At 38.5% G+C, this 72,089-nt stretch overlaps 3 protein-coding genes across 4 annotated transcripts; 2 read left to right on the top strand and 1 right to left on the bottom strand.

The window, feature by feature from the left end:
- The first annotated feature begins 25,123 nt into the window (after positions 1 to 25,123).
- LOC119789915 (protein shisa-like-2A) lies at positions 25,124 to 30,271 on the top strand. 2 transcript variants are annotated; one of them, XM_038295108.1, is made up of 3 exons: positions 25,124 to 25,478; positions 25,899 to 26,045; positions 29,070 to 30,271. In XM_038295108.1, exons 1-3 carry the CDS (start codon positions 25,297 to 25,299, stop codon positions 29,167 to 29,169), a joined length of 429 nt encoding a protein of 142 aa, XP_038151036.1. In that variant the 5' UTR covers positions 25,124 to 25,296; the 3' UTR covers positions 29,170 to 30,271. The 2 variants fall into 2 exon arrangements, with proteins under 2 accessions (XP_038151036.1, XP_038151035.1); XM_038295107.1 differs by having other exon boundaries at positions 25,129 to 25,478; positions 25,899 to 26,035; positions 29,070 to 30,269.
- A 27,808-nt stretch (positions 30,272 to 58,079) lies between these two features.
- Positions 58,080 to 63,546, top strand: LOC119789914 (leucine-rich repeat-containing protein 19-like). The gene is made up of 3 exons (XM_038295106.1): positions 58,080 to 58,236; positions 62,946 to 63,017; positions 63,129 to 63,546. The coding sequence occupies exons 1-3, from the start codon at positions 58,086 to 58,088 to the stop codon at positions 63,512 to 63,514; spliced, it is 609 nt and encodes a 202-aa protein (XP_038151034.1). The 5' UTR covers positions 58,080 to 58,085; the 3' UTR covers positions 63,515 to 63,546.
- Positions 63,547 to 65,790: 2,244 nt separating this feature from the next.
- Positions 65,791 to 67,238, bottom strand: LOC119789932 (transmembrane protein 125-like). Its single transcript, XM_038295135.1, has 2 exons — positions 66,697 to 67,238; positions 65,791 to 66,618 (listed from the first exon to the last, which is right to left on the bottom strand). The coding sequence occupies exon 2, from the start codon at positions 66,595 to 66,597 to the stop codon at positions 65,893 to 65,895; it is 705 nt and encodes a 234-aa protein (XP_038151063.1). The 5' UTR covers positions 66,598 to 66,618; positions 66,697 to 67,238; the 3' UTR covers positions 65,791 to 65,892.
- Positions 67,239 to 72,089: the final 4,851 nt, after the last annotated feature.

Here is a 72,089-nt window from a genome sequence, read left to right as displayed (position 1 = left end):
GTCTGGGCCAAACTGTCGGAAAACCGTAAATGCCACACAAATGAGGGTTACATTTCCTGAATCCTGACAAAAATCCCTACGTTTTGATGTAAAATTTATCTAGATAGAGTAAAATATGAGCGAGTGAGTTGAAGCTGTTCGGCATGAGTGAAATGTTTGAAAACGCTAGAGTGGCACACTCTAGCAGCTGAACATTCCGTCCATAGACTTCCATTATAAATTTGAAAATCTGTAAAAATTGTTTAAAAGTTTGAAGCTTCACTGAAGCAAAACTGTAAAAGTTAGCTGAAAGCCGAGTTAAACAGTAATAGCAGAAAGATACGGAAGCATTTTAAAAGTTGAATGGTGTGTCTAGCTGAAAGTATGCTGAAGTAGTTAAAGGGCAAAGTAGCTGAAGATTTAGTGGAATTTTTGAAGTTTTACATGCATTTCAATGGGGCCAAAAATCGCAGAAAAAGCTGAATATCGCAAAAACTACGAACAATATCTTTACCAAAAGTCATAGCATAACTCTCCTGAACAAGCTGAACGTTTTGATACCAAATTTGTTTAAATCAGCTGAAAACTGTTGAACTAGTTAAACGAAGAAAAACCTACGGAATAATAATAAATATAAACAGAAAAACAATAAGTGGGAATGCATTCCCACTTGACTATTCCATTATATCTCTGACTGTATGTTTGGACTTGCAGCTATTTAGCTTTATCCTTCCTTACCAACTGGTTTCAAGTGTTGCTGCTTGGTTTAAGAAAAAAAGGCATATCCCAAGGCATAAAGGCACCACCACCATTTACCAATGAGATAATATGATTTACATTTAAAATAAGAAAAACAACCCAATTATTCTTCTAATTTTACTACTTTTAATGGATCCACAATTATTTGTAACAATGGACTTTGAGAAACATTTATTTTTTATGTAAATATAATACAGTAAAATACTGTATGCTTAGTTTTAATATAATTTCTTTTTTAGAAGGACAGAGATCTTATTTAATTAGGCATTCATTACACAAGGCAAAATAAAAAAAATATTAGATTAGTGTACAAAAGAAGGATGCAAACAAAAGGACCATTAAGTATAAGTGGATTATTAACAAAAAGTAAATAAAGAGAAAAAGAGGCAAAAAAGAAGGCTAGGGTAAGTCTTAGCCTTCAATTAAAGAGAGGAGTTGTAGGGCTTTTATGTTTTACATTATTCTAAGGGCCTTAAAGCCTTGAAGATAAATTCCATTCAGGGTTTTGAGGTGAATTAGAAGCTATTGGAAACTTAAGGTATTATGTGTGCCAGTCTATTAATTCTTTGTTGTTGGAACAGGTGAAATGTGGATTTTCTAACTTGAGTTGTGGGATATAAGATATTATGCAGTGTATGTCTGATGACCTTATTACATAGTTTTGAATTCTTTGATAAACATTCTCCAATCACGAATTGTGATAAACAGGGAACAATGACTGAATAAGCTATTGCATTTGCAACCAAACACAACATAGCTGTACAAATATCATTAAAAAGTACTTTAAAAATGTTAATATTAATTTGAATTTGTGTTTGGAGCAGAAAGATAAACATTGTCCAAAGTTGTTAACTAGATGCAGTATTGACCAAATGTCTTTATATATATATATATATATATATTAGGGATGGAACGGTTTATGAAAACCATCCGAACCGTTCGGTTCGACTGTCTCGGTGCGATTTGCGCGATTTGCGTTCGGTTCATGCACTGCTCCTTTTTTTCATAGGCAAAGCGTTTACACTCCAGAGCAGAAGGTGGCGGTACTGCGACCAAAGCCAACCACCAGTAGTAAACAAGAAGAAGAGGCGAAGCAGCGTAGCCGGGTGTAGCTGAAAAAAATCAGTTGTTATGGAGAATTGTGTGGGTATGGCGAGTGGGAAAGAACAGGAGTTGGAAGACGTGCCAGCAGCACTTTATAGGTCTGCTGTATGGAATCACTTTGCATTTAGCGTGACCTACGATCACGGCGGAAAGAAAGTTGTGGATAAAAGTGCAACAGTGTGCAAGCATTGTGCTACATGTTTTGTTTATGCTAACAGCAACACGACCAACATGTCATGCTAACCACGAAATCCCACATACTCCGTCAGCGCTCCGCTGCGCTCCAGACCGCCTGTACAAAGCTAAGCCTACAGCCTCGGCTGTGGCTCCCGTCCGCAGCAAAACATCCGGAAATGAACCAGGGTTTCCGGGGATCATTAAAAATAATTACAATTCATTAATTTTAGGAGATTTTTTTCATTAATATCATTCATTTTTATGGGATTTCAGTGTAACAATCAACATATACCGAACCGAACCGAAAACCGTGACCACGAAACCGTGAACCGAACCGAACCGTGGATTTTGTGAACCGTTCCACCCCTAATATATATATATATATATATATACATATATATATATATATATATATATATATATATATATATATATATATTTTTTTTTTTTTTTTCCATAATTTTAGATCAGCTGTCGCTGTGCAGTTTTCCTCCACAGAAAGTACGGGAGCAAAATCTTTATACACGGATCCCACAAGGCTGCCCTTCCCCCTGTCTTGGGGGAGTTGCATGTCTCATTCAAGGTATCGATCTCTTTGATATATTGCCATGTCTACAATGTATGCCTCCAATTGCCTCAACTGAAATAAATAATTGTAAACAAACAATAATAATAAAAAAACATCCAGATGTTTTGCCAAAATCTTCTAAGATTATTTCATTAGTGCAAACTTTAGAATTTGAAGAAAATCCTGAAACAATGTTTTTCTATATAACAAAAATGGAAAAAAATATGTTTCATCCTCACTGACCTGAAAGAGGGAAAGCTTGGTTTATTCTCACAGTGGTGGCCTAGTGGTTAGTGCATTGCGTCAGCCCACTGCTCCCCACAGGGATGGGTCAAATGCTGAGTGAATTTCTCCTGTAATAAAGTTAAAATGATTAGTGTTAGCATGTTTTTACAGTGCCATGTTTACATTTGGGATTTTGTTATTTACCTAAACATACCCCTATTGTGTTATACCTTCACTTCCTTTGTGCACAGTATATGATGGCAATAAATTATCTAAAGTTAAGGATAAAAAGAGGTACAGAAAAGACACACATAATTAAACCATGTAGCTCTTACTTATGTTTTTTGGTAGCTTTTAAAGGTTTTAAACCTTAGCTCTATTGGTTGTTTTAATTGTGCAGCCATAGTTTTATAATCCTCATCCTCCTGCAAAGCAAATAACAACATTGCTTTGAAGGTCAGATCATTCCTGATGGTTTGCATCAATTCTATTTTACCTGGAAACTGGTTCAATCTGAACCCAACAGTCTATTAATTACCGGAGATGAAATATCTCATCCAGGGAAGCTTTTAGTCTGAACTTCATGACATCAAATGGGTTCAACTAAAAGAAATAAATAAATAAACTGATGTCAGCGAGTCCATCTTTAGTCCCTGACTCTTCCTCCATTTAAAGAAAAAATAAAGAAATTATTTTTTCTTAAGCTATGTTCAAGATTAGATCTAATCTGTTTTCTATAAAATCCTCTATTATAAAAGAAAAGGTTTAGTTTTCATAAATTATTTAATTTAAATTGCATTTACTAATAACAAAAACAAGCACTTTTAAAAACTAAGCTGTGCGAGGAACTTATGAATACTCTATATTCCAATTTCTTTGTTTTGTCTTGCGAAACTACATGCAGTCTCTTATATGCAAAGTACTGTATAATTGTGGAGCCAACAAACAAGAGATTTTTTTATTTTTATTTTTATTAAAATGTGAACCACATGCTGTGCATTTGTATGCAGTGTCTGTTGAGCTGGGTGTACACAGCAAGGCAAACATACTTTAGAAAGGCTTGGAGTTCATAATAAAACTGGCCTCAGCAAACTTCTCTCCAAGACGTAATCAAAACAACTATAGCCAGCCAGAAATTTAAATTGCAGATGACAAGACAGATGAGGTGGTGGCTGTAATAGATATTCTTCTATACATCTTTCGGTTCCACTCTAGCATTAGATGGAAGATATTCAGTTTAAGATACAACAAATTTATCTCACAATAAACTATTAAACGAATGATACACGGATTGTATCCTTGAATGTGTTTATTTAATGCTAAGGTTAATAAGAATATTCCTTTTTTTATATATGGTAGCTTGCAGGTGAGTTTTGCAATGATTTTTAGTGTTGGCTTATTTCTAAACTGTTATGATTATCTTGCCAGAAAACACTATAATATTTGGGCTGGATTGCATAAGTTGAACTCATACATTTGAATATATATGTGACTTCATTCCAATTAGAAAATATTTTACACAGAATTGTGAGTTTTTTGGATTTAACTTAGACTAAATTTCTTTATTTGATAAATTAGAGCAATTTTAAGATCAGTCAGTTCTTTTTTTTTTTATCAGAAACCTGGATCTGTCATGAACCATGAACAGAAGGACCCAGTATTCAAGGAGAGACAGTCAGTAGGAAAGTTCATAACGTTTATTTAGTGAAAAACTAAACTCAAAGTGGAGCTGCTAGGATGTGAGGCACGCGGCAACTGCAGGCCGCCCAATCTCAGACACTCTGTAGTGGGAGAAACACAGGTAAGTGACCACGATCATCTGACAGAAGATTATCTGAGTTGGTCACTTACCTGATTTAACAGTCCAGACCAAGAATGTCCCAAAGTGCTGCAGTCCCAGAGGTCAAGCTGGAAGCTGATCCTGCTCAGGGATCCAGAACAGACAGGAACAGACTGAACAGGCAGGATCCAGATCAGGCAGGAACAGAACAGGTGGCAGGATCCAGACTTCCAGGCATCCACAGGCTCCCAGGAGGGTTCAAAGTCTGACTGGGTCCGAAAGCGTGACCAGGTGGTCACGCACAGGAGCAGACAGGATCAGGTGCAGACGGGCAGGCTCAGTGGCAGAGGGTAGCCGGGACAGGACGTGGAACCAGAACTTGATGCAGGACCTTTAAACTGGTCTCCCTGAAGCCAGGCTTACTGGATAAAAACTGAACCTCCCCACATATAGAGCCAAAAACCCAGAGGACTCAGCGGGGGAGGAACAGTGGACGATCAGGAGACGAGACAGACCCAAAAACCCTCTTTCCTCTGGCCCCAGGATCCAGGACATGAACCATGAAATAAAAATAACAGACAGGCTAACAGAAAGACAAATAATGATCTGGCACTGAATGCTCAGGCTGAACTGAATATAACCAGGAGGAAACAGGTGAGAGGAATAAATTATAATTGAGGCAGGGAGGGAAAACGACAGGTGAAAGGAATGATTAATTAAGGGAGAGCAAACAGGCCAGATCATGACAGGATCTGCAACGACTTTGACTTTGGATTTCCCCCAGACATATACTTCTACTTGGCATCAACTGGTACTTGCTTAGCCTACTCAGCTCATCGCTTGGAACTCTGGGGGTGGCTTCCACCACAAGCTGGAGTCAAACCTCCCGTATGGATTCAACTTGATCCTCCGGGCTCAGACTGAACTCAGAACCAGGTTAGTGACTTATGCTCATAGCCGTGGCCCATTTGAGTTTTAAAAGTCACTAAAATGAGTTTCTATTTCTACAGAGGATTCAGTTTTCCCTTCCCCTGCTGTTGAGCACAAGTACTGATTTTAATAAAGCTCTTGATTTATATATCTCTGTGCTGTCTTCTTAATTTCTGCGTCCAACATTCTGAGTGCCTGACAGTGACTCTAATCTTTTTGCTTTTGAATGAAGTCAAAACATAAATTATTATCTTTGGACCAGTATTAGAAAAAAAACCCACAAAGAACTAATCAGTCCGTCGCTTCATTTGGATGGGATTGACTTGGTCTCAGGTAATATACAAAAAAGCTGGAAATATCCTGTCCTGGGGTGATGCTGAGAAACTAGTCCATGCATTTGTTACTTCAAGGCTGTAGTATTGTAATTCTTTACTATCAGGAAGTGCACAATTTGTAGTTAAAAGTCTTTAGCTGATCCAAAATGCTGCAGCCAGAGTTCTTCTGAAAATTGAAAAAAGAGATAATATCTCTCCTATCCTAGCTTCTCTTCATTGGCTTCCTGTTAAATCCAGAATATAATTCAAAATCATTCTTACATATAAAGCCCTAGAGTAAATAACAAAGCTCCATCTTATATCAGAGATATGATTGTAAGTTATGTTCCTAACGGGGCACTTCGCCCTCAATTTGCAGGTTTACTGCTGGTTCCCACCATATATACAATTCTAAAAGAAGAATATTAGGGAAATCTTTTAGTTATCAGACTCCTCTCCTGTAGAACAACTACTGTATGAGCTCTATTCCATCCCTTTCAGATTGAAAACTGGCTTATAGCTCATTTGCTTCACTGCTTTACTATGGAGCTAGTTTAGCGCTACCTTTTCTAACATTAAAATAATCACAGATCAGTGCTTCTATGTTCCTTTTGTGTGTCTCATTCTGTCTCCTTGAACCCATGTCAGCCTCTGCAGAATGCCTCTCACACCAAGTCTGGTTCCACTGGAGGTTACTTTCTTCTAAAAGGGAATTTTTTCCCATTGACTGTTATTGCATGTATGCTTGTTGTGAGGGATTGTTGTAGAATCAATGACAAAATCAAAGCCAATATCTATGTCGTCACAGGCTCATCCAGGGGGAGCAGATCCTGTAGAGTCAAACACTCGATGCAGTCTGCTAGTTTACCACATATAGAACAATCTGACTGTATGATCTGTTTGAATTGTCTCATTGTAGGGCCTTAAGATGACCTGTATTGTCAACTGGCACCATGTAAATAAACTGAAATTAATCTTTGTCTCCAGTCCCCAGTTCCATCCTGGGCCTCCATCCACTGCTTTCTAATTTTCAGACTTCTGGGGAAAACCCAATCTGTAAATATCTACAATTTCTATTTTTCCTTCTTGTCTTCTTGGTATTTTTTAATTGTATTTGAGTTCTTAGATATTTATTGTTTGCCCTCTCCTTTTCCTTAGCTCCCCTTCTTGCCTCTGTTCACACCTGCTCCCAATCTGCTAATTAGCCTGGTCTTTGTTTCTCTCTCATTTATTCTCCTTATGCTCAGTCACTCTTTGCTGGTTTGTTGTTATTTCTTTAACCCCTTGTGGTGAGTGTTCCTGGTCTTCAGTATTTTTTGGATTTTTGTGGTTTTATGTTTTTGGATTTTTGCTTCTTTTACCGTTTTTGTTATTAAACCTTCAAGAAACCACTTCAGCTTTTGTGTCTGCATTTGGGTCCTCCTTCAAACATCCACCGCCATTGTGACAGTACTACCCTTCCTCCTTGATCTTTGCAATATCTACAAACATACCTACCTGGATTCTTCTCCAAAATGTACCTTCCTATTGGTGTTATTTAAAAAATTCTCAGTTGTCCCTTGTTGCCTGCACAGAGTGGCAACATAACAAACCAATTATGGAACAGATTTTGTTCAATTAACATTTAGCATTGCACTTTAAAAGATGTTTATACCTGATGTTTCCTGATAGAGGCGGTATCATCACTGAGTGTCTGAGCTGCTGGATGGACCAGATGTTGAAGTCAGTTGTATATCTTTCATAATTGGTTTGTGTAGGTTAGGTATTACAAGCTGTTTTTGTCGTCCTAAGTATGCCCAAGAAAAATCTTTTTTCCTTACCCCCAAGCATATAGACTAATAATAAGCCACGGATTGGAAAAAAAAACAAATTATGCAACAGTTAATGGTGATCTGTGGTTCAAATAGGAGACAATTCTCCCACCCTACAAACCATATGCCATCAGTGTCTCAGTGCGCACAAGCTTTTCATTCTCCTTGTTCTCTGCTGATTAGAGCTCTTCTGAAGTCTGCTTGGCAAAAATGCAATTTGTTTTTTTAGGGCAGACTGTTATGCAGCTCCTCGTCTTTTTTTTTTTTTCTTTATCACAGCTGCCTGGTGTCTCTTATGGAGCAGAGACCAGCAGAGCTATGATTTCATTCAGACTTTTTAACATACTCACAGGAAGTAGAGTTTTTGAAAAGGAGGATCTGATTAAAATATAAATTCAGTATATACAAAGGTAAACCAAAGCTTTTAAATGTATTTATTTTTCATACGAAAGCTGTATTTCAGAGATGGATGATAGATTTGACCCTGTACGGTTTTCTATTGTGTTATTTCGCTCCCTTGGGGTAAAATATACCCTATTTCTTGTTGAAAATTATTCAGGATTTTAACTGAACATAGAGCTCAAATTATTTGTATGAGCTGCTTGGTTTTCAGTAATCTGTTTACTGCAGAAATCCATCCACTTTAAAGCCTCCAATTAATAAAGGTACTTTCTGCAAATTTGGTACATGCTTGATATAAAGTCGGCCTTCTATGGTTGCATTAGTTGAAATGTTTTCATCTTTTAATAAGGATGGAAGAAATTTATACAGAAATAGTGATCAAAATGTCATATTAATAACAATAATAGGCACTGATGACTGGAATATTGGTTCACTTCTTCCACCTGCCTTACTTCACCCAGTTTTCATTCTCACTCATCACATTCACCTGTTCCAGTTCATATTTAAACTGCTTGCTTCCAGCCAGCAGTGCCAGATTATTTCAGCTTGGTTCTCTGGCGTACTCTGTGTGTTTCTGATTACCTGATCCTGACTATTTCCTGCCCCTGGACCTCTTTTCTTCTGTTCTGATCTGTTTTGCCTGACCTGTGTTGTGTGAAAAAAAAAATTCAACTGTTTAGTCCAGTTAAATAAAGGAGATCGATGGATTTACTGTACTCAGTCGGCACTTTATTTACTTTGCAAAGTAAATGAGAACAAGACATTTACATTCACAGCATGATGGTCTGCCAAGTTCTAACCTAGACAAAGTTGTTCCCTTACTTTTAAGGCAGAGTCAAAACAATAACAGACACTTTGGTTAAACAGTTACCCTGAGGAAGTGTGTGGTTTTGTTATGGGAAAAAGGTATTTCTTGTCTATAACCATCTTCCACTCAGACATGTTGTGGCCTTGCAAGTGAGACAAACTAGCTGAGAAAAAAACATTTTTAGAGAGTACATAGCATACATCAATATACTGAGAAGGAAAGAACAAAAATAAAAATTTCCGACAATTTTCCGACAATCTACGGACTCCAATTGGATTCTGCAGTCTGTCGGAGGCTGTGGAGAAATAACTGGCTATATTCTCCTTCTTCCTCTGGGCTCAGACTGTAGATTTGACCAATCAATTGCTGCCTCTCTGTGGCACTGTATGCAGTCACCTACAATTTTGGAGAGGTGCACCAGAGTGTCTGCGGAGGGGGCGGGGGCACATTTGCGTTCGCTGCGACATTCACGCAGATGATCTGGTTTCTGAGTATAAACCAGCCTTTCGTTTATTATCTTTGAGTAACTCCACTCAGAGTTGAGCACATGTGTTACAAGTATGAAAAGCCATTATCAGTGAAGCACCAATTCAATGAATCATCATGAATCAACAGGCAACAGAGCGTGCCTATTTCAACCCACTGGAACTACAGATTTTAATGCGCAATAAAAAAAAGAATTTAGAATGTGCTTAAAAATATGGAGCATCAGCGCTACAGCTGCAACAGAAAGGGAGATGGGGTAGGAAAAGATTGTTGCTCAAGTTAATGTATAAGTTAATATGCACACCACTATGGGAGCCTGTTTTTACATTTATTAAGAGTACTCTCCTCTCCTCCCTTTCTGTTCAAAATTAAACTCCTTGACTGGACTGTAATAATATATTGTCTAATATATATTTAAATTTTTGCAGGATAAACTGAATTTTAGAAAATAAAGGAACAAAATTGTACTAATGAGAGTTAAGATTTATATATCTGGAAACGTTTACACATTTTAAGTGGCTGTTTTGCCATTTATCAGCTTGACTGAATATGTATTTATAATATCTGAAATATCTTTCTTCCTTATAAAAATAATAGAAATGATGACCATTAATAGTAGAAATATGGAGATTTGAAATTAATTTCTAGACATCCTGAATTTTTTTTATGATGGAAAGGTCATTTTTACAGGGAATTTCGTTTTTTCAGTTATTATAAATAAATTGCCATAGTCTGGTGTAATCACGGTAGCATTATGGTGGAGAACTAGTGTGCTGCTTGAATAGCAGTGGATCAATGTTTTATATTTTGAAGAAATCATCTGGCAGCTGGCGAAGATGAAGTATAAAAAAGTTGTTCAAACAGGTAGGACCTGTGCCTCATCTCATGGGGTTCTTCCTTAGTTTGATAATATCTTACATCAAACAGTAAATAACTGGCTTTATGACTGTGCAACAGATTTTTATAATAATGTTATTGCATATCAATGTTCTCTAGTTGATATCATGTTCAGTTAAAAATGTATTAAAGAAGTTTGTGTAATGTTGCTAATATGAGGATGGATGCGGTCGTAGATGTATGTGATAGACTGTGAGGTGAAACAGTATCGCTCATAAAGAGAACTTTCTTAACTCAAAAGCTGTGTGGTCTGATGTCCCTTTCCTTATTACCGTAATATTTATTTCTCTGTGAATTAATGCTGCTCATTCTTTATTCGGATTCTCATCAAAAGGAAAAGCTATGTTTGTGTTTTTAACACTTAATGCGTCTAATTGACCTAGTGAGCTATTTCCTTCTTATTGTTTGAAAAAAAACTACAACATTAACTCTCCAGAATAAATCGGGAAATAAAACAACATGGAGGAAGATGGAGACAAAGGATACTCAGAGGTTAATGAACAAAACATGCTCCCCAATGGTGTAACTATCGGTAAGCAGTGACTGCAGTTGCTTAGGGGCCACGACCCCTTAGGTGCCCCGTCATTGACACCTGGTTGGCCCCATTCGCAATTGTGGACTAGGACATCTCTTTGCAGATGTAATGGTGCAAAAAAATCCTCTTAAACCCACCTGATACTAAGTTAATTGACAGGACCTGATTTATACCCCAACACATGGCAGATTTCAACATGATGGTGAGCTGTTTAAACATGACACCAATAGCAAAGCAGACAGTGGTACTTTTAATTACTATGTTAATAACTGTGTATAGTTCATTAGAAGAAATGTACACTCATATAAAATGTTTCAAATCGCAATAATGATCTTAGAAGAACAATGTATTTAAGTATTTTATTTTTTACAATACGACTTGGAATTATTGGTAACCCAGAGCGTAGATTAAAACCATAACCGTTATGTACCATGTGTTAGCGACGATGGATACCAAAAAGAGGTAATTAAGCGGATTCCAGAAAAAAAAGCAAAGAAGAGCTGCTGGAAGAACGGAAAATAATTCCCCAAAAAACACATTCTTTGAAAGAACCGAAGAAGGAATGGTGGACATTGCTGCTACAGTGAATAAAGATTGCGACCAGGAGATGAATGGAGAGAGCGTAGGTGAGGACGGGGGCTTTGAAACTCCAAGTAGCCCAATGAGGCAATTTTTACAGCAGATTATACTAAAGTGTATCCATGTCTAGTGTAGGTGAAGAATAATGAAATGCTGACGTGTGTATGTATGGGGCTCATGGGTTTGGTTGTCTATGGCAACAGAAGCGGCAGGGATGTGTGTGTGTGTTTGGGGGGACCCAGAATTTACTCGAAACGAAGTCATTTAGAATGTTTTTAGAGCATAAACAGTAGTGTATAGGATTTCCTGAAAGCGCGCACATGCGCGATCACGACGCTACGGAAGCCGGCAGACCAAACCAGCGCATTCAGCTCGGCAAAGAACTCATGCTCTTCCTCAACACTGAAGTCCTCAGACATTTTTCTTTCGTTGTTTCTTTCTTTGCACAGGTAAACGGCACATTTCTTCTTCTACGCTTGCATTATTGGAAGAGCAGACGCTGAATGCGCACTTTCATCTGGTTTGGTCTGCCGGCTTCCGTAGCGTCGTGATCGCGCAGGTCCGCGCTTTCAGGAAATCCTATACACTACTGTTTATGCTCTAAAAACATTCTAAATGACTTTGTTTCGAGTAAATTCTGGATGCTACCCACACTGCATGAAAAGTGAGATTTTCGTCCCCGTAAACCCCCGTAAACTCCCGCAGATCTGCCTGCTTTTCGTCAGTTTCCGACAATTTGCAACCCGTGCTTGTCCGCGTTTGTCGTGCCACAAATTGTCGGAAACGGACCATGACGTATGTGGAGAGCGATCAGCTGTACTAATGGCCCTAATTAGCATATGAATGCAGCAAACCCGCGCGGCTGGCCAGGTCTGGCTTGAATAATCTTCTCAGTATTGGCTGAAACCACTATTCTCAAACAAGTGAAATCGCTCGTGATTGGCAGCAAAACCACACGTGGCCACGCCAGGCTTTAATTTTCTTACTGAGTATTGGACGGAACCACTTCTTTTTAAACAAGTAAAGTCGCTCGTGATTGGTTGGCATATATATATATTTACATATAAATTTACATATATATATATATTTATTCATATATATATATATATATATATATATATATATATATATATATATATATATATATATATATATATATATATATATATTCATTCATATATTTATTCATTCATGTGGTGTGTGTTTATGTTATCCTACACTACTACACAATTATCATGCTACCATCAAGGACATGAATGAATTTATACAGGAAATGAACATTTGCCAGGAAGCTGTTTATGCAAAGAAAGAGCTTTATTGAAACACACACACACAACTATATACAACGCGTATCCAAACACATGCGTTTCTAAAAATTAAAAGTCCGTGAACGGTCCGTTTGCTCGGGGTTGGAGGTAACTGGCAGCATTCCCTCCGAGGCAGGTCCGATGTGCAGACGCCTACTGTGCGTGGCCCTGTACTTCGGCATCGCTTCTAACCGGGACTGCAGATTAACACAGAGTTCAGTGAGATCCGGCCCACGAAATGGCGGCGACCGTACAATCCATCCAGAGACACCGCCGACGAAGCCATCTTCATCGTCGGACATGAGGTCCACGGTGGCGGACTTCCAGAGTTCCACTTCCTCATCTGCTAGCACACTCTGCCTCGCTTTCAGCAGCTGAAAAAAAAAAAAACAATGAATCAGCGCACTGCATATGGACACAACACATCTATCAATGCACCTGAAAAATAGTCACCAAATAAAGTCTTACCCTCTTTCTTCTGGCCCGACTCCGAGCAGATTGCCTGGCAGCCTCCGCACGCAGCGTGTTGGCTAGCTGCGTGTATCTGAAGCTCCTGCGTACCGTCTCATAATATGTCTTACAGGCAGCTGGAAAACAATTAAATGAGAGTGGTATGAATAAAAAATCAAACGCAAGTCACAGTAACAAGGAAGGAGAAAACATTAAAACAAGTCACTTACACACAATGTCGTCTTTATCAACATCGTGCAAATCTGGACTTGCCGAGATGGCTCCGAGCAAATAGGAGGTCACCGCCTCATTGTGAGGCGAGAGTAGTCTGTGAAAAAAAAAAAAAGTAAAGCTATGGTCGGTATTTATCCGTATCCATGTCCTTTTACCGCAGAATGAAAGCATATTCTTTAAATCTTACCCCTGCTCCGGTTCATAGCGCCTGCAATTAGTCTCCGAGTTGTGAAGACGGCGTACTGCTTCCTGTGAATCACAAAAAATACACTTTAATAAAGCTTTAGGCTAGGCTGCTTTTAGCTTACCTAGCTAGGCTAGGTTGTCTTTAGCTTGCCTAGCTAAGCTAGGCTGCTTTTAGCATAGCTACCAGTAATCGAACATATTTACCGCTAGCGTGGCGTTGTGCACCCGTCTTCTCTTCCTCGAGTTCGTATATCCCGCAAAGTTGCTCGACTGCAGAGCCGCCATCTTGTCCTCTATGGACTGCATCCTGGAGTGCATCGAATTCTCCAGCTGAGTGAGCCGCTCATTCATGTCGGCAGTATGCTGGGTAAGCTGACGAGACAGTCCGCTGATAGCAATCAGCAGTTCCTTCTCGTCAGTCTGCGGGCTGGCCGAAAGTTGTGGACTAAGAGCAGTTGGAGGCGAGTTGAACGCGAGACGTCGTGCAGCCATTGTTCACGTAACAACAAAATACAAACACGGTAACTGGAGATGAAGTTCTTCTGAGTATAGTAACACAAACATGATACCGGAGGTGGAAAACGGTTTTATCTCGGGACACTGCACCCTGTCGGCACAGAGTGGTTACTGCAACATTTAGCGTGCAACAGAAATAATCCCATACAAATTAAAAGCACAAGAAGGTTCTATTTTGGAGGGCAGTTTGCAATTGTTATGTACAAATACCATATTTCCCCGTCCATTTTCAGTTTAAAAGGTATATTTTGTCTTGCTAAACTATAAATACTCCTAATTTTCACGGCAAATCCAAAAACTTCAATGTATGTTATTCATACTTTATGAGTTTAAATAACATAAATGAGAAGATAGTAAAATAAACCGTACATGCTTTCTGACCATTTTTTACACAAAAAATGCAATATATATGTATTCCGCTTCCTCAACACTACAATTGTGTTTGCTGCAGTTAGAGCTACAAGTCTTTGAAGGTATGCTTATAATTTTTCTGCATATAGAGATTTGAAACTTTTTGTTGTCTGCATAATATATTAAGTTCTACAGGTTTGGATAGGTAGCAAAAGCACTTTACCTTGGACTTTTACCAGACAATTTCAAAATATTAAGATTGAAGGTGGCGGTAATGCACCTATAAATTGTTTGCCAAATGGTAATGGTGATTTTCTAAGTTTGGAGGATTTTAACAGGAAGTTTAGAAACGATTGTTCACTAAGAATTTATAAGAAAGTTTTACGTAGTATCCCTGATGTCCTCATTCATTCTATTAAAAACAGTTTACCTAATTCCTTTATTCTTAGACTCCATAAGATTGAATTTGAGCAGGTGGACATTAGAGATAATAAATGCAACAACAAGTTTTTGAATCAATATTCTATAAATAATATGTACCCAGGAAGAACAAAAAGCACAGCTCTCTTACAAAATTTTAAGAAATCTATGATAGTCAAAATTAGGACAAATTATTTGAAATTCCCAATTCCTCCTAAATATAAAGAATTACAATTTAAAATAATAAATAACATATATCCTTCAAATGAGTTTTTAAGAGAGAGATTTAAGTTTAATGTTGAGAATTGTGGCTTTTGTACAACTCAATTGGAAACAACTAAACATCTTTTTTTATGAATGTAAAGAAATATTAAACTTATGGGATCAACTTCGAACCTTTCTGTCTTCTAAAACAATAAATTTAGATTTTATTTCCTGGCAAAACATTCAATTCGGTTTATCCATTAAAGAAAAAAAATTTGGAATTTTTTAATCAATATTCTAATAATTGTAACAAAGTATTATATCCATAAATGTCGCTATGCAAAATGCTCCCTCTCAACCTCTGCTCTCAAAAATGAACTTTCCCTTTTCAAAAGATGTCTGAGAAAGATGCAGAATTTAAATGCAATTAAATTGTTTGAGTTAATTGAAGAATTTCTGTTGGTAGTCCCCACTGATTAATTTACTTTAACTACTATTATTATTTTATTTTTCTTTATTTATTTTATTTTATACTTTGTTCCAGCCTGTGCATTTAATTGTATTTTTCAAAAGCAGGAGTTGTGATATTTCTTCTTCTATTGAAATATTTGTTATTGACTTGTTATTTGAGATTGTTATTGTTTTCTTATATATTCAATAAAAAAAAAAAGTGGAAATCTAAAAAAAAAAAAATTGTTTGCCAACCGCCATTACAGCCAACTGATTCTGATTAAAACTAATTTTTGAAATAAATTATTTTGTGTATTTTTTTTACATAACATTTGCATACACAGTAATCTAGCGTACTTTAATTAAATAAATCAATTCAAGCTAAAATGTAAGAGTCTATAATTAGGCTATACTGAGCCTGATCTATTTCTACCATCTATTTGGGGGATATTTATTGCCACACTTTGGGCCACTTAATACCAAGCATGCTGACCTATGTCCTTATGACCACAGTGTACCAATCTTCTGATGGCTACTTCCAGCAGGATAATGCGCCATGTTATAAAGTGAATCATCTCAGAATCATTTCTTGAAACTTTTCCACTTAAGTAATTGTGAATTGAGCATATTGACAGACAACATTTTATTTTTTATCTTAAATGCAAATTTAAAAAAAAAATAATTACTGCTCTAAATGTATTGCTCTGTCAGCTAAAGATCTGTTTTGGTCTCTATACTTTAATTAAATAAATCAATTCAATCTAAAATGTAAGAGGCTATACTGAGCCTGATCTCTTTGTATCAGAGATTTTCTTACCTTTTAGAAAGATGTCACTTGGGGTAAAACCCCCCCCTGCAACCCTGATTTGCATTTGTATAGCTCACAGCATGTTCATTTACATGTTAAAGCCTCCCCTAGAATTCCATGGGGGGGAGGCATGGGGGGAACACTGCCTAAGAAATTCTACGTCAATTTCTGACAATTTACGGGAGTTTTCGGCGAAGCCTGCAAATTGCCGTAAACTGCCGCTAACCTGAAGTTCCACGACAATCTACAGTGCCGTATATTGACGAAAATCCCACTTTTCATGCAGTGCCACTCAGGACACTTGGAATACATTGGACGACCAGTATGGAGGAATATTGACACGTTTTTTGTGGACTTTTATGGACCTTTCTGTCTCGGGCACCATAGACCTCCATTATTTGAATGTCAGCAGACAGCAAGAAGCCTCCCAGATCTCCAGATGCATTTGAGAAATCAAAAAAGTACTCCAGGGTGTTGTTCAGCATGGGGGTGAGTAGAAAATGAAGGCTAATCATGTTTTGGGTGTACTATTCCTTTAAGGCACTTCCATCCAGTCATCAGAGCCAGATTATTCTTGTTGTCTCTAGCCATTGGTAAGAGGGTTTTTAGAGTTCCTTGGTGTTTCTGATTACCTGATCCTGACCTTTTCTGCCTCTCAACCACTGAGCCTGCATGTTCTTGTCTGAACGGTTTGCCTGAACTGTCTTTGGACTCCTGGACCTCTGAGCCCTCCTGTTCTGATCTGTTTGCTGGATCTTGCTTCGGACCCCTGCTTGTTCTGCAGGTAGGGTGGCCATTTTCACAACACCAAAAAGGAGGACACTTTTCAAAAAACAGCAAAACTTGGATAAAAACATAATATCAAACCTATAACATAGTAGGGCACCGTTGTACTCACCAAAGATGTGAAGATCTAGTTCTTATATTTGTGTCCTTTCCTGGCTGCTTCCAATAGTTTCTTATTCGAGAGAAAAATCCTGAACATGTCTGTGAACTCCAGTGTAAAGTTGACACAAATTTGTAGCTCTGCCTTGACACTTTCCACATCGAGACGATTTCTCTCATTTCTCCATGCTGAGGACATCATTGAAAAGACGTGCTCTGTATGTGCATTGCTGCATGGAATGGAGAAGATGTAGGCACTGACTTTTCTTAGGTTTACCAGTGGAACATCAGCTTTGGCAAATAGTTTCAGATATCGCTCCTCACTGTGGCAACCTTCCACTTCTGGGGAGCTGAGAATACCTTCCACCATGCCATATTCCTCATACAGTCCATCCATATTGATGTTTTTCAGTTTGCATGCCTGGACTGCATCACTGTACTCTTCATAGGACACAGCAGTTGTAAGGCTGGATTTTGTCATTTTGCTGTGAAAGCTGGTCTCAGAGAAGTCATACCTCTCACTCAAATATTTCAGTGCTCTTTCATAGAACTGGCTAAAATCGGCTTCACATTTTGTTGTCAAATAAGGTATTAGTTGTTTAAGTCTGGTGTTTACAGCAAAGCCAAAAAAATGGTCCTTCAGCCTCCTCTCAAGTTTCGCTTTAAGTTCAGTCATCACTTTAAAGACTGAGGTTATGCTGAATGATTTGGCCTCTAGTGCTTCAATACAGTCTGAGAACACCTTAAGAATGTGACTGAGGAAAAGGAAGTACATCTCAGAAACTTCAGTGCTGTCCTCTGCAAAGCACCTCCACAAAATCCTAGGACATTCTTCTTCACCCAGGCTCTGAAAGTAGCTGTTCAGAGGTTTCCAACACTTTAGCATTCGGTCGATGGCCGGCAGCAGAGACAGCCACCATGTGATGACGTGCCGCAGCAGGTTGCACTCATCCATTTCCACAAACTCACAAAACTCTTTCAGTTGCGCTGTTCTACTGGCTGAGATACTAAAATAGCTGTATACTTTTAAAACAACATTTTCAATGTCTAGATCCAAGTTGCCAGCTGCATATCTTGTTGTGTTGTGCAAAATATGTGCTAAACAGTTGGCGGCAAGCACGTCACTTTGAGCTGCTTTCAGCTTTTGATAAAAACTGTTGTGTTTTCCAAAGTTCACACTTGCATTGTCTGCTGTATATGCTGACATTTTTTCCAAATCCAGACCAGATCCCTGGAGTTTTGGAGCTATAACAAAATTATCTGATTTGTTATAGCTTCCGATGTCTCATTACTGTCACTGTAGAAATCTAGCAAAGCATGCTGCACGCCATCCTTAAAGTGGAAATATCTCAATAGGATGGGGAAACACTTGATCGTACCTTTGTTTGATGCATCAGTCGCCAGTGAATAACGCAGATCATTTTCTTTTATGTAGTCCAAATGCGCCTGGATGGAGTAAGGCGCCAGAACATTTACACACAAAGCTTTAGCTTTCGTTTTTCCACAGGTTACCCCTTTGGTTATTAATGAGTCGTGGTAGATTTCTCTGTCAACTTTTACTGCACAGTCTACACTCCGGTATGATTGGTGATGCTTGACGGCGTGATACACTTTGCAAAGTTCCGCAGCCGATATTTTGTCATCCTGCGGAGATGTGGCTTCGTGGAAAAAGGAAAAAAGTGAAGAGGTTCCCGCACTTCGATTGTTGCTCCTGTGCTTGTCTGTGCTAGCATGTCGATCGATGGCCCCTTTGCCTTTACTGCTCACATCCACATCACATCGACACAGCGTACAATATGCATGAGAATCATCCTTCCTGCTTTTGGATATAAATCCATAGTCTTTGGTCCATTCAGGATTAAATGTTGTCTTCCGTTTAGGCATTTTTGCGGTCTGCAGGTGCGCTCGGTTCTGGCGGACTACCAGCTGCTGAGCTGACGTCAGCACGTCCACATCGCTGATTTATTTAACAATTTCATCCAATTATCTGCCACAACCTCGCGATCCCATGAGGGATATGCATGTCAGAAAACGGATGGATTGATGGAAGCTGCCACAGTGGATTATGATGGAATTATTTTTTTTATTTAAGTGTATAGAATTTTTAGAATTTGCTCCTAAATATGTATACCTTTTACAAATGGGCTCAAATTGAGACGGACGAGAGCATTAAATTAGAGTTCCTCATTCCTGTATAAAACCTGTGAACGCTTAATTTAATCTGACATATTAAAAAAATCCCCATCATCATCCAGCAGATGTTCAGTTTCTGCCCAAATATTTTCTTTCTGTTGTGGATTTTTGTAACAGGGATAACTAGGATCATACATAGTTTGTATGAACTCTGTTTATTCTCTGCTTCCAAACTCATCATCTCTTCATCCATTCCTGCAATAAGAATTTTCTTTTAAAGTTGTGATCTAGAATCTCACAACTTCTTCCTGGTCTGTTGAAGCACCAATAGTCTGCATCAACTTATTTAATTAATTGCTCTTAGTTTTTGGGAATATATACGAACTATGCTCTAATTTCTAGTTACCGATCTGTTTTTACTATAATTTAATTTGACAAACCGGGTCTTTTCTACATTCTTTTTTCTGTTTGGTGTGATTGCAATAGCAGGTCTTGATCTGGACGGACCGGAGGGGAGCAAAAAATAGCTCAGCTCCGTATTTTGACGGTGAAGGACGGAGAAGACGTACGTGGGCGGTGACGAGCGGAGGATGTGGAACAGCTCTCATTGATTTACATGACAGACAAGTACTCTGCACGACGTACGTGAGCGGGGCGGAGCGCTGACGGAGTATGTGGAATCTGGGGGTAAAGGAGGACAAATACACGTCCGGCTGGGTGCAGCGCCGGACGCCGGACAGTGCAATGAAAATCCGGACTGTCCGCCCTAAAGCCGGACATCTGGCCACCCTATCTGCAGGGCTGCAGCATCTTGGACACTCTGAGTGGTGCTCACCGCATCTTGTTGGCAGCACTAAACTGTTTGACCAGGTTAGTGACTCACGTGTTCATAATCATTCTTCGCCAGATTATCGTAGTCACTAACCTGTGTTTCTCTCCTGCAGAGGTTCCAGCCTCAGATGCCATAGCAGTTTCTACTGCAGATCCGCAGTCTGTGTTTTAAATAAAGGCTTTTTGAGTTACTTGAACAATTTAATTCCCTTTGTCATGTCTTTGCCTAAAGCTCAGACTCACGTGCAGATACCCCTGGGAGGCAGTGAGAAGTACTTGTGCCCAAAAATGACTAACTCCCCCCCTGATCTTACTGTTTTTTTTTTGTTTTTATGGGTTTTTGCAGTGCTAGGTTCCACCTCCATTTCCCTGTTTAGTAGACAACTCATCAGAGGGCTGCTGTGCTCATTCCTTTCAGTCCTTTTGAAGCCAGCTGGAATCAAACACTCAAACACGTACAGTCACTTGAATGCATGGCAAGTAGCTGGTGAAGATTCTCAGTCATCTTATGGAATGCATAGCAAGTATTTTGCAGCAAAGCAAGGGTTTTCTTTGATGTATATTATATTTTTCAACAAACAACCTACACGCTGTAAACTGTGTACACTGAAGGGAAAATTTTAGAAGTGATGGTACTGCATTCGTCTTACTATTGTCAATAATTACATTAAAATTTGAAAATGTAAAAGTAAGCAAAAACAACTTTTTGGTAAGGGCTTTCCAGACTCAAAAGTTTTTTTACTTTACATAATCTCCACAATGTTGTTCTGTGAGATAGCAGGAATAGTCAGAACTCAGCTCCAAAACTGCCTCTTCTCTCCTTACTACGGCTCAAATCGAATGGGCTCCAAAGCATTAGCAATGTTATATAGACAGTTCAGTGTCTTTTCAGCTCCGTCTTCCATCAAACCAAATGTTTTAAATGTTTTATGGTTGTGATCTATTGCCGGTACATCCAGTGTATACAATTGCAACAGGTAGCATCAATCAACCCAGTGACATCCCAGCTTGAGGTACTGCAACATGATTGCAGCCTTACCAAAAAATTTTGAATTATATAACTATAATTATAGGAATGTTCTTTTACGTTTATATTTTTCACATTTGTAATGTCATTATTGATAATAGTTAGACACAATTTTGTCAAATAAGTTAGTTTGGTTGAACATTTTTATGTCCCCTTTAAACACACAAGCCAGAAACACGTGGTTGGTCATCTTGTAATAAGAAATTCAACTGAAAAGGTCAAGGGTCTTTCAACAACTCTAAGCCATTGTACTAAAAGACTTTTTTTTGCAGAGAAAAAAAATTTCTGATTACAGACCATTGCTTTCACTTTATTCTAACAAAGGCGGCCATATGTTAGCCTGACGTAGTCCTACTCAATTCTAGTCAGAATATCAGTCTGATACTGCTCCATAGAGCTGTGATTATGGGGCGTGTTTCGAACGAACCAGGAAAAAAAATGCCTCTGCACTCAATTGGATAGACCTACAACCAATAAGAGCAACGGAGTGCGTGACGTATGTTAAGCGACCAAGGGAGCCAGCTGATAAATTAAACTTTTGCCAAATCCCGTAGGAAGGACACCAAAAACATCTTTCTTTTCAACAAATGCCTTCATCGTGTTTCTCTGTTCCTCTTTTAAAATTAATTTGCTGTCGATATCTTCTAGAACAGACCTAATAGCAGAATCTACACACCTCAACTCTCCAGCGGCAGCCATTTTTGTTGTCACCCAAGCGCGCTTTGGTGACGTGGTTGATTACGTTACTGTTGATCATCTGTCCATCATCGTATAAAGCCCGCCCCGCCCTGACAATTTGATTGGCCTGACCAGGTATTGGGCGAGCATACTCGCGCTACTATTGAGCAATGCCAGACCGAACTTCCTGACCTCAAACGTTGTGGGCGGGACTAAGTTCGGAATGGCACCCAGGCTAGCCATATGTATTAATTGCATCAACGTGTTAATGAATATTTGCATTTCTGAGTTTTCTGATATCTGTAATTCTCTTATATGCTTGGACCATTCAATAAGGCAGCAGTTTGAACTGTCCTCCTCTCATCCTCTGTTCTCATCCATAAACAATGCAAAGACTATTGACAGGATGACAACTACAAGTAGCCTTTGAGCTGTGTACAGCAATCTCTGTGTGCAGAGCCCAGGCACAGTTTTTTTGGTCTACTACTTTTTGCACAGAATATTTTGATTAATTATTTCAGCTGCCTGAGTAGATCATTTAAATTGCATTCAGAGCAGGCACAGGATGCAATGAACAGGAGTCTTGCAGCTCTCTCAGTCAGTAGTGGGTATGGCTAGGTAGGTGTCAGTTTGGTCGCTTTTCTTTGCTGGTCGCTGACAACCAAACCATGAATGTCCACGCATACCTTCACACAGAGTACTGAGCTAGTGAAAAAAGCACTTCATATGCAGCAAATTGCAGGGATCTTTTGGCAATTTGACTTGTGCTGACACATCTTTCCCAGATTAAAGATGTGCTATATTAAGTTAAAAACAAGAAGGGGAGGAACAGTGACTGTTTTGAATGACCAATCAAATACATTCCTGTTTAAGCAACAGCTTTCCTTTATGCAGAGAAATGGGAGATTTTTTTAGGCAGAGTTTGGAGTGAGTCTGTAATCCTGCATCTATACACATTTACTTTATAAGAAACGGTTGCAGGGCTGCTTATCAGATGAAAGTTAGTCAGAGTCCAGCTGTCTTTGTAGTTTGGTGAAAGAAATGACTCCATCTTTGACACAAAAAGAAGGTTGTTTTTTTCATAGATTTTTTCCCCGTCTATCATTTCTGGAATTTATAATGAAAAAGCCCTGACACTTTTAATGTTTTTGCAGCATCCCTCTGATTGACAGCAGGGGTGCAAGGGTTGGCTTGCATGCTGACTCTGCAGAGAGGAGTCATTAAGGAATTCTAAGTTTGTTTTACACCCACAGCTTTTCTCCTATAAAAGATTTCTGAAAACAAACATAACAGCTCCTACATTTTCATGCATTTATGTGTAGCAAATTAATACATTAATGCAAGATTAAACTTTTTATATGAGCAGAGTAACGTGAAAAACAGAATATAGCTTTAAAGCCCCAGCATCTTACCAAATTTACTGGTCCTTGCTTTCTTATCAATCAGTCAATCAATCAATCAATCAATCAATCAATCAATCTCTGTTGTCAACTACAATTTACATTGCAAGATTTCAGTTTCAGTACAAACTGTTCATCACAATAAATAGCATACATTGGGGTGGGGGGCTGAGAGGGGGAACAGATTTACTTAGGCCATGCGTGCCGCAGAACGCTGCCTTTGGCGCGGTCTTATGAGTTGCAAGGTTCCCTCTGGTTATTTTATTAAGCCACTGACCACTCCATTTTAGGATTCTACCAAGGATAGAGCGGGATGTGGACCAGGAGTGGCCAAAGCCACCCTTAGCAATCATCAGCCACCCCTGTGCCCCCCCCCCCCCCCCCCCCCCCTACCAGGTGATCCCATGTGGGCATAATTCTTAAGCACCTCTCATCTAAAACTGAGGATGGCAGCAGTAATACTCTCAAGTGGAATGATTTTTCTAGCTAATTTTACATTTTCATTTTTCATATATTAACAATAAACATAAACCAAAAAAAAATCCATCGATTTTCTGACATGTTTATCCCTGCTGGAGTTGCGAGGGGTGCCGGTGCCTATCTCCTGCTGTCAATGGGTGGTAGGTGGGGTCCACCCTGGACAGGTCGCCGGTTCAGGACAAATAACCATTCCAACACACACTCACACCTAAGGAGAATTTAGAGATGCAATTAACCTAACAGTCATGTTTTTGGATTGTGGGAGGAAGAGAACAAACGCATGCAGAGGAATCGAACCCTGAAACCTTCTTGCTGCAAGGCAGCAGCGCTACCAACTGCACTCTGTGAAGCCCACAACAAAAAATACACTAATTACTTCAGAACGCATGATCTCTGCAAAACGCTTTTTTTTTTTGTTTTATGGGAAAGAGGAGAAAGCTATGTATCCGCAGGTCATCCAGAGGTCTTCTATGTATAAAGAGATCAAAAACAAATGTATCTATTTATTGTAGGTATTTGTATATGTAAATAATATTATTATACTGAACAATTATTCAAATTATGGTGAATATTTTTTTACGGAAATGTAAAACAATCTACATAGTCAAAATATAAAATGCAAACAATCTAAATAGTCTTTGTTGGCCGCCATGACCACCAATGCTCGGCTCATTTTTTAGACCCAGTCCAGCCCTGTTTGTGCTTTGGATCCCTGTCGTCTCAGAGCAGAAATTATGTCTTTAGAGGTCTGTGGGTGTGGATAATAAAATGTTCCCTGGCCTATCCACTTTCTTATCCTCTTAAACAAGAGATGACAGCAGTGAGGAGACTCAACTACTGGAGTTACACCACAGGTGGCATCCTACCATGTTACCAGGCTGGACTACAGCAAGCTACCTGCTGAGCTACATCAGTGATGAGGCATTGAGCCATCTGGGTTCAACCATTTGGAAGGGGGGGATTAATACTTTAGGAAATTAATTTCCATTCTAAGCCTGTTATAATTTCTCCCAGAAGAGATCAATTCCCCCATGCATCTTAGAGGTGCTCTTACTTAAAGATCCTAATGTAAAAAAAACATTTTCCAGTACATTAACCACACTCATGAAATTCTTCTTACACAACAGTCCATTGTGTTAGATACTCCAGATCTGACCTGACCCCAGGAGACACAGCAGTGCTGTTCAAGCCTCACTATTTCATCCCAATTAGATATACTGCTGATGGATGAAATCACACTCCAACAACAAATCAAGAAAGACAATAAAAGAATTACTGATGCCTAAGAGTTATTTTTTTGCAAGAGAAAGACAGGGAGAGAGAGATCGAGGGAGATCCACACTTTTCTTTGCATTCAAAGTTCCCCCCCCCCTCCCTTATGTCCTCTCTCTCTACCTCTGCGCCTCCAACTTCGCTCCCTCCGCTGATGCAGAATCACACTTCACCTCCCCCAGTTACCATCAGAAATCTCTCATCCCCCCTAATGCGGGGATCTTCCTCTGCTCTCTAATCCACTGAACAGAAGTGCTTTGTCCTTCTGTATCACTCACCCTATTTTTCCCTCCCGTCTCTTCGCTGCAGGATGAGCGCTGAATGCAGCAGTTACTACAACACTGACGGTGTGTTTGTGGAGGCTTTCTCCTGCCCCAAACCAGGCAGCGCTGCCTTTGCCATTTACTGCTGTGGCTTTAATGATGTGAAGTATTGCTGCGATGATCCCAACAGCTTTTTTCCATATGAGTATGGATACATGTGGTGGCTGAGGTAAGCACACTTTTATTTGACATTTCTCCTGTCATTTTTTATTTTTCTTATGCTTTTTAAATCCTTGTACCACAATTAACTTCATAACTTTTAATGATATTGTTTAGTTACCACCCTGATTTGTTACTGTAGTTCTAAAAAAGGCTAAAGCTTTCTCATTAATAAAGATGTCTGAAAAGAACGTAAATAATTTTTCTACTTTCCTCTCTAGCTTATTGTTTTATCACTTTCTCTTTATAGAAATATGTTTTTAATAACTACTGGAGAGAAATCATTTAGATTTACTTAATAATATATAGATTTACACCTTAACAAGTAGCAGCAACCTTTTTTTCTTGTTCACCTATAATGTTTTTTCCCACCTATTGCTTTTTTAACCTGTCAGTTTTGTTTCTACATTATCATCCTGTCTCCTCTCAGTATCGGTGCTCTGGTAGGTCTATCCATCGCAGCGGTGGTGCTCCTCGCCTTCCTCATCACTGTCTGCGTCCTCTGCTACCTTTTCATAGCCACCAAGCCCAGTCGCCTTGACAACGGCCTGCCCCTCAGAGCACCAGGTCAGGATGGGTGTGTGTCAGACTTGTCATTCTGTTATGATTTTGTTTTATTGTTGAAAACAGGGTTAATTACATCCCAGTATGCATGTGTGAGCGTGTTTGTGTGTTTCAGGTGAAGGTAGGAGTCGTCTTGTCTTGTAATGAAATTGAAACATGCATTGCTAATGAGCTGTGACACCTCTCTGGTTGGTGGGATATTGTCGCTTTGGTGTCATAAACATAAATCTTGATATGGCACTTTCACACATATCTACCATGAAGAAAATCTGATGGTGACAACAGTTTAGCTGTGTGTGTCATTACTGAGCTTTGAATTTGTTTTGATCACTGCAAACAAACCTATAGGATTACATCTCTGTGCCTTGCATAGTTAGTACAAAAATCTACCTGCAAGCAAAAAACAACAGAAAAAAAAACATTAGGGTTGTATATGTTAAAGGGATAAAGTATAAAAGCAAATCAATATCATTTGTTTCCACCCCACTTCAAATTTTATCTTCCTTTTTGGTAACTTCACTCAAAAACAAAGACAAAAATAGCTAGAATTTTCCCCTTAAGTTGTTCTTTAACACCAGCTTTAACCCAAGAAGACAAAGTCTAGAAGAATTAAATTGCTGCATTTGCCTTCATAACTCTGTTTTCTAACTCAGAAAATCTCTCAGAAATGATGCCAGATAAAGCACAGACTTGCATCAATTCAAAAAGAAATGTTTCCTCCATGACTTTGGATCCAAGTTAACAAGATTCAATCTTATCAGAATCATTTATTTTCTCTGACAACTGATGGGTAGAAACAAACCAATACAATTTTGCTAAGCAGAAGTACGACCATTTTGGGCAAATCCACCTAAGTTGCATTTTTCTACACTATGTTCAAAGGTAATAAGCTGTAAATGTCTCTACTGCAATAAGGAACTCTCTTTAGCTGTAAACCCAAACTAGTCAAAAATACTCAAAATATTTATTCTTATTACATCATTACTTACACTTAACATCTATGTGTACAAATTACTGAGCACATACTGTATTTTATAGTGTAAAGGCCAAAAAGATGGTGCCAAACACAGAGCACCACTCCAGGCAAAGCAACATTTCCCACACAGAGGTGGGTAGCCAAGCAAAGAAGCAGCAGCCTACAGGCCAAAGAGGCACAGAAAGACAAATGGCACCAAGCCCTACTGACACAGCCCCTCTACCTCCCCCAGCTTCACAGGTCTAGTCCCCTGGATAGAAGTGGTTTCACAACAACCCCTGCACACAAGACTGACCATCACCAAGCAGGGCAGGCATTAGCTTACCTCACCTGCCAGAACCTAGAGGGACGGAGACGAAGGGGGGGCACATATATTTCAGCTGATAAGCCAGGCAGGCAGAAATAGAATGCGCCTCTCCAAGGGTTCAAGAGGGATGGATGTCCACCAGAGCTTAATGAAAACCAACATCCTCTAAATAAGTTCTGGAGATCATAAGCCATGGCCCCTTTGAGCCATAGGCCACAACCCTTGGATGGTTCTGGTAGCCATATACTGGGGGTCGTCAACCCAAACTGCTCAAAGAGCCATATTGGACTAGCCTGGGTGCCATTCCAAACTTAGTCCCGCCCACAACGTTTGAGGTCGGGAAGTTCGGTCTGGCATTGCTCAGTAGTAGCGCGAGTATGCTCGCACAATATTTGGCGGGCCAATCAAATTGTCAGGGCGGGCTTTATACGATGATAGACAGATGATCAACAGTAACGTAATCAACCACGTCACCAAAGCGCGCTTGAGTGACAACAACAATGGCTGCCGCTGGAGTTGAGGTGTGTAGATTCTGCTATTAGGTCTGTTCTAGAAGATATCGACAGCAAATTAATTTTAAAAGAGGAACAGAGAAACGCGATCAAGGCTCATCTTCTTATTCTAGGCGTGCAACTGCACACTTTGATTTTTGTTGACAACAACTATGCCTCGCTTAACATACGTCACGCACTCCGTTGCTCTTGTTGGTTGTAGGTCTATCCAATTGAGTGCAGAGGCATTTTTTTCCTGGTTCCTTCAAAACACGCCCCTTAATTACAGCTCTATGGAGCAGTATCAGACTCATATTCTGACTAGAATTGAGTAGGACTACGTCAGGCTAATATTGGACCAAAAAAAACAAAAAATTGGAGCCGCAAAAATGTAAAAGTCTTATATAAACCTTATATGGCGACACAGGCTCTAAGTGTATTATCACACTATAGAAAAGGAATAATGGACTAAAATATATAATAAGCAATCATGATTGAAGTTTTATCCTGGAGGAAATGTCACATAAGAGCATGAGGTGAGGGAGGAGCAGTGAATGCCCTGACTGCGTGGATTTTACTTTGCACTGCTTCAACGCCCTTCACTGCGTGGTTTAAGTTTTGTTGCATTGATGAAATTATAGAAACACGATAAAGAAATCTTTTTATGGTGAACATGTTTCTGTCGGGAGGAGTTGATTGAGTCATTGCAATGAGATTGCAATGAGATGCTTTGCATCTCTGCTTCTCTCTCCTTGAACCCCAGTTGGCCTTGTTCTGCTGGAGATTTCTTCCTATCAAAAGGGAGTTTTTCCTCTCCACTGTCGCTACAAGCATGCTTAGTGTGAGTGATTGCATTCGAGTCAATGAGTTGATGCAATCAGCTTGTTTTTCTTTAGATAGAAAACTTTGAATCAATTTGACTGTATGATCTGGAGAACTGTAAAGTGCCTTTAGATGACGTGTTGTGAATTGGCGCTGTAGAAATAAACAGAATTTAATTTAATTGAATAGGATGGATATTAAGTGTTTATATGTGAGCTAAGGCTTTAGTTTATCTGATAACACATATCTAGTTTAACTCTCAGGATTGAGCACTGTTCCTCAGTAAGGAAGGATAAGTCTTCTTATAGCATCTGCTATGTACAGGCAGACAATATCTTTTAACAAAACTTTTTTTTTACTTTTCTGTCCAGATATGCAATTCCAGAGCTTTTGTTGTGGTAAACAAATCAATAGTCATTTTGTTTTTCCTGTGTTTTTCAGTTGTAGACCCAAGCGAAGGAACCAGTCATGGGAGAGTTACCGCTGCTTCTGGTCCACAGGGGTTCAGAAAGCAAATGATGAACAGGAAAGTGGACTCTGACAAGGAGCCATCAGACCCGGAGCGGCTTTTCCAGCGATGCTTTACTGCTACGGTCACAGGTGTGAAGGTGGAAAGTCCCACATAGGGTTAAAGAGAAACTTGTCTCTGAGGAAAAACGGCGAACAGGGCGCGGCTCAAGGAGGCGGATAATTCTGGACGCTGTATGAGCTGCCAGAAAACCTCAAGGAAAGGCATTACAGCTGCATTTACTGACATCATGCATCACATATTGTAGTCATGGTAGCTGAGTGGAGTAAATTGATGAGTTTTTCCATTCATTGGAGCAAAGAAGCACTCCCAGTGCCGGTGACCACTCTTAAAAGCAGTTATTATGGTGACTGAAACTTTGCTGCTTTTTAAGTGAAACTGATCTTTCACCTCTTCTTGGAAGTGCTTGCAGATGGTATGAGTTGGTGTGTGAACGCCTGGTAATACAACGGGAGAGAAAGGATATCATCAAAATTGGAACAGAGACTCTGGGGCAAGTTTTCAATGTCACAAGTCAGACCCTTGTGACATTTAGAGCTGCCAATTTAAAGCGCTCTCCTCTCATGAATGTAAGGACTAAAGTGGGGTTTTTCCATGTAAAACATTCACTACCAGGAACACCAGCTTGTTTACTCGCTTACAGTGATGTATCTCCCCTTTTAAATGCCAAACATCCTGTTCTACCCATTGTCCTCAAATGTAGGAAATCAACTGTCAACAATAGTTTCTTTCATCAGTTTGTCACTGTGTTTATCTTTGTTTTTTTTCTCTCAGCCAAACAAACCTCTCCTTGAACATGTCCGATGACATTAATGAATATTGTGGGATATTAATAGTTTGTGATGGAGTGCATTTCAGTTAAAGTCACGAGTTGATGACTTAATAAGTCAGTTGACAGTGCTGTCAATAAGCAAATAACACTTGAATACAATGGATAATACCCTTAGGCCTCCGACCCAACTGGTTTCATATTTCAACAAAGTTTCAGTAAATCTAAGAAGATCTGTAATCTAACTTTAAAGACAAAACAAGATAGTAGCAATGGCTTAAATACTTGTTGAATAAATATTGTATTTTTTCAGGTTTAAATATTACAGATCAGTAATTTAAATATATACTGGATCACTCAAATAATACAAATATTCAGAGACATGATTTAAATGATCCGATAGCTAAAAACAAAAAGAATAATACAGAGAATAAGAACTGATAGTAAATTAGTATAGGATCTAATTTTGTAGTTGTGAACTGCAACTTTTTTTCTAATAGTTGTTGGATTTTAGCACGCTTAGTCCTGCTGAAAGAAGAAATTTTTGTTATTTTCTTTCTTTAGATTGAGTTTAACAAATTGAATTCTTCGGAAAGTGCATTTTACAGTTTAAGCTCTCTTCACTTCAATCCCAATTCAAACACTCGTGTTTAACTAATAAAAATGTTGCTTACACCTGTCAAACCAATAGAAATGAATCTTCACTCCCCTCTGCTGGGAAAATTTCACCCCCAGAAGTGAAGAGAATGTGATCTGTTAAATGCAATGAAAAGAATAAACATTTCAATCTGAAAAAGAGAAAACATCAAAGTTGGTATACATTTTTTTTTCGTTTTTAATCAGGAATTTCACTGACTCAACCCTGAATTGCATTTTCTCCATTTGTGAAATGTGTTCTTTGCTTGCAACAATAATGGAACAACATTCACTCCATAGAACAGCAAGAAAGTCTCATCTGGTTTTATAAAGAAAACAAAAAGACCTAAAATGGATGAAGTCAAAGGAGGTTCCATAGCTGATGGCCGCTCACAGCTACAGATGAACACATAACAAGCTGGGAAAAGCTTAAAAACATGTTTACAAGCTTTTAACAGACTATCAAGGACCCAAATGGCTGGAGTAATTTTAACCAAAAACATTGAAAGGAACCAAAAGGAAAGCAATGAGAAGGAGAATGGCGTCGTCTTCAGCCTTAAGTTATTTGCTCTCTGTTGTAGGAGAGGCTGTGATGTTTTGTCTGTTGTAAATACTTCGCATTTTGCTGCTGTCACTAATTAAAAATCATAACTCAAGAACTTTAATTAGTATTTTCTCTTTCTGTTACCTGATCAATACATGAAGTTTTTCCGTGAAGGCCAGTAGTTTTTGTTTGAGAATATTTGTGAACAGAACGAACTATGACTAAAAACACAGCTGGCAGATCATTAGAGGAGAATTAATAAGAGGAGCTACAGTAGTAACAGAACAATATCCTCAGCTTTAAACGTCTTAAAAACTGCAGCTGTTATTACATAAAAAGTTGTTTTTTTTGCTAAGGTCGTTTAAATAAAAATAAACTTCAATTTTTGAGAAAAAAAAATCTGCATCCATTTCCTTCTTGCTCAATAAAATACTACTTCAGTGTTTCCCCTAGTATTATCCAAGGTGAGCGCTCTGCTCCCCTAGTAGATCACTGAAAGCTGTGATTATACATCATTGAATTCATTAGCTTCTCTAAATAACACCAAATCACATTAAACTATTATTTCTGTCTATGAAATACCTAATTTGACAAAGCTGCATGAAAACCTGCGCTTCACGCTTTGACCCTGCACTAGCAGACAGCGAGGGTTAACCTTTAAAGGCAGTAGGCGGGGCGTCATAGGGATGTTTGGAGTATTTTCTGGGGTATTTTCTTTTCTTTCTACCCAGTATAATTCAGCTGCTGTCCCTGTGCATGAAAACATCAGACTGGGTCAAACTTAACGCTTATTTTAAGCTGAGATATGAACAATAGATATGAGCAAGTCTAAATGACAGAAAGAAAAGGAGGAAAGTAACAGGATAGAGTTAAATTAGCAAAGATACTAGAAAGAAAAGAGAAGGTGGAGCTGAGAGAGTTTGGACAGGAGGCAGCTATTGTACAAAATAAACCTTTACCTGAATATGGAGGATACACGGCTCAGAATGTAGGACCCAGAATTCAGGCAGACAGACTGAAGTGATTTATAAACAGTGTTTATTAATTGCTCAGAGTTTTGCAGCTCGACAGCTAGGACTGGATGGCTGAATCTCTGTAGACGAAGAAACACAGGTTAGTGACCATGTAACTCTGACGAGGAACAATAGCAAACAGGTGAGTCAGTAACCTGGTGCAACATATTCTCATTATCAGTTCGTATGAAATCGTACGAAAAGTTATGCACAGTATTTTGTACGTTTTGGACATTTTCCCCCGAAAATACAGATCAGTGCGCATGCGCAGGCAGACAGACGAAAAAAGCAGATCCGCGGACCGACGTAAAACTGGGAAAAACAGTGCATTAATCACTTCTTCAGGTCTCTAACTAGGTTGCTTGCTGTTTTGTATCTTAGGGTTAGGCGTTAGACACTCTCTCGATGACCCCCCCCACCCAGTCCGACGACCCGAGCAGTTGGCTAGGGGATCAAAGGCAATGCACGGGCCCACGCACGTTCGTTGGTATCTCTCAGATCCATAGCCAAGCCAGTTTGTAAAACTTGGAGAACTAGGGTTAGCTTTTAGAGTAATGGCTAGGTTTTAGGGTTAAGGCAAGGCTTAAAATTAGGTTTAGGGCAAGTGTCAAGGCTAGGGGTCGGCTAAGTGTAATTCTAAGGCAAGGGTCAGGTGTTAGGGTTAGGCATGAATTCTATGTTATTGAATGGTGCGTAAGATGCGCATGGGCAAGGATATCTTGTCTCGAGGCAAGACGTAAAAATACAATGAAATGCGACGAAAAAAACGTCTAAAACGTACAAAATTACGGTGCATAACTTTTCGTACGATTTCATAAGAACTAATATTGAGAATACACTGCCTGGTTAGGTGTGGAATCCAGCACGATGATTTTCCACAGCACACGGCAGAAGCCCCCCAGAGAGTTCCAGGAGTTGAAGCCAAAGGTGCTGCAGAGCAGACTGATAAGCAGAAGCAAGCTAATGAGGAAAACCAGAAGTATCCTGAAGGAGAATCCAAAGCGTGTCGATGAGGAAGCGGAAGTCCTGGTCAGAAGATCAGAGATCAGAAGAAGTACCGAAGGGAAATCTAAGCCGGGGTCTGGAAACAGATCCAAGGTCATTAAAAGGCTAAATCCAATCGGAGTCCAAAGACAGGTCAGGAAAACAGATCAGAGCAGGGAAACTCAGAAGTCCAGGAGCAGGAACTAGTCAAGATCAGGCAGGCAGAATAAACAAACTGGGGTACTCTAGAGAACTCTCACCTATGGCTCGAATAATCTGGAGCTGATGGCTGGGACCAAGCAGTTTAAATAGGAACTGGAACAGGTGGATCTGATGAGTAATGAAATAAAATGATGAAAAAAATGAAAAACATGAACCAATAATCCAGTCATCAGTGCCAATATCATAACAGCTATACATGAATCATTAAACCTTTTCATCTATTACTCCTAATATTAATCCATCCTCACTGACTGCTTTTTGCTTTATTGAAGAAAAAGAGTGTATGTGATTGAAGTTAGAGATAGAGTGGAGAAAATATACGTCCTCTATTCAGGTTCTGTTAAAATAAAATGTAACTCATTCTACCAGCTCAAGAAAAATACAAATAAGTTGAATGATTCACTTACTGGGTTCCAGTGTTTTCCTTATGGTGTTTATATATTTTCTTTTTAAGACGGAAAGTTAAAATCGTTTATCATTGTTGCTGTTGTTGTTATTAGAAGCTGAGAGGCCAGTCATGGGCATTGAGGTGATGCAGAAGGACTGGATAATACTAGTCATAGAGAACCTTGAGGAGGAGGAGGAGGCGATAGAAGAGGGGAAGGGAGAAGCAGGGCAGAAATACAAAAGCCACCAAACAAAAAGAAATATAAAATAATAGATATCTCTAGAGAACCAAGGATAGTAGTCCAAACTTTAGTCCAAACTTTGTTTTTTTGACAATTGAAAAGCGGTCAGAAATTATACATTTAAGGTCTAGCTGGCATTTCCAGGTATAGCCATGCTTTAATTCTTTAATATTTGTTTTAATTTTTTACAATAAACTAATTGTTTAAAAGGCCATTCCCAACCATGCTGAATTTAAAGGGAAAAAATATGACAAAAGCTAAGCATAAAAACACTAGAGAGACGAAGAGAGTCTTCTCATCAAGCTCCCTCCCCCCCATTTACCCATCTTCCAATGTTGGTTTTAGCATTTCGAAAAGTAGTGAGGGTCACAATGACAGACTTTGATTCGAACCATAATTCGGTTTTTTTTCTCCAAGGCTAACCTTGCTCTTGTGCTAAAAAACTAATCATATGAAGGTGATCACACGAAAAACAATCCTTCAAGGTGCAAATGATTTGACGGTCTGACAAAAAGATTTGTCCTCACAGTCCTTCCTCTTTCATAAAAAATATTGTTCACAAAGGACATGCAGAGTGAACACCACAAATGAGAAGAGCTGGAATAAAATTACCTAAATGCCAATCATTTTAAATGACACCAATGTCGGTTATTTTCTATTCATTAGAGCAGTTAGAAACATTCTCTGGCCTTTATTGGATTGCTCAAGATTAGGTTTGCTTCTAGTGGATTTCAAAATGCCTGATATAAACCATTTCTGCAATAGTGAACTCATTATCTCAGGAGACAGATGCAGAGATGGTAGGGGGGCATGTGCTCTTGCTTTATATGTCTGCTAAGGATATAAATATGGACTGATAAAAATAAACATGGCTGTAGAAAAATATTAAATTTTAACATTTCAATACATAAAGAAAAAAAATTCCCAAAAACAAATGAATAAAGGCAGAAGTTATGGATGTGACCATATATGTGGATTAAATTAAATCCATATGGAGTCTTTAAGGGCCAATGAATTCCAGCCCTTAAGACCTCTGCTAGAATATATAGTGTGACTAATCCTAGAACGACACAACACTTCGAGCAAAGGTAGAAAAAAGTCTCAGAGGAATTTAAGCAAGTATGTTTTTTGTCTTTAAAATGGAAAACATTAAAACAACTGCATGCATCTGTATTCTTTACATGAACTGAGCCCTGCAACTGGGTCCAAATTAAAACTGGGTTTGGAGTCTGAGATGACTGTTCTAACCCATGAACATGTTTGACCTAAATCATTTTATTGTTGCTCTAGCTTTATGTTTAGGACCCTTGAACATCCAATGGAGTCTCCATATTTTCCAGCCTCCTTTTTATTCCCCTTTATTTAGCATACTTCGCATTATACCCACAATTCTTACCAAGATCTTTTTTTTTTCAACTCTTATCGTCATTACACTGTCACAAGTACAGAGCAACGGAATTCAGTCTCTGCATTTAACCCATCTGCCGCCCAAGCCGCCACTACCCAATCATGACACTACCACCACCATGTTAAAAAACATGCCTTAGTTTTTATCTGCTTCAATTGAAATGTTAAAACTGTTAAAAAACAAAAAAAAGATGCTTGTTTGCAACTCAAAGCATGCAAATTTAGTCACTTCATCTAATTTAAAAGCATTATTAATTAGATGCCCTCATAGATTCTATAAACAGTCAGGATGTAATTAATCAGAACAGAAGGACCCAGTATTCTGGCGGATCTGAGTAGCAGCGGCCAGGGCGTCTGAGGCTGGAAACTGCAGGAGAGTAACACAGGTTAGTGACCACATAAATCTAATGGTGGAAGATTATGAAGGAAAGTCACAAACCTAGTTTGCTAGTTCAGTCCATAGCCAGAGAATGAGGTAGAATGCAGCCAGTGGGCTACCATCAAGATGCAGCGGGCGCTGCCTAGAGTGTTGCAGATGCTGCAGCCCCGAAGAACATGCAGGAGTCTGAAGCCAGGTCAGGCAAACCGATCAGAACAGGAACAGGCAGACTTAGTGGTTGAGAGGAAGAACAGGTCGGGATCATGTAATCAGAAACACTAAGGTAATGGTAAAAACACCTCACCTCTGAAATCAGACAGTAACAGGCAGGCTCAGTGGATGAGAGGTACAGTAGAACAGATCAGGAAATCAGCAACACCAAGGAACTCTAAAAACACCCTCACTACTGGCTGGAGAGATAATCTAGCTCTGATAACTGGATGCAAGCACCTTAGCCTTTTAAAACCCACCGGGTTGCCGACGACCCAGTGGACCTAAAGTGGGGGTAATAACTCAGAATGCATAAAATTCCACCGGTAAAATTTTTACCGGCACGTGGAGCCATTGCACGCAGCCCCAAGCTGACACCAAACGTTCTAATCCCCACAGCTCTGGAACTGTTATAGCTAGAGGTCTGACATTTTCTGCATTTGTGGTTGACGTGATGAAGAATAAATATATTACAATAAAACCTGCCTTTTCTGAAGAATGTCTTTATTACTGCTGTTGAAAAAAGACCTATCAATTCTGAGAATAAAAAAAACAACTTTGAGTCATGTTTGAACTGATGCAGGTTGGGTTCTAGTCACCCAATTTTATTTTTAATATATTAGGAAACTAGAGGGTGTTAGCTTTCAAATAATGTATTGCACATGTAATTTAGGCTAATAGTTCCTGAGTTATATGTTTTACCATTTGGGTATGCAAAATAGGCGAGGATTACCCAAAATGAGGTGGATGTTAAGAGGTTAAAAAAAAGGCCTACAAACTTCTCAACAATCAATAGTCTGATCCCCCCTGTCATAATCTAATGGGGTAACATCATCAGAGCAGATGACTTAAAAAAGCTCAACAGGTTGATAAAAAGGCTCTGTTCCAGGAACGCCTCTAGAAAAGGCTGAAAAATTTCTAGAAAAATTTCACAAAATTCTTCATAAAGTGAAGAACATTACGGATAATAGTGAGCATCAAATAGTTAAAGACCAACAGAGTTTCATCAGTCAGAGGCTTCTCCAAACCCAGTGCAAGACAGACCTCTACAGGAGGTCCTTCCTACCAACAGTTACAAACACCTATGAATTGAATTTATTGAATTGATTGAAGTAAAACGAAGAGAAGTTGATATAACTTTTTAGAGGAAACGCAAAAGCTTTGACAAAAGCAGCTGACCTTTTATTTCAGCATTTTAAAATAAATAAATAAATGCCTTTAGACGGATAGAAGTTATCATGGAAATCTGAGCTGATCTGTTTTAGAATTGTCATCTTCTTGTGATTAAATACACGTCTCCTAAACTCGAAAATCGCAATTGCAATTGCTGCGTGGGAAGAGATGTAATGTAAGGATTAATATGATCAAATTAATATATCCCTGGAATCAGAGCACTGACATGTGTTGTATAGGCTTTGTGTACTGTAGTCACAAAAGTGGCCATAATTAGCATTATTCAAACAAAAATAGACTTGATGACAATCAATAGTTTCGATCCAAATAATCTATTAGTTTTATGAAAAGCCATTCATTCTGAACAAATCACAGTAATATTGCACATAAATGGCTTTTAAGAAAAAAAAATGATTATTCTGATTTTACCCTTTTATTGAAAAACTCTGGATTGATGAAACCACCTCTAAGAAATGTGCAGCAATCACCTCTGATGGAAGGTGATTGTTCATTGGAATTATTTAGAATAACAATTTTTACCTGTGTTATTGCTTGTACACTCGTAATGTTTTCCAGCATCAAATGTTTAATACAATAAGTCATGTTCTCTTTCCCTTTGATCCTATCACTGCATGTATATTTCATTGTAAACCGGCATGGGAAACTTTTTGCCCTCTGAAACAGAAATTTACATTTCAAAGAATAAAAAAAGGGTCAAAAATCGGAGACGGTAGGATTTGCTTTCATCTGATGTCCATATATGTTTATATAATAATGTATTTTCAGATGCATTCCCGGACTGTATACAATGCCTTTTTATTGCACTTCATTAAATTTTAATCAAGGCCAGAGGCTGGCAATCCCAATTTGAAAATAAAATGCACAATAAAGGATTATACACTGTGCACAAACAAGAAATAGATTTAGAAAATAGAAGTGCATTTTCTCGCCATCGTGTTGAAAGAGTAACTGTTTCTCTTTTAGTTTATTCAAGACATGTTACTGTTTTATTTTAAAAAGCTTCACTGTTCAGTTTTATCTAATGTTTAAAAACGTTTTAAAGGCATACTATGCAAAATTTTTTTGTTAATTAATGTGTTCCATAACGTTTTGGATGATTAAATGAGTCATTTCAGGTCAAACAAAGGTTTTCTTGGCCGCCCTGGTGGTCTGTGGGGGAAATACCGTACTTGCAATTGCAGGAGCCCTCGGCCCGCACCCACAGGCTCAGAAGTCTTGTGCATCGCGAGAGTCGGTCTTGCTTTACGGCGAGAACTTGGCTAACTACAATCTTTGTTATTTAGACACATGCATAACAAATAATGTATGAAAACATGCTAAATTTTCAAACTCGAAAATTGGAACAAAATAGTCACCACAGTAGACATGGTGATTCGTTGCTTTAGCCTGTCTGCTAAGCTCAAAACAACCGCGCCTGGCTTGACGGAGAAACCAGGAGAACAGCTGAGTATATTTACGACAGTGCACTTTTACTTTCGCCCTCTGGGGGGAAAATCAACACCGGTTGCATAGTATACCTTTAATTCTGTTCGCTGCATAAATTATACTGCTTATATTGTTGCTTGCTATCTTCCTAGCAACACTCGGTCTCATTCTTGTTTTGCATCTTTCTGATCATCTTGTGAGAAACCAAGAGGGCAACATTTTTGCATAAGTTCCTTTGGTTTTTATTTGCAAACATGTCCTTCTTAAAATGTTAGAAAGACACTCAAACAAATTGTTGCTTTCTGACTAATTATTGTGCAAATCTTGTCTTCTGGAAACCGACATATTTTAGTGCTACTGAACTAATATCCTCCTGGGAAAAGCATACGTGGCATGCTGTTTAGAAAATAATTTACATATGTATTGTCTAAAGACTCAGAGTAAATTCAAACTGAAGGACTCTTACCTGCCACCAATCTCATCATGGCTGCTACACGCCCTAATATCGGCCAATAATTGTACAGGAATTTGTTTTCGAAGCTTCAGTTTCAAAGACATCCTTGCTTTTCTGCTGAACTGCAACTCTCCTCCTCCCCTTTACCACTTTCCATCTGCCAGCTTTTCCTACGACTGCCCTAATCGTTCAGCCTTCATTCAAGCAACAGTTTCAAATTCCAGGAAGGAACGGGTCTTTAACCTAGATCTAACCGCTCACACACACCAACTGCATTCAACACTGACATCTTCTGCCGTGCCAAAGACTAATTAATTTCTTCAAGTTAATAAAACATTTTAATTGCTGCTTCTTCTCTGTGTAAGTCTCTCTAGATTGAAATGACTTTAATTATAATGAATCGAGCCTGAATATATCGAATGACTGGGGAATATATTGGGTGAAACCATGAATATCTGGAATTTAAAATATGATTATATGATTTAAAAGCCTGAATATATTGAATAAAACTTAAATAAATGGAATAAAAGGCTGAATGTATTGGATGAAAGTCGGAGTATATAAAATGAGTAGTCTGCATGCACTGTATGACCTAACACAAGTATAAGTGTTGAATTGAAAGAAAAAAGCTGAGGACATATGTCTCCTTTCATAGCTCCTCTTAATTGGCTTCCTGTAAATCTCATATTGAATGTGGATTCCTCCTTCTCACATACACTATATTGCAAAAGTATTTGCTCACCTGCCTTGACTCACATATGAGCTTAAGTGACATCCCGTTCCTAATCCATAGGGTTCAATATGACGTCGGTCCACCCTTTGCAGCTAGAACAGCTTCAACTCTTCTGGGAAGGCTGTCCACAAGGTTTAGGAGTGTGTTTATGGGAATTTTTGACCATTCTTCCAGAAGCGCATTTGTGAGGTCGCACACTGATGTTGGACGAGAAGGCCTGGCTCTCAGTCTCCGCTCTAATTCATCCCAAAGGTGTTCTATCGGGTTGAGGTCAGGACTCTGTGCAGGCCAGTCAAGTTCATCCACACCAGACTCTGTCATCCATGTCTTTATGGACCTTGCTTTGTGCACTGGTGCACAGTCATGTTGGAAGAGGAAGGGGCCAGCTCCAAACTGTTCCCACAAAGTTGGGAGCATGGAATTGTCCAAAATGTCTTGGTATGCTGAAGCATTCAGAGTTCCTTTCACTGGAACTAAGGGGCCAAGCCCAGCTCCTGAAAAACAACCCCACACCATAATCCCCCCTCCACCAAACTTTACACTTGGCACAATGCAGTCAGACAAGTACCGTTCTCCTGGCAACCGCCAAACCCAGACCCGTCCATCAGATTGCCAGATGGAGAAGCGCGATTCGTCACTCCAGAGAACGCGTCTCCACTGCTCTAGAGTCCAGTGGCGGCGTGCTTTACACCACCGCATCCGACGCTTTGCATTGCACTTGGTGATGTATGGCTTGGATGCAGCTGCTCGACCATGGAAACCCATTCCATGAAGCTCTCTGCGCACTGTTCTTGAGCTAATCTGAAGGCCACATGAAGTTTGGAGGTCTGTAGTGATTGACTCTGCAGAAAGTTGGCGACCTCTTCGCACTATGCGCGTCAGCATCCGCTGACCCCGCTCCGTCAGTTTACGTGGCCTACCTCTTCGTGGCTGAGTTGCTGTCGTTCCCAAACACTTCCATTTTCTTATAATACAGCTGACAGTTGACTGTGGAATATTTAGGAGCGAGGAAATTTCACGACTGGATTTGTTGCACAGGTGGCATCCTATCACAGTTCCACGCTGGAATTCACTGAGCTCCTGAGAGCGACCCATTCTTTCACAAATGTTTGTAAAAACAGTCTGCATGCCTAGGTGCTTGAATTTATACACCTGTGGCCATGGAAGTGATTGGAACACCTGATTCCAATAATTTGGATGGGTGAGCAAATACTTTTGGCAATATAGTGTATAATGCCTTAAATAGCTGAGCTCTTTCTTATATCAGAGATCTGATTGTTCCTTATTTTCCTGACATAAAGAGAGCCAATTAGGCTCTCAATCTTCAGGTTTACTTGTAATAGTAGTAGAATGGGAGGCAGATCTTTTAGTTATCAGGCTCCTCTCCTGTGGAACCAACTACCAGTTTTAGTACGTGAGGCAGACACTCTGTCTATTTGTAAGGCTAGGTTTAAAACGTTCCTTTATGATAAAGTTTATAGTTACAGTGGCTCAGGGTATCCTGAGCTATCGCTATATTTACACTGTTATAGGGTTAGACTGCAGGAGGACATAGGAACATCTTTCTGCTTCATTCTGTCTATTCTCTAATTTTAACTAATTCTCCAAATAATTCGATCTCTAATGTTATGCGCTTGCTGCTTTTTCTCATCATAGTAGATTCATCTGGTCTGTTCCTGTTTGGCTGTGACACCATCCAGGAGAGAAATATGTATGAGCCTTGCCTCTTTCTTCCTCTGACATGAGAGCTGGCCAAGAGCTCATCTGCCTGGCTGTGTGTTTCCTGGATGGGGGAAACACACCTATGGAGCTGGTTGACAGTTAACTTTTGTATCTGTGCTTCTTTTTTTTATGTCTACTTCTATCTTCTTGAACCCCAGTCAGTCTTGGCAGATGGCCGCTCACTATGAGCCAAGTTCTGCTGTTCTCACTGTCGCCACATGCATGCATGGTGTGAGGGATATTGATCTGGTTGAATTGTCTCTGCAAAATGCCTTGAGATGACGTCTTACAAATTGGCGCTATATAAATAAAATTTTATATAGAATTTAATTTAATTAATATTCTTTTTATGTTATGATAGTCAGTTTATAACCTGATTACGCCAGATGGATTTGCTCCGCATATCCATCTGGAAACCTTCCATTGAAGTACTTTTGGGAGGGGGCAAAAATACTGGTTAGCTGATTGGCCTATGTTGGTGATAGACGGGCCAAAAAAACGAAAGCATATGACGTACTAACAGAGCGACGAAGAAGAGGAGCCAATTGATAGATCAAACTCTTGCCGAAACCAGTCGGGAGAAGAGCAAAAACATGTTTTCCTCTGAGAAAAGCCTCCAGAGCAGTGTTTTGCTCTTCTTTCAGTGAAGAAATACTCTGTAATTCCGATAAAACTTGCTCGATAGCCACGCTAACGCTAGTTTCATCGGCTGAAGCCACCATGTTCTTTAGACTCAACTGTCGCGCTTCTTGTTGCGTCACACCTCAACCCGCCTCAAAGCCAACGCTGATTGGACGTTCGTTTGGTGAACGGCTCCAAATTTTCTTTAACGGAGAGTCTCCAGACTTATCTGCGAGTGAAACCTTGAAAGCTCACAAGATCAGGATGGTCTCATGAGGCTAGTCAGTTTATGCTTTTTTGTACAAACAAGGCTCTCTTTATGTGACCTTAACATGTTTATAACGTGTTTTGTTTTGTCAAAAGACAATATTTTATTTCTTAAATACTCACATGTAATCATTTTGAATTATTGACTGTGTTGAGATTAGGCTGTAAAACTCTTCTTTTAAACTGCCTATAGGACAATAATATTTTGAAGTTAGGTTTTAATTAGTTTCATAATACTTTAAATGGTAATGTCCCTATTTATGAGCTTAGCCTTCCAGCTTTAGAAGTGGTTGATAAGCTAAATTAGCTTTAGCATCTTTGAGCTTTCAATGTGTGTATTTCTCTCTTTCTAATCCTTAGTGCAAAAGCCTAAAAAATAATCATAATTTATTGCGCTATTTATCTTTACCCAGTTATATTGTTTGTTTTATAATAAATTTAAGAAATGTGCAGCAAAGAGACTTGCTCAGTACCATGGAAAGACCTCATCTTCCAGATTGAGTTTGAACATCTGTTGGGATGAATTTATTTATAAGTATAAACATAGTGTAATGCAGCTTATCAGCTAAATACAAGAACCATTGAGAAGCTCTTTTTATCTCACTACAACTCTCAACTGTATCTCTCAGCTGTCAGGTTGTCCATCCATCATGGGAACTTCTAACATGTCTCCCTCATTTACTATGAAAGTTAACCAAACAAATAAGCATGTTCTCAAAGATAAGGAGTAAAGCCGATGTCTGGGAGGAAAACTGCGCCTGTATAGGAGGAGAAATGAGTTCCACACAGGCGAACCTGGATCGGCATTTTCTTATCAGATCTTTACAGCTATGCACCTCTACAGTATAGGCCTACTGGGTTTAACTCATGGGCGTAGGTTTGCATAGGGACCATAGGGACATGTCCCTACCAAAATTTTGAACCGACCTAATTGTCCCGACCAATAATTGGACGTGAGCAACGTGTTTATAATTTACAGCAGTAGTTGTTGCAGCAGTGGCTTCTTTTCCTCTCGCAGCTCCTCTGCCTGGTCTCTCCTGTCCCTTTCACGCAGCAGCGCATGGAACCGTGCTGCGCTGTTTAACTCCACTCTCATTGGTTGTTCTGCCTTAGGTTCCGCCTTCTCTCCCTGTGATTGGCTGTTTTCTAGTCCGCGTGCGCTTGGAGCACAACATTGAAAATGTATTCACACTAGAATGCTGCGGTTACTCCAATTATTATTAGGCTACAAAACAAGTCCCAATAAAAAAAAAAAATTAATATCATGTACACTAAAAAACAAAAACCTTTTTTTTTCTTTTATAAAATGAAATATTCTGAGTCAGCCAGGAGTTCTGAAGACTGCTGGAAAAATGGGCAAATAAAGGCTGTAAGCCATCAACATTTCTGATTCTTAGCCACAGCCAACTAAAAAAGAAAATGTGAGGGTTTCCTTTTTACCGATATTTAGTTGCTGTTACTGTTTTCATTTTTTGATGACTCTTTGAGGAAGTTCAGGTATAATTATTAGCAGGTTTTATTTCTCTTATAGAGTATAACAACAAGAAATGGTGGCTAAACATCTGCTGTTTATCGTTTAAAAAGCATAATTAGGGTTCCACATAATAATAGTAATTTAATTGACTATTTATACTTCTAGAAATAGGATAAAGACAAGAACAAACAGATGAAGAATATCAACATTCATTTTATCTTACATAGATTTCCACACAGTCTATAAGTAAATTAGTACAAACATTAATGTCTGGTAAAAATGCTTGAATATGGCTGTATATTTTTTATATTATTAAATTACAGATAAGATAGTGTTACATTGTCTTTTATAATTGTTAAAAGTGATTTTATATTTGAATAAACTTAGGCTCATTCTTAGTGTTGTGTTTGTAGATGATGCCACTGAAAAAGAAAATAGACATGAGGAGCTATTTAAACAGTCAGACAGTAAGCAATATAGGACAATGATAAAAGGTTGTGTTACATTTAATCCTTTACTATTAAAAATGCACTTATACATTATATGATTATAGGAAACACAGATATCCAGTAATAATGATGCAAGGCAGCTTGTAGGTGAAGCAGCTGCCCTTCAGTGCTTCAGGTGATGTCTAAATAAACCAGGTGATACAAAAATATTTCCTCATGAGGAGCTCTGGATGGAGAATATTGACAGACAAAAACATTTTTTTAAATATTTTATATATATATATATATATATATATATATATATATATATATATATATATATATATATATATATATATATATATATATATATATATATATATATATATATATATATAAAATATTTAAAAAAATGTTTTTGTCTATATATAAATTATACTAAATTAGTTGACAATTATTGAAATAATCAATTAATATAATTCATTTTTTCAGCCCCAGATAAAATACATGAATTGGGCGACACAGAGTAACTACAGCCCAGATGTTCAACTTTTATAGTGAAGTTAATATTTTAATGAATGTATTATTTTGCTTGATATAAAGAGAGCATAGTAGGTAAAAATATAAGAGTGGGGTTTACCTCTGCATAATTCTATATCTTCAAAAGAAAATACTGTATTTACCTTCTCTCTTAGTCGTTCAAATGAAACCATTTTCAAAATGGAAAACAGTCCTAATTCCACATTCATCAGAGCCGGTGATACTTCAAACATTGATAAACAGCATCTAATGAGTGTAGTGCTTATAAAATTTTTATTAATGTAGCAAAATGATGCTTTTCTCTTTTAACAATGAATTGCTCTTATCAGCACGGATGCTCACATCGAGCATAAAAAAAGGGCATGCATATTGCATAGCACCAATGACACCAGACCAATAGTGTCCCTACCAAAGTTCAAATCAAACCTACGCCCTTGGTTTAACTATACTGTCTTAAACATACACAATTTTATAAGCATAATGAAAGCATCGAAATAGAAATGTTTGAGTGGGAGAAATGTTTTAGGGGCTTAAGGGGATCTTTTTTTTAATCAACAAGAGAAAAAAAATGAAAAACAGATTAATGTAATTTTTTTTTTTTCCTGTATCAGTGTTTAATATGATGCTAACATGAGAACTGATTGGCAGGTTGGAGACCAGCACCAGGAAATTTATTAAGGATTAAGAAATGTTTTTTTGTTGTTTTTTTTTTATAAAAATTCAGAAAGTTTTCTTACCCATAAACAAAAGTTTTTTCCTCATTCTTCTTCTACAAAAAACAGAAAAACGAAACAAAAACAAGGTTCAACTAATTGGACAGAAAATGTCTTTGAACATAAATTTTCCCAATTTTTGATTTGGTGACTTTACTCTGTTTATTTAGACTAAAAGAACCTATAGTCCATTGTTCAGCGCAACTTTTAATACACAGAAAAGGCCTGCTTGTCAGGATCTTCTGATAAGGACTTTTGGTTCTATTCCAAGTTTCACTTTGGGGTTTTCAGTTACAATTTGATTTGTGCCATTCTGTGTTTTCTAAGGCATTTTTTTTTTCATTTAATCTAAGTTTGTTTCTAGTTATATATAAGCACTATTGTATTTCTTATTTATTCTCGGTTGCCCGTTTGTGCCAGTGTAATTCCCCCTAACTCCCTTCTAGATCCTTCTGTCCACACCTGCTCCCAATTAGTTTATTATTCCATTCATTGTTCAGTTTGGCATATATACTCCTCCTCTACAGTTACTGTTTGCTGGATTCTCTTTATTCCCTCTGTATTCTATATGTTCTATTTTGTTCTGGTTCCTGTGTTCCTTGATGCATTTGGGTCCTCTGCAAACCTCCTCACAACTTGACAATGCTTAGTGTTGTGTGCCGCATAAAAATCCAACTTAAACGCATTTATGTTTGAGGTTGTAGACTAAAAACTACGGTGGCTGAGAAGTGCAAAACACATTTACAATTCAAAAACACATTAACAAATAAAAAACAAAATAACATTTGAAGAAACAAAATTATATTTTGTGAAACAAATGTATTTTTGAAAAAAAACGTTTAAATTTTTAAAAACAAATTTACATTTTAGCAAACAAATTTACATTAACAAATAAACAAAATAACATTTGAAGAAACAAAATTATATTTTATGAAACAAATGTATTTTTGAAAAAAAAAGTTTAAATTTTTAAAAACACATTTACAATTCAAAAACACATTAACAAATAAAAAACAAAATAACATTTGAAGAAACAAAATTATATTTTATGAAACAATTTATTTTTGAAAAAAAAAGTTTAAATTTTTAAAAACACATTTACATTTAAGGAAACAAATTCACATTTTAAATCAGTTAGATTTTAGGTGAGAGAAAGTTTCATTTTAGAGAAAAAAAATACATTATAGGGAAACAAATTTACATCTAAAAAAAAATTGACCGTTCGGAAACACTTGTACAAGTGCAAAGACAAAACTGCAAGTGGCAAAACACAGTTACATAGCCAAAAACAAATTAACAAAAGACGGCTACACGGAAAGGGAATGTCCCAGTGGCCGGATGTGACGTCACCATTACCCTGACTTGTAGTACAAACAGCTCAATCTGTAGTCCTCCTGCTTCACGTGAAAAGTCAGCGGCGATTTTAGATGGAAAGAATTGCACTGAAGCTGTTTTTCTTAAGTTTACGCTAACCGAACAATGTTTTCAGCCAATTTACACCATTTTGTTCTTCGTGCGGACGGTCTCTGGAACTTTTACGGGACACGGACCAGGTGGCAGGACCAAGCAGCAGGCCGGGCGTATTACTGGCCGGAGCCACTATTATTTTGTCATGTAGTTTTTTAATTACTTTTCTTTGGTATTTAATTATTTTTTGGGTATTTTTCCTGCCGTTTTTCGGCAAATGCCTTATTTATAGTACTTCTAACTAGATTGTTTTATATAGATAAATATATATATATAGGCTATATATTGTGATATTATCGCTTAATAACCTGTATTAAAATGTATTCTTTATGGGTTTCTTTTTATTGTGATGTTATTGCTTAATAAACTGCATTAAAACTTTTATAATGTCACATTTACTTGATGGAACGGAGTACTTTATCTGCGAATAAGTGGCGTCGGCCGGTAGGAGCCACCATCGGCCTCTCCGATGGCAAGCTCTGCCGGCAGCGGCCACCATCGGCCTCTCCGATGGCAGGCTCTGCCGGCAGCGGCCACCATCGGCCTCTCCGATGGCAAGCTCTGCCGGCAGCGGCCACCATCGGCCTCTCAGATGGCAGGCTCTGCCGGCAGCGGCCACCATGGGCCTCTCCGATGGCAGGCTCTGCCGGCAGCGGGCAACAACGGCCACTCCGATGGCAGGCTCTGCCGCAGCCACTGCCACGAATTGAGCTCGGCCCTCCTGCTTGGTCCTGCCACCTTGTACCGTGTCCCGTAAAAGTTCCAGAGACCGTCCGCACGAAGAACAAAATGGTGTAAATTGGCTGAAAACATTGTTCGGTTAGCGTAAACTTAAGAAAAACAGCTTCAGTGCAATTCTTTCCATCTAAAATCGCCGCTGACTTTTCACGTGAAGCAGGAGGACTACAGATTGAGCTGTTTGTACTACAAGTCAGGGTAATCGTGACGTCACATCCGGCCACTGGGACATTCCCTTTCCGTGTAGCCGTCTTTTGTTAATTTGTTTTTGGCTATGTAACTGTGTTTTGCCACTTGCAGTTTTGTCTTTGCACTTGTACAAGTGTTTCCGAACGGTCAATTTTTTTTTAGATGTAAATTTGTTTCCCTATAATGTATTTTTTTTTCTCTAAAATGAAACTTTCTCTCACCTAAAATCTAACTTATTTAAAATGTGAATTTGTTTCCTTAAATGTAAATGTGTTTTTAAAAATTTAAACTTTTTAAAAAAAAAATTAATTGTTTCATAAAATATAATTTTGTTTCTTCAAATGTTATTTTGTTTTTTATTTGTTAATGTGTTTTTGAATTGCAAATGTTTTTTTAAAAATTTAAACCTTTTTTTTCAAAAATACATTTGTTTCATAAAATATAATTTTGTTTCATCAAATGTTATTTTGTTTATTTGTTAATGTAAATTTGTTTGCTAAAATGTAAATGTGTTTTTAAAAATTTTAACTTTTTTTTCAAAAATAAATTGTTTCATAAAATATAATTTTGTTTCTTCAAATGTTATTTTGTTTTTAATTTGTTAATGTGTTTTTGAATTGTAAATGTGTTTTGCACTTCTCAGCCACCGTAAAAAACACCAAAAAAGTGTAGGAAAAAGAAGTCAGGCAGAGAAAACTATAAAATGAAATCAAGCATGAGAACTCTTTGACAATCATCTTGTTTTTCCTTCCTGCTGCCTGTCAGTTGGAGGGCTTTCTTCTCCCTGGAAATAGATTACATTTAATTGCTTGGCACAAAATAATTTAAGGAACATTGATATCAAAGGCTTTGCTTCCATTTGATGATGTTAGGTGAAAAAGATGAGCTTAAAAAGAACTAGATACGTTTTCAAACTAAAAATGTTTCATTAAGGCCAAAATTATTCACAACAATGTAGATTTAGATTGAAAAAAAAAATTCTCCTTTTTGTTGCTCTTAGGAAATGAAACAGACATACTTTAAAAGATAAGATGACTTTGAGCCTTTTGGTTCAGAGTAATGAGATGGAAAATAATAAGGTCTAAAGAAAAACAATCTGGATTTCTTGAAGCATGAATATAATTAACATATTTAGTCTTTAATATATTTGAAGGATTCAGAATCACTTTTACACTCCTAACCATTACGTCCATACATTCTCTGCCCTCTGGTTGGTATTGATGCAAACTAAAAACTGTTCTTCTAGTGAACAACTGCAGATAGAATGATAAACAACTTATACTTTCCATTTAATAAATACAGTTTTTGTACAAGGTAAGACTTAAGGGTCAGGAGTAGGTTTTTTAATTAAATGTACAGCTTTAGGCAAGTTACGGATTTATCAATGGAGTGAAATAAAAAATGACAGAATTGTGGAGCGCTTGAAACACTGCCTTGAGGCAGATAATTCTATAACTCTTTCTAAAACCACTTTGACAGAATTTAAGGTTTATTCAAAATAAAGTGTCTGGGTGAAATGCTTTGAAAAGAAATGTTTTATTGCTGTTTGTAAAAAAAATCTTTAGAAATGGCTTTTAGACTCAGCCCTTTGTACTTTTTAAAGTTTTAGTGCTAGCAGCTATATACTGTCAGGGACATTTGTTCACTCAATGGAAGAATATTCAAACTTTGATTAAATTTTAATAATACAAAACATGAAATAGGATTATGACAGATAAACTTTATTACCTATAACTGAGCAAGAGCTTAAGTTCTTGTTCCTTTGGTTCATGCTAAGGGCAATTTAGAGATGCCAATAAAGTAATGTTTTTTGGACTTACCCAGAGAGAACCAGCGTACTTTATGTGACTTTATGTGAAAGTGCAAATACAGATTTCTATCAAATTATTGTTTAGCTTTTTCTTATATAACGTCTTTTTTTCTTTTTATAAAGTCCAAGAATTTATGTAATCATATTAATTTCACAACAAATGTTGATAAACTGCGCATTTTATCTGATCTGTGCAGGGCTTCGTCCATTGAAAAGAAAGGAAAATCTATTATAGAATAAGCCTATTATACACTGCCTGGCCAAAAAAAAAAGTCGCCACCTGGATTCAACTAAGCAAATAGGTACGAGCCTTCTATTGGATAATTACTGCATGGGCAATTAGCTTTCAGCTGGCAACAAGTTATTTAACCCCAACTGGTGCAATGACTTGATTCTCATTTCCTAAACAAGCATGTTGAAAGACACATCCCGTGGTCGTGGAAAAGATGTTAGTCTGTTTGAGAAGGGTCAAATCATTGGCATGCATCAAGCAGAGAAAACATCTAAAGAGATTGCAGAAACTAGTAAAATTGGGTTAAGAACTGTCCAACACATTATTAAAACTGGAAGGATAGAGGGAACCTATCATCTTCAAGGAAGAAATGTGGCCGGAAAAAAATCCTGACTGATTGTGATCAGCGATCACTTAAACGTGCTGTGAGATCAAATCGAAGAAAAACAACAATAGAACTCAGGGTTATGTTTAATACTGAAAGTAAGAGCATTTCCACATGCACAATGCGAAGGGAACTCAAGGGATTGGGTCTGAACAGCTGAGTAGCCGTAAGAAAACAAATAATCAGTAGAGCTAACCGGAAAAAAAGGCTTCAGTTTGCTAGGGAGCATAAAGATTGGACTGTGGAGCAATGGAAGAAGGTCATGTGGTCTGATGACCCTGTTCCAGAGTGATGGGCGAATCAGGGTAAGAAGAGAGGCAGGTGAAGTGATGCACCCACCATGCCTAGTGCCTACTGTACAAGCCTGTGGGGGCGGGGTTATGATCTGGGGTTGCTGCAGTTGGTCAGGTCTAGGTTCAGCAACAGTATGTGCTCAAAGAATGAGGTCAACTGACTACCTGAATATACTGAATGACCAGGTTATTCCATCAAGGGACTTTTTCTTCCCTGATGGCACAGGCATATTCCAAGATGACAATGCCAGGATTCATTGGGCTCAAATTGTGAAAGACTGGTTCAGGGAGCATGAGTCATCATTTTCATACATGGATTGGCCACCACAGAGTCCAGACCTCAACCGCATTGAGAATCTTTGGGAGGTACTAGAGAGTGCTTTGCGCAGCGGTCAGACTCTATCATCAATGTAAGATCTTGGTGAAAAATTAATGCAACACTGGATGGAAATAAATCTTTTGACATTGCAGAAGCTTATTGAAACAATGCCACAGCGAATGCGTGCCGTAATCAAAGCTAAAGGCGGTCCAACAAAGTATTAGAGTGAATGACCTTTTTTTTTCGGTGGCAACTTTTTTTTTTTGGCCAGGCAGTGTATGTTAGCATCATTAAAAGTTATATTTTTTAAGGAATTTGATGGGCCTTTATTTCCAAGTGAAAATGGCATACAAATTAAAACATTAACTATTTTTTGGAGTACCGGGTTTTGTTTTTTCTTTTACTGCAAATTATTTACAATCATTTGTCTGTGAACTTCTAAAAGGAATCTGAAAAAAAGTTGTTTGGGTCCCACTGAATCCACCCACAGAGTGTCATTTCCTTTGAGATAAAAGAGCTAATAGTGACAGAGAGAGAGAAACTTGTCCCTTCCTTGGAGATTACTGCTCCCTAGGAGTCCATCACTTTCAAGCTGACATCTCTATTTCACCCACAAATGTCTCTCCAATATTTATGGTAGGCTGGAAAAAAATCATCTGCATGTAAACATGCTAATTCTGAGCATCCAAATATAGAACTTGTAATTTTGTCGGCCTAGGGCTCCATCGCTGTGTTTCGAGTGTTAATCAGTAATCCCTGCATGGTGCGCGCCGCTAGTCATTTTGATTAAAACGACTGAGTGTATAATGACATCCTGAACATATGATTAATGTGTGGGTCAAAGGCCAATTCCGTCTTAAATATTTTAAGACACACGCAAGAAGCGGAGCAAGTCTTATGAGGCCAGGGACGTCATTTCAGCTTCAAGGCAGCTGAAGCCTAATTTCTAATTGTGATGTGGATTTGCATTCGACTCACTTCCCCTAAAATACTTTGAGTCAGAAAAACACTACAGTGGCTCACTCTGAAACCACCATCCCAAAATAATATTTGTATGTTGGTGCCTTAATGCTGCAGAGATGACTTTTAGAATGGGACAATAGAGGAGTTCAGAGTTTCTAGGAAGAGGGGCGCACGTAAACCTGAAGGAGATCCTGTGAAGGTTTTCCTTCCACCAAGTTGACTAACCTAAACTCACAGCCAGAACTATGACTCCCAAACAAGTACAGACCTGAGCACATGATAATAAAAGATAGTTAAGCTATAGTTGCATCATATGCTTTTTTTTTTTTTTTTTTTTACAAATATACCTTTCATGATCTTTGGGACTAAGGTTTTGTGTTTGACTTTATTTCAGTTTTTCATTTGTTTTTGTACATTCTGCTGTTTTGTCATTTATATGATTTCATCAGTTCTACTTCATCACGCCTTCCCTTAGAGCTGCACCCTGTTTCTAATCCACCACAGGTTTCCCTTTCAGTATTCACCTCTCTAGCTGTACTGAAGTGTCTCTCATTTCATCAGCTCTTTTTCAGAATATTATTTTATTCCCACCAGCTTGTCTCTGGTGATTAACTATTTTGGATTGTCCTTGGTTTAGGTTTTTGTTCATTTCTACATTTCTTTTTTGAACTAAATGGTTCTTTCTCTCTCGTCTCCACTCTTGCATTTGGTTTTAGCTCTAACTAATGAAATCAAAAATTAAAAGAAAACAAAATTCTAACAATCAATTAACGACTTTTATGTTCTCCCTGCAATCATATCTACTCTTTACAGGAGGATCAACAGAAAATGTCAGAATGCTAAGTTACACTTTCTGGATAAATTGGACCCCAAATCTTTAGAAATCTGATGCAGAACAGTTTCACAACATGATAGGTGTGAAATACTGAATGTTGTTTTAGTTTGTTTAGTAGAGCTTGCTCAGAACAACTGTTACACTAAATGCATACAGTTAAGCCCACAATTATTCATACTTCTGTCAGATTTTGTGTAAAAAACAAATTCATTCAACCAAAGCTTTTTTTTTTATGATAGGGATTGAAATTGGCATCCAATATTTTTGAATATTTAACCAAAAACAGATGAGCAAGGAAGGTGAAAGAAGATGAAAATGATGAAGATTTAATAATGTTTAAATGGACGTAGAACAGGTGAGTATCAACAGAAATTACTACAGCTGGGCAGAGTACAGATCTATAGGGATTGGGAATGTTGGTTCATGAAACTTCAATTCTAATATAAGGAAACAATGCCTAATATATGACGCAGAGGAAAGAACACTGGAGACAGATAGAAAAAACCAAAGTCTACTTTGCAAAAAAAATCTTATTGATATACATTTAAAACCTACATTACTATTGATGTAGAAATCTTTATCATAGGAAACATTTCATGCGCCACCTTGTTAGACAAACGCAGAGCTAGGAAACCATGATCCTCATGGCTGAAACCAATACATCCTGAGAGAGACTGCTGTTAGGATCGATCTGCATGAGAAAGAGAATGAACAAACATGAGTGGGAGAAGCCATCCTGCAGAAACGCTCCTTTCAGTTAACACATCTATGGAGATTCTCAGTCATCCAGGTCATGGTCCAGCTTTAAAAATTCAGTTTAGGCACCTGGATCTAATGTTTTTATGAATAAGTTTCATATATTTGCCAAGGAAGAACAATGGATTCTCTAAACAGAGGAGGTGGTCTTAAACGTAACCTGTCCCCTACTTCCAAAGCTCTTTCAGGAACAATACGCAGAAGATTTGCCTCTCTCCTTCCCTCACCTGACTCATACTTCAATGAGGTATGTGATCAAGACCACACTCATGAGGTAGTTAACAAACAGTCACACCACCCTAAAACCTCCGAAGAGGACCTCCATGGCCAATCCAGTAGGATGATCAGAGCCACCGTTTGTCCCCCCCCAATTCTTTGTTATACCTAGTATATTGATCTCAGTCCTCCCCACCCCTAGTTAGAACTAAAGAAGCTTCTTGGATGAAGGGTGAAACGTCTTCTAGAAAACTTAAAGCCCAGTGGCTTAAACTGAACTTTTTAAGCTCCTATTAGTTGACCTAGTCCAAACCACCTGTATTGATGTTGTACTGAGCAACTGATAGTGGTGCTGCAACAACGTTTTCTCTTTCTTGGATAATCTTCTGTGAGTGTCCTTGGGTTGAATGCATGAGGCAGAGGATGGCATAACAACTGGGTTCTTGCTGAACCACTTCATGACAGCAAGTTTAGGGGCTCTTCCTAGCCTAGTAAACTAGCCCCACCCGCCAGCGGGCAAAATAATTTTTGCCTGTGAGTTTGGTCTAGCCTCGATCAATGCCCCAGGCCCTAGAACTGGCGGGCCAATCACAACACAGTGCGTTGTTTTGGTCCACTCTATAAAGCTTTGTAAATAAAGCTATTTCTGTTATGATTTTATCAAAAGCTCGGACCCACATGCAGAGAAACCAATTCAGAAAGACCAGGTAAAAGGTTTAACTGGTTTATTAAGGAGATAATGAAGAATCTAGTGTTGCTCTGAACACTGCTCAACCGGAACTGGAAAGTGAGGGGAAGACACTGTGGTTAGTTCAGGCTCAGCGGCAAATTTGATTCTTGAACTTGAGGAGAGGAATTAGGTTGCTGACTCACGTTTCCAGAAAAGTGGTTGACTCTTTGACTCCTGTCTGTGTACGGTAGTTCAAGTGTTTGTCTCTTTTGGTGGAGGGCGGACAGCAGGGGCGTCTCTAGGTTTAAGAGACAAGGGTGGCTCAGCCCCTAGAAGATTATGCGTGCGCGCAGCGCGCGCCGAATTTTTTCAGTGCACCTGCTAAGGCGTTGTCTAAGACAAGGGTGTAACTTTGTGTTGAAAGTTGGTGGGGACGGCTCATAAGGAAAGGGAGCTACCTGCGCAACGCCTTTTTTTTTTTTGTTGGAAAGGATAAAGCCAAAAAAATGCGAATAACATTTATCAATTTAATGCTTACAGTTGAAAACATAACTGTTACAATATTCACTTATGTATTTTGTGCAAAAAATATCACATAAATCTAAACAGACAGTACAAATCAAAGAAATCAAATAAATATATCAATTTTGTAGAACATTTATTGACAGTCAATTTTGGGTCACTTTTTAAAATTAATTTACTTTTAAACCAGGACTCGGACAAGATCTTATGGGACCTTAAGCAGAATATGATTAAGCAACTCCGTCTTTCTGTCAAGAACATCCACCAGCAGGGTATCCAGGGGGGGATTTACCATTAGGCAATACTAGGCAGTTGCCTAGGGCCCCAAGTTCTGGGGGCCCCATAAAACTCTGTTTCCATGTATGGTTAATACAACTAATCCTTATTTGTGCACATTAATTATGTTTTTGATAAAAATCCTTTGCCTAAAATGCCATCAGAACGCTGATAAATAGAGAGGAAAAAGGGACAAGGAGAGAGGGACAAAACCTAGAACAAATAATGGATGTCTATTCTATTAACATTTCTCTATCTGTACAATGGGTCTGTTTTATGGGTTTACTTCTCAGGGGCCCCCCTGCCTGTCTTTGCCTAGGGCCCCAAATTTCCTAAATCCGCCCCTGAGGGTATCAATACTGATTTGATAGAATCTGGGAGAGCGGACTATGTTCAACCATCCATTTTCTTTAACCTTATCCCTCAGTGGGATCAGGAGGTGCTGGTGCATATCTCTAGCCACGTTCTGGGTGAGAGGTGGGATCACCCTGGACAGGTCACCAGTCTGTCGCAGTATGTTCAACCAGCTTAAAAGTAATCGGTAATCAGATTTATTATTTGCACTTTTACTAAGTGAACTTTCTAACTCCCTTAAATCTGAAATTCCAATGCCAAAATTGTTTAAATCTTTTATCTTTGGACCCCCTGCAGAGTGACGTCACACCTGCAAGATCCTATCCTTACCTTCCTGCTAGATTGCAAAAAGCAGCTTGCTCATGAGTTGTCAACTTAACACGCTAAATCTTAAATGTACGTGTACATATAAAAGAAAAAGGGGCGCAGTGCTTGCTACTGAATGGCAACACTATCAAAGTCAGGAAAAAGTTTTAAGTAAAGCCGGGATTAAAACAGTAGCTACAAGAAGCTTCAAATAAAAGGTGTTCTTTATGTTCGACCTAAACACCAACCCCGATAGACCATCAGTAGAGCAGCTGCTTAAATTAATCAATCACTGCTGCGAAAGCTTATAGCAGTGAAAGCTAATATACCACAGCCATCACTTAATAAACGCAAAATAATCAACCCTCTAAAAACGGAAAACTGTAATGGACTGAAAGTCCTGTTTTTTATGTGGGAAATTATTTGCGTGTGTTTTAGTATAATTCTGATATATTGGCGCTGTTGTCTGTTTCTATGGCAACGATACTGAATGTAGTGTAGCTTAGAGACCTGCATGGGTCGAGTTTTACCAACCCGCACCCGCCTGAACCCGTTAGGATGACTACCAAACCCGACCCGTCACCCGCGGATATCTTCAATTCAAATGTTATGGGGAGAGGTTGGAGGGGGGTGATGGGGAGAAAGCGAGAGGCAACAGATTCTTTTTTCTGAGTTTTTTTTGTCGGGGTTTGTGGACGGTGAGCAGCGGGGAGAACTTTTTTTATTTTCTTTCTGAGGAGCGGCATGAATGGGGTTTTAATCAGATATACACAGCACCGAAAGCAAAATACGTGTACAAAATATTGGTGGGGACATGTCCACACCAGTCCTTAAGGAAGTTACGCCTATGATTGTTCAGATTAACTTGTCTTCTTTATGGCTTTTATTCGGTGCTTTACTGCATTTGTTTTGGGAAAATATGAGGAAAAAATAAATACAGAAAAAAAATATATATTTTTTAAAATCGCAAAATAATTATAGGGTGGCTAATGCCAAAGAAAGGGTGGCTGAAGCCACCCTTAAATAGGTCTAACGAAGCTTATGGCGGACAGGGTTTACCCAGAATGTGGTTGTTTGTAGGTGAACGGAGAAACTGACTGCCACTTGGATTTCCTGCGGTACTTAAAGGGGTTGGTGTGGAGATGAATCCTTTGCTCAGTGTGAAGCTCAAACGATCCCTTGGAGGAAAGTGGATCCAAACCTCCTGTTTGAATCCCCAGCTCAGTTTGAAGCTCAGATGATCCTTCCAGGGAGAGAAGGTCCGAAAACATCCAGTTTGCAGGATGACTTCCTGCCGAGAGGCAAAGACAAAATAACTGGGTTAGGACTCTGGTTGACAAAACTCAGTTGGACTCCGTCAGTCCTCCGTTAATGAGGTAACCCTCCTCAGGTGTGTGAGGAGGCGGACCAGAATCAGGGGCATCCTGGTGGAGGAAGGGAGACAAACCACAAAGACAGGAATCCTAACAATTTCTGACATTTTAAATGTAAAAAGCTTGCTGGATGGGAAGCAAAACATCTTCAAACTTGGAAACAAAGTCCAGAGGATTGCTTTTTAACTTGTTTGGTATGTCCTATGCACACCTCTACAGAAAAAATAAAAATAAAAACAAGTGGGTACTGTCTGAACATGTTTTTCTATTGTATTTGGGATTGTATCCCACCTTTTGAGAAATAAGAATTTATAAAACAAATTCATCTAATAAATTATACAAAGAACAATGACAACAGCAGCTGTGAATAAAAAAGGTGTGATCCATTAAGCATGGAGTTACTGTGTCGGAGCTATGAGAGGCTCAGAAGCTTTAAAGGAAAATCAGAGTCCTGCTTATATACCAGCTGACTGACAGCTTGTCCTCACAGAGGCAGCTGAATTTTTTTTTTTAAGTCATCTTATGTGCTGGCAGGGCCAGCTGTCCTATCCAAGCTACTGTATGTCTCTCCTCTTGCCTAGCAGCAGGAATGCAACATGGTTGGACGAACCATCACTATCTAACATGGTGATGCTGCCACAGTGTGGCTGAATATCACAAATGCAGCATAGAGAGTAAATCAATTTCAAGTGTTCATTTTCTCCATGCTCACACATTTCTAAACACTTCTGCTCTCATTTGCTTCATCCTCTAACATCCTAAGAGAAAGCATTACATTTTACACCGTCTATCAAAGCCTGTTGCAAAGAAGGAGCTCAGTGCAGGAGAGAAATGACAAACTTATGAAGTTACTGATTAACATGTGTCTTAAGACAGCTAGCATTATGGTATGCCCTTGCAACCTTTGCCCAGAAACTGTTTTTATTATTTCAATAAGGTGGGGAAGAGGAATACTGAAACATAAGTCACAAGTTGCTGGCTCTGTTTCATTGGGAAACTTCTTCTACACGGGTAAGCTTTCTGTTTAAATGCTTCTTTAGTTTCTTAACTAGGTTTGTGTTAAATACCCAGTGGCAATCTTTAAAATTATCTAGACAAATATTTAGCTGTTTTATACATAGAAGCTAAATGTTGTGGTGTGACATTTTGTACAACTTTTGTTAGTAAAAGGGAAACTCAGCAAAATTTGCACTGATTGCTGATTTAAAGTCAACAAGTTTGATTTAAAGTCAACAACTTTTGGGCCTATTTCCAATCATCATGTGACTGTGTAGGAGGAAAAGGCTAAACAATCTTATAGGGCTCTACGCAGAGGTGTCAAGTAAAGAAGTACAAATACTTTGTTACTGTACTTAAGTATACTTTTCAGTTATCTATACTTTACTCTATTACTTATTTTTCTTCCTACTTCTGACTTCTACTCATTACATTTTCACACAAGTATCTGTACTTTCTATTCCTTAAATTTTTAAAACAATCGTTACTCAATATTCTTGGCTTGGGTTTAATGTTTATAAATATTTATTTCACGTCATGTGCGCCATCCAAAGCAGATCATTGGCGCCATCCATGCCATGCTACAATGTCGGATTCAGAAAAAGATGTTGAAGTTTCTGAAAGGTCGGACACAGGCGAGAGCGTATCGGGAGATGGAGACGGAGACCTACAAGACCTCCCTCATCCATGGCCCTATCTCAAAGAATTTTTCCAAATAGTCGAAAAATTTAGTTTTTAATTCATATAGTGGCATCTCGCAGTTTTTTTTCAAAGAGTACTTTATACTTTTATACTTTAAGTAGTTTTTGGAGCACATACTTTTTCACTTTTACTTCAGTAAAGAGGTCAAGTTGATACTTCAACTTTTACCAGAGTGTTTTTAAACTTCAGTATCTAAAAATCCTATCTTAAAATCTGGGGGGTTTTCATTTTCTTATGCAGGCCAGTTAGCTATGCGTTAGCTTGTACACCTAAATTCGGGCAATCATATATCAACGGTCATCTGTCAATCTAACAGAACTGGCAGCGTTGCGAGGCAAGGGCTCAAACATGTACGGCTGTAAGCCTTCTACACCAAACCAAGCTTCTGCCGCCCTGGCGTCCTCTTCCACAACATCTTCGTCCTCACTTTCCTCCTCTAAATAAAAAATGTATGACGGAGGAGACTCATCCATGACCTCCGACAAAAAAGTCCTCTTGCATGTTTCTGCTGTCCATAGCATTTCTTGACAGTGTCGTTCCTAAGTGCTACTTGGTCCCAATGTAATTTCACATTGTGAACCTACTAGCACTAAGTTGCTAAATGGCTAGCAAGATGCTTCTGAGTCTCCAGCCATAATCAAACTTGGTTTCGAACCTTCCGCCTCAACAATCCCACCCCCTCGATCTATCACATTCACTTTATTCACTACTGTAAAGTTGGGCACCACTCGGGAGAATTCTGAACTGCAACCATTGGAACAGCCACTTCCCTACAACTTTAAATCTCGTAGATACAATACTTCACAAGAACAGAGAAATTGGGTCTTTACTCAAGGTAGAACAGAGAAGAATAAATGCCTTTCTGGCCAGGACAAAAGAAGTCAGGAGCAAAACTTCCAGGACGTCTTTATAGACCTCTCCCACTACAGAGCCTTAAATATTGGTGAGATAATCAGGTAAATTGAACACAGCTGTTATTGCTTGAAAGTCAGGGATCTGGAAAGCTATACCCAATAAAAATATTTAGATAAAAACAGAATGAAGCCATTCTTACTCGCAAAAATCTTAAAACCATGACACTTTCACCACTGTGCTTCACAGTTGGCTTGAGCTTTTCTGGAATGCTGTACTTGGTTTGCTATGAAATGTCATCTGTTTTGTTAGATGATCGAATTATGTCCTCTAAGAGCATCAATCAATCAATCAATCAATCAATCAATCAATCAGTCAGTCAATCAATCAATCGTCTTTATTTCTATACAAATATTAAAACCACAGGGGAGGCCAAAGGATTCTACATAAAATAAGAAGAAGTTAGGAAAACATGGATAGATTAAAAATAGACATGATAACCAGGTTCATAACAGATGTAGCGCCAATAAAAAAACTAGATAACAATGTTAAAAACCAAGTAGTGAAAATGTGTACTTCTAAAGAGATTTAAAAACAGAAATATAGGCAGCCTGTCAGACATTTAGGGGTAGATTATTGCTTAATGTTGGCGCTTCAGCCTAGTTTTAGTCTCAGCCAATTAATCTATTAATCAAGCCAGCGACTGAGGCCCCGTCCACACGAAGTGAAACCCTGGCCTAAACACACAAATTTTTCACTAAACCAGCCTCTCATCCACACGAAGCCGGCGTTTCGGGGGTCTGTAAACGATCTTTTTTTTATTAAGCCTTCAGAGTGGGAAAATTTTGAAACGCCGTTTTCGCGTTTCCATCTTTAAGCTCTCACCGCATTTTTTTTCTTACACGCATGCGTCATAGCGTCGCCTCTAAACACGCATGCGCGACCAGTATCACAACAACAATGGCGCCGTTGCTGCTAATGCTACTCACCCTGCTGTCGGGCTTACAACAGAATCTTCTTCTTCTGGAATATCTCCAGGAAGAACAGAGCAATACAGACAACATAGTTCAGCACCTGAATTTGACTGAACCACGAAAATGGACCCGCAGGGCAACCATGTATAAATATTAGTGCGCATGCCCAACATTTCGTCGCCTATTTTTGCTTCGGCACCACAGCGCCACTTAACGGCCTGACATACATTTTGCAGCGTTTTCATGCATTCGTGTGGACGATCACATTTATTTTACGTCTCCGTCTTTACGACAAACGTTCTGGAAAATATTAGCGTTTCGTGTTCGTTTTGACTTCGTGTGGACGGGGCCTGAAATTTTATCTATAAAGCACTTTACACATTAAAGGGCTTCACACAGATTAACGAAACCGCAAAAAAAAGCAGAAAAGAGAGAAAAAAACATCCCAAATAAAACAGAGTAAGAGCAGCTAAAACAATAAAGTAAGACGATGTATTAAAGTATATATATCTGCTCAACTGGAATTAAAAGTAAGGTTTACAAGATGACTCTAAGTAGATATTTACAATAATTTTGAGTGATGTAACATACCCTGCAAAGATCTAAACTAGGAAGATATAAAAGCAGAAGTTGTTCAGGCCTCCATGTATTTTGACTTTGGCTAACTAAATGTTTAATAATAAGGTCTAATCCCTATGTTTTCTTAGTAAAACATGTCCCCCTTGCACACAGTTAGTAAGAAAAAAAGCTTTTTATGTCCCTTTCTGATTGTAGAAAAATATTGACAGATCTAGCCCTTATTACGTATATTTTACAAGCTAAAGGTAGGCTGGTTGACAAAAATATCTCTTTATCCCTTACTAGAGTCATAAGCAGCTCCAGTCTTCGCTCTGAACCATAGTGTTCATCGTCTCTTCAAAAGTCTGTTGAATTTTTCATTTTAAATTGTTTGTATATTACTAATATACACTCAATATACATCAATATATTAATAATAAAGATGGTACAGAATGCATGCCCCCTTAGGAACCAGAATATGTGTCTTGGAGTATAGAAGTGTAAAAATGTGTCTGTGCACTCAGAACAGCAACAGCTAACTGGTCACCCCCTTTAAAAATGTTACACTGGTTACACCACTGCACAAAAGAGGTATTTGTGCAAAGCCAGGGAATGATTTAAACATATTTGGGGTGTTAGAAATAACAATGGATGAATGATACTAATAAAAATGTCCGTGCAGGTGGGCACAAATTAATGAGGGGGGACAGCTGACAATCTTTATATAGTAAAACTAAAATGAGAATAATTACTGAAACTAAATATTGGTGGTAGCTTTGTAAAGAAGAAAAATACAAAATCAAAAAAGACTGCAGTGATTTAAGACATTATTGTTGACCTTATTGTTTATGTTTGTTCATAGCACCTTTATGTAAACTGCTCTATAAATATTTATTAGTATTTTGATTCTTATTTTTAAAAGAACTTTTCCTATAACCATCTCTATGGCTTAGAACCTCCTCTTTCTTGAATAACAACTCTCATAATGCCTGTAGAACACATAGTCTTCTCATTTTAATGGCTGGAACCACCTTAACATTTATACAGCAATCTTTATGGATTGTTGCACAATGCCCACTCGCACTAAAACAATACTAATTTAGCGCCTGTTATTCTGGATCTTTTAAGGTTAGCCCCTTATTATACCCATTCTTAGTGGGATCGATTTCTTCCTTGCCAGAATCTGCAATTTTCTATCATGTTACTGATTAAAAAAAAATAAAATTTTATTGATGTTTTGAGCTATATAAAGGGATATTAAATATCAAATAATGTTCTTTCCAAATGTTCTTTCTGCCACTATATGAAGTCACAAGGTGTTTTCCGGACTTTACAAACCACCTATAGGGTTTTAGGGTATTTTTTCAAACCCAAAGACCAGTTTTCTTTATTATAATCCATTTTTGTAGTTTTTTAAAAACTGTTCATTGGGTGAACAATTTTTGTTAGATGTGTAACCCTTAATTTGTTAAATTGTGTTCTGGATATCACATTCAATCTAGTTGCATTTTCCAATCCAAACAATTTTCTAGCTTTGGATCTGGACAAGAGAGAAAATGGCTCAATGGATGAGATGTGTCTTGATCTTTCTAAGCATGGTTTTCTTCTCAAATGCTCGTTCTGTTGATATATTCAAAGTCCAGAACCTGAGAGGTTCCCAGAGACATCTTCTGATGGAGACAGCGCATACCACTTCAATCAATAAAACAAGTGAGTTACAAAATACTCATGTCATCCTTAAGTCATATGATATGTTTGAGGGCAGTGATGCAGTTTGGTGTTAGTTTGATACAGTTCAGTTTTATTGTTGGTCAACATTAGCAGACTCCACCAGCGCGGGAACAGAATCCATACAATGGTCCTATCTGGCAGCAGGACTGGGCACAATCCTCACCCTCTCCCTCCTCGTTGTGATGGCGGTGAAGTTTCGTCTCTTCCACCGCTTCCTGGCCAGCTACAGGCACTCCCTGCTGCAGGAAACCGATGGGGCCAGCCAGTACGGTCAGGAGGACAACTCATACCCCAACGTGTCGGGTCAAATGTCAGTGGTGGGAGGCACTGGGAGGGGGATGGAGGACGACGATGATGGCTTCATTGAGGATAACTACATCCAAACCAACGAGAAAAGCAGGGCTGAGAGGGGAACCCGGGATGAGCTGGAGTTGGAAGACAGCGATGATGATGATGTGCAGTTCACCATTGGGTGATCATGAACAGATTTACAAAAAGGAAAAAAAAAGTCTTGTTTACTAGTAAAATTACCTATTTTTCATGGCTTACTTCTTTTTTACAAAGAATTTGATTTGACTCTAATATGTCTTTTTGATCCAAACACAAGTTGCAACATGGTATGAATGTTTTAACTTTGCTGTCTGAAACAAGCAGCTCATCAAAAAATGATTCTGTGTAGTTATACCAAAACACAAATAATCAGACAGAAAATTCCCCCAGACTGGGAAGAGCTGATTTGACTGTTTATATGGCAAACAGTCAACACGTCTGCTGGGTAAGGGATGTAAAATCTGGTTAAAAGGATCCTGAGCTTGCAGTTTTTGCATTCCTTATACGTACTTTGACCTCTGATCGTACTTTTTATTTTGAGCACCTAATGTTTCCCATTGTTTACTCTGTTGAAATGACTTTTATATGAAGATGTTTTCAACTTCACCTTGAAGAATGCAGTTTTCTATGACTGTTGTATCAAGAAAAAAAAATTAGACACACACAAGGTGATTTTGTTTATATATTGTAAAAAATAAACACATATTCTCACTGATCACATGTACTGTCTGGCAAATTTTGTTTATAAAAGGTTTTATCTAATTTCCATTCTGAATTAATTCCATTATTTACATAAATCTGAATGATTATGTTTTCAATCAGAAGAACTCACTAAACCCAATTGATGTGGTGGTGTTTATTTCATTGGGTTTTCCGTCAGGAAGTTATAGGAAATAATCTTTCCTTTCAGGTTCAGAGATGAATTCAATTTAAAATAAAATCTACCAAAACAACATATTCCATAATGTTTTATATCAAACAATTAAATTTAATTACATTTTTTATTGAGAAAGAATGAAGATCATTCAACAGGTTGTTGAATTCTGCATTTTATTTAAGTTCAGATTATCAATACACATTTTCTTATGTTCTGTTTTTAGACCAAAATATGGTCAAGTATGTATTGTACCTTTAAGTAGCTGTTTTCTATAGGAATTTTCCTACTTATACATTATTGTAAATACTCTTACTGTATGCCTCTTAAGGTCAAACTACAGCATTTTATTCTAGTTGAGATCTGGGACATTGCACTACTATGATTTTTCTCTTTTCCAGCTATCCTGCTTTAGTTTCACAGCTCTGTTTGCAGACACGGCTCTGCTGTTTACCAGTTTTTAAGCCAAGCTTCAGGTTTCTGACACCGGGCCCATATTTTGGTTAAAAATACTTTGGATAACAAAGAATTTCGTGGTTTACTTTAGTGCTGCACTGTTCCCCTATAAGATGACAAAACTAGCCCAGATCATTAGCCTTTCACAGCCGTCCCTACAGCCGGAACAAAGTGTTTGTTTCATGGCTTTGTTTATTGTGAAACATCTTTATTCATCCATGACAAGCATGTCAAATTCAAAATATGTCATTTTGCATGAGGTTCCAAGTGAAGCTTGTCAAAAGCCTTTTCTGCATCTAATAAAACAATATGCTGATGAAGGTTCTCAGTCATCCAGGTCATAGTCATTCCATAAAAGTTCAAAAACTATCCACTGGACTTGGTTTCCAAGATTTGAAGACATTTCGCCACCTCTCCAGGAAGCTTTCTCAATTGAAATGGAACCAAACGACCAACTCATCGGTTGCCATTTGCAGGTTTCCAAGCGATGCAAGGCTTTGTCTATATAAGACTCAAACTCACTGCGGATCCAGACATTTGAAGTGAGATTTAGTATTATAGTCTAATATTGCAATGACGGCAGTTATTGTTTCCATCATTACTGATCTTCAAGGTGTAATGCAGGAAATCACTGCGACCCTTTGGGAGGGTGATAATTGAAACACTGATATGGAAATGAAGGTTGGGATTCCATTTCTTGTGCCGCTTTAGTCCATTTGATTAAAGCCCTTGGCTGCTACTTCTCCTCTCAAACCTGGTTAAACCAACTAAACTGTACCTTCAGACAAACGTTGCGTTCAGTTTGTTGAATAATTGTTGCATGAAATCTGTTTTGGGTTATTCAACATTTGAGGTTAGATTTCTATCTTTCTAAAATCTTTACAAACAGTTTTCTTGTTAATGGCATCAAGATTAAAATCCCTGTCTTTAATACAGGTTGTAAAACCTTACATCTAAAAATACCCACATTTATAGAAACTAGGCCTCCAGGGGGGCCAAAGGGGGGTGATTTCCCCTATATTGAGTTACTTCTTAACTGCTGTCAGTATTCTGTTATTTTGCATAAGGAATCAATGAGACTTTTAATGTGATTCTCCGCTTTAATAATTTCCCTTCAGCTAAATAAAATTTTACAATTTTATCAAGACAGTTTTCTTTTTCTCTATGCAGTTTTTTTTTTCTCATTCAGACCTTTCAGATCAGACTTGTCCTGCTGGTGGAAGTGTCCCTCCTGATTTGACTCATCTGCCGAGGAGAAACGCTGAACACTCGGACAGCCTGGCTCCCCAGCCTCCTCGCTCTACTGATTCTCAACCTCCTCCTCATCCTCTGCTCCCTTCTCCTCTTCAGATACGTCATCACGCTGTACCCCACTACTGCCAGACCCATGCCTCCACCAGCAGCCATGAGTGCTGCCCCAGACACCAACATCTCTCTGCTGTCGTGACTGCGGCTCCCTGCTGTGGCCACACAGAGCAGCACGGTCCCACACAGAATCACTGACAGACCAACGGCAAAGATCAGTGGTGGGTCGGCCCTCCCTCCGCTCCGCAGCTGTTCGATCTGACGTCGGCTGTGGACACAGTTCATGTCCTGGATGGCGGAGCTCAGAAGCTGCTTGAGTAAAAGAGCAAGGGCCAGGAGGCAGAGTGTGGTTCCCACCCCAAGACGCCACTCCACAGACAGGCTGTTGGTAGTAGAGAGAAGTCCCACTCCCCCAAGGCCGAGTCCCATTATGAGGGCCACTGAGGCACAGTAGCAGATTAGGGACTTTCTTGGCTCCCGGAACCACCAGAATTGCACATGGTCCTGCAGGATATGCTGCTGTGTTTCAAAGGGATCCAGGTAGAGGCTTGGAGGCCGACGCATGCTGTAGTAGAGGGTCTCCATCTCAGGCATTGCATCCCAGTCAGTCAGATACTAAATCAATACAATACAAAGCTTAAAGAACCGGGAAAATTCAATTCATGAAAATAAAATTTAAATCAACATACTTACAGCTGCATGAGAATCATGTGTCTCCCTTTCCTCTGCATCTGTATTTAGAACTGAACAGACTGGAAAACTCCTCAGCTGCTATGTTTTGGTTCATTCCTTACATGAGATTATTCTCATCTGAAGTTAGAATAATTCTCCCTAAAAGAAGAAGTTCCTGCAGTCCTGTAGCCTTCTCTCCTTGAACCAAAGCTCCAGGTTCAAGGAGATCAAGCTGGATGTAAAGAATCCTGATCCGGGATGAAGGCAGAAGAGGATCCAGCAGAGCAGAGGCACAGACTAACAACATGAATCTGCTTCTATGTAAAGAAGTAGCAGCGATATTTACGTAATCCCAGTAACTGACTGCCCTTGAAGGTTTCCATCATCGCTCTGACTTTACTGATGTCACAGATCAATACTCTTGGCTTTAAAGTCTCCACCCCAGTGCCAGGCGGACCCTAACCCGCCCTCTCAGACCTTCACACAGCAGCCCCATCTTGTCTGGTTGAGTGGGAAAAAGACAGGTCACAACAGCACTGTTGGATCATGTTTGGACCCAGAGATTGGTGACATTGTCCATTTTGCTCCAACAGATGCAATGTGCTGAGTATAACACAAAGACTGCCCTACAGAAGGCAGGCGGGGGGGTGTGGGGCCATGGAGGGGTCCTGGGTTAGTGCTGCAGGAGAACTGGGTGATGTCAGTGAGAAGTAATAATGGTGTGACTGTGATCCTAAGGATGCCGTCATTCACACACTCAGCTGGACTCACAAACAGCACAAGTTGTGATGGTAACCTCTGCGCCAGTACAAATAGCATTTATTTTTTTAAATAACACCTTTTCCCTGTTCAGATGATTGTAGATGGAGACTCTAAGAGTATTAAAACATTTAGACTTTTAAAGTTTTGTTCTCCATAGAGTAACACAAACATAATCATCTTATCTAATATATCAGTTTCGCTTTTCTTGTCAATTAACTGAATTCCTATTTCAGAATCAGATCAGAAATACTTTAATAATTCCAGAGGGAAATAACTTTTGTCACAAAATCCAGTTACAGTTTTATATTTTTCTGTACAAATATAATAGGCTTGAAAGAAATATTCTGCCCACTTTCATTATGTTACCACACTTTAAATAATTAATCTCTAATAGGACATTATTCTATAATTAATTCTACAATTATTCCTCTTGTAGAACTGTTCATACGATACAACTGCAAGTTGCTACTGGCAGAGATTTGATCTTGTCTTGTTGCATCTTGGCTCTGTTGATCATTTTTATGATTCTCTTATCGGGGAAAGACCAGTGTGAAGTATTCCACGATTTTGACTTTTTTTCCTTTTTGGCTGCTTTCTGCAAATGAAGTTGATTTGACACATACATTTAAAAAAGGAATCAAACTGACTCCAGCTCAGATGAGAGATTGAAATCTGTATTTATATTTTAACTAACAGAATGCATCACTGCTAATTGTTCAAAAGTATTACTTGTTGCCACATTTTGGGCTTGTTGTGAGGAAATGATGGATAAACTTAAGCAGAATCGGATTAATTAGTGAAATCTCATATGTAGTACTGACTTCAGACCCTTGCAGTTCATGAAGATTTTGTTGATAATAAGTAACCTGCAGGGGGCAGCAGTCTCTAAGTTTGCACAGCTGCACAGTTTGCTCTAAACAGCAGATAGCATAAAACATTAGCAATGTTGGATACTGCACAGTGTAATATTTTTACAATGGAAACGAATGTTCATGCATTCATGTAAACCAGGGGTCACCAACATGGTGCCCGCGGGCACCAAGGGGCCCTCAAGGACCACAAGGGGTGCGCTTAGAGTCTTCTGAAAATAGAACAACTCAACAGTGAGCTATGTTTTAAATTTCATTGTATTCTGTCGCTCTTCTTTTTTTAATCAGTTATAGAACATTTCATCATTTAATCATATATGGCATTTAAGCATTTATAGAGATTTCAAAATGAAAATGTCTAAAAGAAAATAAAAAATTTAAAGAAACGATAAAGATATGTATATAATGTTTGAAGGTGAACGTTGACCCTTGTAATTCATAGGTCAGTATTGGTAGCCCTTCCTGTGACTCAGTACCCCTGAATTAACCCTCAACTGTAAAAAGGTTGGTGACCGCTTATGTAAACTGTGCAATTGCTGAATAAAAAAAAAATAAAAAAAACAGCAGATAACATAATGCAAATGGTTTTTAAGCTCCAAACTGTTGGAGGATCCACATACAGACGCAAAATGTGGAAAACAACAGTTGTTATAATCAGTAGGCTGAACAGCTTGAATTAGTCAGCATGCTGCCTCAGACTTTTATAATAAATAGAAAAAAATTAGCAACAAGAGAAACAGAACATGACGCAAATATTAATAAAAACACAACAATAGTCAATTAGGTGCATATGGTTTAAAAAATATATGTGTTGTAAAAAAAAATCAGCAGCACAAGGAAGTCAGGCACTTAGGATGTCTTGGGTTTTACTGTTTTTCTGGTGTAAGTGAGCTTCCTGTAACAGAGAGGATCTTTGCTGGTGGCAGGGCCGACCCGTTTTGTCAATCAAGATGACTAGTGTGTATATAAGGATGTCAGGGATAATCTCTCTTCTCCAGATGATTACCTCTGAGGAAATTCCAGCTAATAATAATAATAATAATAAGTGACCTTTTTTCTCACATTGGAGAGATTTCCCTCTGTATTCAACCAACCCCTTGGGGAGCAGTGGACTGCCATTGTGGGGTGCCTGGGCAGCAATGTGGGGTTAAGGGTCTTTGCGAGCCAGAGTGGCAGTCTGTGGGAGTGGGGCTCAAACTCAGAACCTCAGAATTCCAAGCTCTATACCCTAATCACCAGGCCGCCACTCCCCTAAAGACCCAAAGACCTAAACCAGAAATATCTTTCTTGTTGAAATTCGTGTTCCTGTGAATCTCTTTTAATGTGAACTCCGTTATTGTTCCAAGCAAACAGTGAACCTCAGTTCATCTCCGATCTTCATGGAAAAGTTCTTACCTGTGTGCAGCTGTTACCTACCTGCCCACTCTCTATTATGATGTATCCTCCAAGTAGAGCCTGGAGAGAAAAATCAGCTGTGCTGCTGCCATCAACACCTTTGTTTAGACAGATAGTTAGAGATCTGCCTGTTTTTGAGTGTAGTCCCGTTTCCCTGACTGTGACTAGCTGGATGTGCTCTTTTCATCCTCTGACATGGGAGCTGGCTCGGAGCTCGTCTGCCTGGCTGTGTGTTTCCTGGACGGGGCCGCCTGTGGAGCTTGTTGACAGTTGCCTTTTGTATCTCTGCTCCTGTCTCCTTGAACCCCAGTCGGCCTCGGCAGATGGCCGCTCACACTGAGCCTGGTTCTGTTGGAGGTTTCTTCCTGTTAGAAGGATGTTTTCCTCTCCACTGTCGCTACAAGCATGCTTAGTGTGACTGCTTTCTAGTTAATCAGTCAATGCAATCAACTGGTTTTCCTTAGATAGATAACTTTGAATCAATTTGACTGGATGATCTGGTTGAACTGTAAAGTGCCTTGATGATGACATGTGTTGTGAATTGGCGCTGTATAAATAAACTGAATTTAACTGAATTTAATTGAAGGTACCAACACCTTTAGATCTCACTCACATTCTCCATGACCTCCGGGTTTCAGTCTGCAAAGCCCACTGAATCAAACTCCTACAGATCCATGCTACTTCCCCTTCACCCCTCAAGGAAGCAAGTCAGTCAGTCATCTGTTGTCATAAACCAGCTCCTTCCTGATCAGTCCATCTAGAAATAAGTAAAAATGTCTTAAATTAAGTGTATTTACCCTTAATTTGAGTAGGTAAATGAGATGGAATGAGTATTTTTACTCTTAAAATAAGATAATTAGATAATATGCATGTGAAATAAGACAATGCAATTGTGTTTTCTTATGTTAAGTGTAAAATTGTCTCGTTCCATTGGCTAAATGTCTCTTTTATCTCCTCAATCCAAGAACAAATGCACTTTTTTTAAAGAAAAAAATGACTCATCTAGATTTTGATTTTTTCCAATGTGCTTCTTCATCAGTTTGCTCACGTGGTTTGAATCTCTGATATTCAACAAATGCCTGCATTTTCTACTGCAGGATCATGCAACAAATATACATTTAGTTAAATTAGAATATTTGTAAATCACAAAAAAAATAAAGCTTGTTTACTGTAAAAGCTAAAATCCAACTATGATGTATTACAGAAGAAAACCCACTCCTACTGCTCAAACTCACTCATTTATTTTGGTCTGTTTAAGAAGCACTTCCATCTCAATCCATCTATCCTAACATGTTCACTGCACATATCCCACAACTGTAGAGTGATCTGAGTATTTTGTTAAATCTAAGAGTCTGGATTGTGCTAAAGGCCTAAAATTAAATTTATGAAGAGAAGCTGCTTGGATTCATAACCCCTCATTTGCACTAATAATAGGCCCTTATCTGGCACTCAATGGGCCAGCTGACTGTGGTTAGTGCCCTTTATTTCCTGGAGTTTCTCTCCCCATGGTGTTGGCTGAACTGTGGAAAACTGTTAATCACTGGAGAAAATAAAGAACATAACCATTTCAGTGCTCCATTCTTTGTATAGGTAGCAAAGATTCACCACAGCAAGTGGAAAATAAATATTTTTTAAATCCATCCCAAGGGTAAACTGCAGTGGGGTCTAAGATTTTCACTTTCTATGGTTGCTTGAGGGCCTTCTTAAATTGAGATCCCCAGGAAACAGGAATGGGGCATGTTTTTTTTTTTTTTATCAAGAAATTCCTTTCAGATTCATCATCAAGGGAGTAAGCTTTAAATTTGCACTGCTGTGGTCAGAACCTTCAGAAGCCTTTACACTTAATAAGTTATCTGTATGTGCCAGAACACCATTAAAACTAATGTCATATTGGAAATATGTTGCCATTACAAAAAACAAACAGCTGTAGGGATTACTGGGATCATAAAACATATACTTTGAGTATTTTATGACACTATCACACTATTTTCTCTCATGTATAACAGTTTGTTATACATTAGACATGTATTTTGTACTTTTTTCTCCTCTATTTCTCTCTATTAAGGGACCTAAAGTCATTCAGCCACTGAATAAAACCAACAAATCTTTAGGATGGGGAATAAAAGCCAACAGAAATGCCTTAAAAAAAGGAATAATCCTTTTTTAAACAGAGTCAAGTCAGATCAACAGATCACTTAATTAGAAGGGGAGATTTCTTAATTGGTGACAGCAGCAATGGTTTTGCACGTGGATGTGAAAAATATTTTTTCTTCCTCTTGATTTATTTTAACTGCTTCTCAGTAGTTTTTTTTTTTTTTGCACGGTAAACATCACTGCTGGTAGTATGAGAAAATATCTACACCCTACAGAGAGTTACAGACAGACCAA

The sequence above is a fragment of the Cyprinodon tularosa genome, unplaced genomic scaffold (assembly GCF_016077235.1).
Source record: "Cyprinodon tularosa strain WSP-4 unplaced genomic scaffold, ASM1607723v1 ctg350, whole genome shotgun sequence".
Classification (NCBI taxonomy): Eukaryota; Metazoa; Chordata; class Actinopteri; order Cyprinodontiformes; family Cyprinodontidae; genus Cyprinodon; species Cyprinodon tularosa.
The sequence above is the reverse complement of the archived record's forward strand: the minus strand, read 5'-3'. Positions and strand labels throughout refer to the sequence as shown.

Bases quoted from the DNA above. Each gene is read 5' to 3' on its own strand.
- LOC119789915 (XM_038295107.1), top strand. From the start codon at position 25,297: ATGAGCGCTGAATGCAGCAGTTACTACAACACTGACGGTGTGTTTGTG. The intron at 25,479-25,898 runs GTAAGCACACTT...GTCTCCTCTCAG, and splicing joins GGATACATGTGGTGGCTGAG to TATCGGTGCTCTGGTAGGTC. The intron at 26,036-29,069 runs GTCAGGATGGGT...TGTGTTTTTCAG, and splicing joins CCTGCCCCTCAGAGCACCAG to TTGTAGACCCAAGCGAAGGA.
- LOC119789914 (XM_038295106.1), top strand. From the start codon at position 58,086: ATGTGTCTTAAGACAGCTAGCATTATGGTATGCCCTTGCAACCTTTGC. The intron at 58,237-62,945 runs GTAAGCTTTCTG...ATATATTCAAAG, and splicing joins GGGAAACTTCTTCTACACGG to TCCAGAACCTGAGAGGTTCC. The intron at 63,018-63,128 runs GTGAGTTACAAA...GGTCAACATTAG, and splicing joins CACTTCAATCAATAAAACAA to CAGACTCCACCAGCGCGGGA.
- LOC119789932 (XM_038295135.1), bottom strand. From the start codon at position 66,597: ATGCCTGAGATGGAGACCCTCTACTACAGCATGCGTCGGCCTCCAAGC.